At 40.5% G+C, this 72,089-nt stretch overlaps 1 protein-coding gene across 1 annotated transcript; it reads left to right on the forward strand.

Annotated features, from left to right (window-relative positions):
* Nucleotides 1-33,762: 33,762 nt before the first annotated feature.
* Nucleotides 33,763-52,049, forward strand: LOC107786335 (uncharacterized). Its single transcript, XM_075240464.1, has 7 exons — nt 33,763-34,132; nt 34,312-35,237; nt 35,871-36,242; nt 36,353-36,493; nt 36,878-36,939; nt 37,093-37,751; nt 51,967-52,049. Exons 1-7 carry the CDS (start codon nt 33,763-33,765, stop codon nt 52,047-52,049), a joined length of 2,613 nt encoding a protein of 870 aa, XP_075096565.1.
* The last annotated feature ends 20,040 nt before the right edge of the window (nt 52,050-72,089 follow it).

Genomic DNA, 72,089 nt, shown 5'->3' on the forward strand with positions numbered 1-72,089 from the left:
AGTCATGAGCTCAAATATGAGAATACTTTTTTGAAATACAATACATTGTCTAAAATAACAATAGTAATGAAAATAGAAGGAGATGCCAGGGACTATAATCGGGAAGCAGCTCTACCTTGGTCTCAACAGCTCAACAATTGTCCAATACTCAACGCTCAGATGGTCAGACTCCTAGATCTACACAATTAAGTGCAGAGTGTAGTATGAGTATAACAGACCCCATGTACTCAGTAAGTATCATGACTAACCTCGGCGAGACAGTGGCGAGAATCACCAATGATACTCACATGTCACACACACACACACACACACACACACACACACACACACACACACACACACACACATATATATATATATATATATATATATATATATATATATATATATATATATACAACAACAACGATACGAGAATCTACACATTAAATACAAATAAGAGCAACATCGCAATGGAGAAGATATGCACTAACATCAAAACAGGCTAACAATTCAACATATAGAGAAGGTATGCAAAAATAAACAAGTTAAGTTACACAAAGAGTGACATATAGGGAAGATATGTACTGTGTATCATTTCGTTAACTAAAGCAGCATATAGAGAAGACATGCGTAAAAAGGTAAGTATACATTTTCGGAGCTAACATATAGAGGAGATATGCAGTAAAAATCATATATGCATCCAAGGAATTTGCATATATAGAAGATACACAAAATCCAACACTGATTAATTTTCCATAACCACTTTACGTCATCAAGGAGAAACTGAGTGCGACCCTAGGTGGAAGTATCCTTATCCATATCTGCACGGATAACTTACATGCCATAACCGCATGTAGTCGTACAATAATATAAATCATGATAGAAAGACCCACACATATTAAATACGAGGCATGATATAGCCTAAAGACTACCCCAAATATGGATAAACCTGGTGTACTCACATCTGCTCAACCCCTCACATTTATGCCAATCCAGCACGTAGCCAACATCAACAATTCAAGCAACTAGTCCCTCAAGCCAAAGCTAGGCAAGGTACTTACCTTGAACAAGCAAAATTAATACTCCAAAAATGCCTTCCCTTACAAATTGGCCTCCGAATGGATCTAAATTTAGCAAAACATAACTCAATAATGTCAAATAAAATATATGAATTAATTTCAAACAATAAAGCTTCAATCTTTATTTAATTCTCAAAACGTTAACAAAAGTCAACTCGGGCCCACACAATCAAAACTTGAGTTAAGGGGTAGATCCCGACTATCCATAACCGTGCGAGTCCAAATATGTGATTAGATTCCAAAACCAAGTCCAAACCGACCCTCAAATCAGCAAAAATTCATTCTCTTAAGAGTTAGGTTAAAACCCCAATTTTCCCTCCAAAATTGTTAAGGTGCATGAATCCATGGGATTTCAAGATAAATAGTTAAGTCCAAGTGAAAATTACTTATCCACAAAGTATTAATGAAAATCTCCCCAAAAATCACCTTTAGCCGAGCTTTAAATTCCAAATAATGAGAAATGAGTTAAAACCCTCAAAATATAAGTCCAACGATTTCGCATTTGCCGACCACTTAGTCGCTTCTGCGAGAACCAATTAGCTAGCCGACCCTCCACTTTTGAAACACCTTTCTGCATTTGCGGATGCATTTATGCACAAATCCTTTGCATCTGCGACCACTGACCACCAAAGCCATCCTCCCAGGCGTGTATCCACTCTCTACAGGTGTGCCTTCGCACCTGCAACCCTTCTCCACAGAAGCGACAATACTCAAAGACTGCCAACTTCGCAAAAGTGAGTAGGAACTTACAACTGCGCCCTTTGCATCTGTGACCTAATCCACGCAGGTGCGATGCACACAAGATAAAAAAAATCTTAGCAGCACAAACATGGTCCGAAACCACCCCGAAATTTACTCGAGACCCCCAGGCCACATCCAACCTTACCAATAAATCTGAATACCTAATAAAAAGTAATCCAAATACCTAAAACACCACGAATAATATAAAAAACTATGAATCGAAGATTAAAATCCAATTCTTAGCTTCCAAACATTCCAACTTCGCTGAACACATCCGAATCATGCCAAACATTCCGGATCCCAACCAAACTTCGCACAAAAATTTCTAACCACTAAGTGAACCTATTCAAAGTCTCAAAACAATAATCTAAATCCAATGTCATTAAAGTCAACTCCTGATCAAACTTGTAAACTCTTCAAACCTTTAAATTGCCAAGTTTCGACAAATAAAGCCAAAATATCTTAGGAACCTCCAAATCCATATCCGAATATACGACTATGGCCAAAATCAACATACGAATCTACTGGAACCATCAAATCACTACTCCATGAACATGGGTTTTGTCTTTTCTAACCCGTTTGCCTTCTTCTCCCTATATGTAAATGCAGTTTTACATCTTTATTTCCTTCGGATTCAGTTCAATGTCTCTCTCTTCCCATTGAGTAAATCTTCTTCCTCCTCGTGTGGAATTTCTTGCTTAGTTTTAGGCCTTATTCATCTAGTTTCTCTTATTTTTATGTTTTACCTTTTGGGTCTCCTAAGGATGAACATTCTTTCTAATTTTTAATGTGACAAGGATTGATAAGTCTCATGTACTATCTCATGTATTCTTCAACTTATTATTCAATAGAGTCTATTTAGGTTTTCAAAGTGTAAAAACTGAAATATTCTAAGAATAGAAAATCATGGGTTTCTTTAGTGACTTTTTAATTGTTTTTGCAGTTTCCTCTGTTTTAGCAATATACGTGTTTTGATACTGTTTTAGAAATAAAATTTTGCACATCTTGAACTTTTGGGTAGTTTTTTGTTGGATGTCAACATGCATGTCCGTAATTTTTGCTGATTTGTTCATGCATATATTTTTTCTTACAATCAATCATTTTTGCTTTCATCACCACAATATTCTTCAACTACTTTGCTCAGGCCCAGGTTGGTCCATCTATGAGTGACAAGGATTAGAAGAGACTAGATCAGTTTGGGAGGCTTAGGCCTCCAAAGTTAAGTGGGGCTGAGTCAAAGAATGCTAAGGATTTCTTAGATAGGTTCCTGTAGATCCTTCGCACGACGGGTATTATAGAGTCTAATGGAGTCGCTTTTGCTAATTTTCAATTGTCTGGGTAGCCTTTAGAAGGTAGGAGGCCTATGAGTTGGGTAGGCTAGCCGGCGCTGCACCACGTATGTGGCATAAGTTCTCAGTTCTCTTCTTAGAGAAGTTTGTTCCACAGACCCGATGGGAAGAGTTGCGCAGGCAATTTGAGAAGCTATGCAAGGAGGGTATGTCAGCGACCCAATATGAGATGAGATTTTTAAAATTGGCGCGTCACATGATATGGTTGGTTTCCACAAAGAGGGAGAGGATTAGGAGATTCATTGATGGTCTCAATTATCGACTACGCTTCGTCAGGACTCAGGAAATTGCGTCAGGTGCTAGGTTCGACGAGGTGGTTGATATCGCCAGACGCCTAGAGCATGTTCACAGCCAGGAGCTTGAGGAGAGGGAGGCCAAGAGGCCTTATGGTTAAGGTATTTTTAGTAGTGCCTCATTGGGAGGACAATCCCACCACAACATGGGTCGTCCTTATAGGCTTGCTCAGACGGCTCGTCCGGTTCATCATTTTGTATCAGATAGCCATAGTTCACATAGTGCTTGTCCGGGTCAGTAATATATTATTGCCCTCCTAGTTCAGAGTTCATCCCGTGCTCCATCAATTTATGGTTCATCTGTACCAGGTCTTTCTAGTAGTTATTCTATTTTTTGGGATCCAATTTAGTACCCGTCGCCATTGATGGATCAAAGTTGCTTTGAGTATGGAGAGTTTGGGTATATGAAGAGGCATTGTCCCCATAATTTGGAAGGTACAGTTCAGTAGAGGGGTCAAGCTATGACTTTTTCACTAGTTAATTCATCACTCACTCAGCCAGCTCAAGGTGGGGCTCAGGAAGCTAAAGGCCGCTGTAGAGGGGGAAGCTGATCAGGTGGCGATCAAGCTCGATCCTATGCTTTTCCCTCCAGGCCAGAGGTCATTGCTTTAGATGTAGTGATCACATGTATTGTTTTAGTATGCCACATGGATAATTCCATATTATTTGACCATGGTTCCACTTATTTATATGTATCATCATATTTTGCTCATTATTTGGATATGCCTCGTGATTCCTTAGTTACACCTGTTCAAGTGTCTACGCCCGTGGCTGATTCTATTATTGTGAACCATGTATATCGGTCATGTGTGGTGACTATTGGGGGATTGGAGATGAGATTTGATCTCTTATTGCTTAGTATGGTTGATTTTGACGTAATTCTAGGCATGAATTGGTTGTCCCCATGACATGCTATTCTGAATTGTCACGCTATGACCGTTACATTGGCGATGTCGAGATTGCCTTAGATTGAGTGGAGAGGTTTCCTAAACTATGTTCCCAGTAGGGTGATTTCATATCTAAAGGCCCAACGAATGGTTGGGAAGGGGTGTTTGGCATATTTGACTTTTGTGAGTGATGTTGGTGCTGATCCTCCTACACTTGATGCTGTTTCGGTAGTGTGAGACTTTCTGAATGTGTTTCCTACAGACCTACAAGGAATGCCGCCGGATAGGTAAATTGATTGAGGTATTGACTTGTGTCGGGTACTCATCCCATTTCTATTCCTCCGTACCATATGGCATCAGTAGCGTTGAAGGAATTGAAGGAGCAGCTTCAGGAGCTTCTTAATAAGGGGTTAATTAGGCCTAGTGTGTCACCTTGAGGTGCACTGGTTTTGCTTGTGAAGAAGAAGGATGGTACTATATGGATGTGCATTGATTATAGGCAATTGAACTAAGTTACAAATAAGAAGAAGTATCCTTTTCCACTCATTGATGACTTATTTGACCAACTTCAAAGAGCTAGAGTGTTCTCTAAGATCGATTTGAGGTTTACGTATCACTAGTTGATGATTCGAGACTCTTGTATTTTGAAGACAACATTCAGGACCCACTACAGTCATTACGAGTTCCTTGTGATGTCTTTTGGGCTGACCAATGCCCCAACAATATTCATGCATCTGATGAACAGTGTATTCCAGCCATATGTTGATTCGTGTTTTCATAGTATTTATTGATGATATCCTGGTGTACTCACGTAGCTAGGGGGATCATGCATATCATCTGGGGATTGTACTACAGACGTTGAGGGAGGAGAAGCTTTATTCTAAATTCTCCAAGTGTGAGTTCTGTCTAACATTGTGGCATTATTGGGGCATGTGGTGTCTAGTGAGGGTTTCAAAGTAGATCCAAATAAGATTGAGGTAGTTTAGAGTTGGCCCAGACTGTCTTTAGCTACCGAGATTCGAAATTTTCTTATCTTGGCCTGATATTATTGCCACTTCGTGGAGGGTTTATCAGCCACTGCTGCACCTTTGACTAGGTTGACCTAGAAGGGTGCCCCATTAAGGTGGTTTAATGAGTGTGAGGAGAGCTTTCAGAAGCTGAAGAATGCCTTAACCAAAGCTCTGGTTCTAGTTTTGTCTTTAACATCGTGTTCATATACTGTGTATTGTGATTCATCTTGGATTGGTATTGGGTGTGTCTTGATAAAGGGGGGTAGAGTTATTGCTTATTCTTCACGCGAGTTGAAGCCCCAGGAGAAGAACTATCCCGTTCATGATTTAGATTTGGCAGCCACTATCCATGCATTGAAGATTTGGAGACATTATTTCTACGGTGTGTCTTGTGAGGTATTTACAGATCATGAGAGTCTACAACACTTGTTCAAGCAAAAAGATCTCAATTTGAGACAACGGAAATGGTCGACGTTGTTAAAAAACTATGATATTATAATTTTGTATCATCTCGGGAAGGCCAATATGGTGGCCGATGCCTTGAGTAGAAATGTGATAAGTATGGGTAACCTTGCATATATTCCTGTTGGTGAGAGAGCGATTCTTTCAGGTGTTCAGGCCTTGGCCAATCAGTTTATGAGGTTAGATGTTTCAGAGACTTGTCAGGTTCTAGCTTGCGTGGTTTCTTGATTTTCTTTATATGATCACATCATAGAGCATTAGCATGACGACTGTCCTTAAGGACACGGTTCAACATGGTGATGCCAAAGAGGTTTCTATTGGGGAGGATGAGGTGTTGTGGATTCAGCGGTGGATTTGTGTGCCCAATGTGGATGGGTTACATGAGTTGATTCTTGAGGAGGCCCACAGTTTACGGTATTCCATTCTTCCGGGTGCCGCGAAGATGTATCGGGACTTGAGGTAGCACTATTGGTAGAGAAGAATGATGAAAGATATAGTGGAGTTTGTAGCTCGGTATTTGGACTGTCAGCAAGTGAAGTACAAGCATCAAAGGCCGAGCGGTTTGCTTTAGAGGATGGAGATTCCTGAGTGGAAATAGGAGCGTATTACCACGGTCTTCGTTGTTAGGCTCCCACGGACTTTGAAGAAATTTGATGCTATATGGGTGATTGTGGACCGGTTGACTAAGTCCGTGCATTTCATTCCGTTGGTGAGTACCTATTATTCGGAGCGATTGACTGAGATTTATATCAGTGAGATTATTCGTTATCACGGTGAACCAGTGTCTATTATTTTTGATCAGGGCACGCAGTTCACATCACAGTTTTGGAGAGCAGTGCAGCGAGAGTTAGGCAACAAGTTGAGTTGAGTACGAACAGTCCTAGCGCACCATTCATATATTGGAGGATATACTACGTGCTTGTGTTATGGATTTTAGGGGTTCTTGGGATTAGTTTTTACCACTTGTAGAGTTTTCCTAGAACAACAACTACCAATCGAGTATTTAGATATCTCCGTATGAGGCCTTATATGGGATACAATGTTGGTCTTCAGTTGGTTGGTTTGAACCGGGTGAGGCTAGGCTATTGGGTACTCATTTGGTTCAGGATGCTTTGGACAAGGTCAAGTTGATTCAGGATCGGCTTAGCACGACATAGTCTAGATAGAAGAGTTACACCGATCGAAAAGTTTGTGATATTTATTATATGGTGGGAGAGAAGATATTACTCAGAGTTTCACCAATGAAGGGTGTTATGAGATTCGGGAAGAAGGGAAAGTTGAGCCCCCGATATATTGGCCCTTTTGAGGTGCTTGAGAGAATTGGAGATGTCACTTACAAGCTTGCATTTCCACCTAGTCTATCGAGTGTTCACCTAGAGTTTCATGTTTCCATGCTTCGAAAGTACTACAGTGATCCGTTTGATGTTTTGGACTTCAACATGATTCAGTTAGATGGAGATTTGACTTATGATGTGGAGCCAGTTACCATTTTGGATCGGCAGGTTCGGAAGTTGAGATCAAAGAATATAGCTTCAGTTAAAGTACAATGGAGAAATCAACTAGTCAATGAGGCTACTTGGGAGACCAAGTGGGAGATGCGGAGTAGTTATCCACACCTATTTGAGACTCCAGGTATGATTCTAGACCTGTTCGAGTACGAACGTTTGTTTAAGAGGGGGAGAATGTAATGACACGACCGGTTATTTTGAGTATTGTTGCCCCATTCCCATATTTATTGCTTATTTTATTTTCATTTATGGTTATATAACTTTCTAGGGTGGTTGGTTTGGTTTTAGAGATGTTTCAGAATGAATTGGGACACTTAGTCCCAAGGTTGGAAGTGTAAGTTGTAAGAGTTGACCGAGTATAGACTTATGTGCAAATAACTCCAGAATGGAGTTTTTGATGGTTCCGATAGCTCCGTATGGTGATTTTGAACTTAGGAGTGTGTCTGAATATTGATTTGGAGGTCCGTAGGTTGTTTTGGCTAGAATTGGCGAAAGTTAGAATGTTGAATCTTTGAAAAGTTTAGAAGTTTGGCCGAGAGTTCATTTTGTTGATATCGGGATCTGATTTTGGTTCTAAAAGTTAGAATAGGTCTGTTGTGTCATTTATGACTTGTGTGCAAAATTTGAGGTCAATAAGAATTGGTTTGATAGGTTTCGACATCGATTGTAGAAGTTAGAAATCCATTAGTTTTAATAGACTTGAAAAGGGGTGCAATTCGTGTTTTTGCTATTGTTTGACGTGATTTAAGGCCTCGACTAAGTTCGTATGATTTTTTAGGATGTGATGGTATGTTTGGATGGGGTTTTGGGAGCCTCGGAAGTGATTCAGATTGAAATTGGATTGATGTTTGGACTTGAGGAAATGTTGAAGATTTGCAAGTCTGGTGCAATCGAACCTGCGAGGAATTGGTCGCATGTGCGAGACCGTAGAAGTAGTAAGGTTATTGCCGATGCAAAAATGCTGGGGGCTGGGGGATGTGCAGGTGCGAAGGTTGGTCCACATCTGCGATCTCGCAGATGCGGTAAGTGGAGCGTAGAAGCAGATTTCAGTTTGGTCTGGGTTTCCATAGAAGTAGACATTTTGTTGTAGGTGCGCTTATGCAGAAGTGCATATTTGACCGCAGAAGCGAAGGTGGACTAAAAGGTATGCGGCCACCTTTCCCCAGAAGCAGGACTCCAAATGCGGTTAAGTGTGCGAAATCACCGACAGAAGGATAATATTGAAGGGCTTCGTGATTCCTCTCATTTTGGACTTTTCAAGCTCGACTAATGGAAATGTTTGAAAGGGGTTTTCCTAGATTTCAAGAGGTAAGCAATTTTTGATTGGGTCCTGGGTGCCTCGGGAGTAATTCAGATTGAAATCGGATTGATGTTTGGACTTGAGGAAATGCTAAACAATAACAATTGCAAGTCTGGTGCAATCACACCTGCGAGGAATTTGTTGCAGGTGCGAGACTACAAAAGTGGTCAGGCTATTGTAGGTGTGAAAATACAAGGGGTTGGGGGATGCATAGGTGCGAAGGTTGGTCCGCATCTGCAAGCTGGAAGATACGGGAACTAGAGTGCAGAAGCGGATTTCAATTTAGTCTTGGGTTTCCGCAGAAGCGGACATTTAAGCGCAAGTGCGCTTGTGCAGACGCAAATGTTTGACAACATAAGTGAAGGTGGAGTAGAAGGAATGGGATCGCAGAAGCAGGACCGCAGATGCGTTCAAGTGATCACACGTGCGGAATCACTGGCAAAAGGATAAAATAGAAGGGCTTCGCTATTTCTCTCATTTTGGACTTTGCAAGCTTGGCTAGTGGCAAATTTTGAGAGGGTTTTCACTAGATTTAATAAATAAGCAACTTTTGATCATTTTTATTCATTAATATTTAATACGGGCAAAATTTGGAGGATTTTGGACTAGGAATTGGAGAGTAAGATTAGGGGATTTTAGGGTTGATTTATTGTTGGAATTGGATGATTTTGGTATGGTTGGACTCAATTGAGTAATTGTTTGAATTTTGTGAATTTTGTCGGGTTTCGAGGTGTGGGACCGGGGTTGACTTTTTGGGTTGACCTTTTTGAATTTGGTTAAAGAACTTAGCTTTATCATATGAGATCGATTCCTATAGCTTGTGTTAATTATATTAAGTTGTTTGTGACTAGATTCGAGTCGTTCGGAGGCCGATTAGCGAGGCAAGGGTTTGTTAGAGCATTGAGTTGCGCACTTTGAGGTAAGTAACACTTCAAAACTTGGTATGGAGGGTATGAATCCCTGAAATATGTGTTATATGGTTGGGGTTGAGGTGTAGCACATGCTAGGCGATGGGTGCGTGGGCAAGCACCATGGTAACTATGACTCGATTGATTCTGTGGTTCTGTGTAGTTATCTAGTCTTGTTTTTATCCATGTAATTCCTATGTGTTAGAGTAATTGAGCTGTGATCCATGTTAGAAATTATATTTAGACTATATGCTTAATCTATTGGGACCCACTGAGGTCATTTATGATATTGAGTTATCTGCTTAAATTGCAATTATGTACTCAATTATATTCATTCATTTGCATATTATATTTCAATCTCTGTTATCATTTACTGTCATATCATGTTATCATTTTTTTTTGGTTGAGTGGAATGAGAAGTGTGAGCCCGTAAGACTGGAGAGATTGATGACTGAGTTGGGGCCTCAGAGCTAGATTGTGAGTGACATTTGTAGAATTAGGTTGCACAACGCAACATGCCTTATTGGTCATTTATGTGATCGGTTTGCACGCCACAATAGGCTTTATTAACTCATTATGGGATCGGACTGCACGCTGCAGTAGGTCATGTTGGCTTATATTAGCGCTCGGGAAGGATCCGCCCCTCTAGAGTCTGACATACCAGCAGTGAGCCCAGGTACCATACAGTGCTAAGTGATAATGTGTGATGAGTAGGAGTTGAGGTAGACGTATTGAGTACTCTGAGAGCGTAAGTACCTAGGAGTATCACTATGATGCATTACATTTTGACATGCATATTTGACATATAGTCATAGAGATGTAACCTCCCTTATGTTAGTTGTACTTAGCATTTTTATCAGATTGAGCTTAAATTGTTGAACTTAAAAGCATGTCTAAATTTCTGTACTGTGTACGAACTGGTTATGGAAGTTCTCTGAGTTATTACTGTCATTTCCCTGTTATATCTGTACTGTCATTATCTGGATCCAAACTATATCTTTATGAGCTTGTCACTTCTTTCAGTTCAAGGTTAAGCCTATTACTTATTGAGTACATTGGGTCGGTTGTACTCATACTACACTCTGCACTTCGTGTGCAGTTCCAGGTACATCTGGACATGGTGATTCCTAGAGTAGTGATAGTTCCTGTTTGGAGATTTCGAGGTAGCTGCTATGATGCCCCCAGAACTTGACTCTCTTTCCTTTTATTTTATTCTAGTATTGTTCTATTTTCTTAGTCAGTTGTATTAGAGTTTTAAATTATGTTGACATTAGTAGCTTTTGTACTCAGTGACACCTGAATGTTGGGATTTGTTGTTATTGAATTTCAGTTGTTTTCATTAGTTATCTACGAGATTTTACACTGTTGAGCATGTTAAATCATATGTTAAATTCAAATGCTTAGTAGTCATATGATTTTTGGCTTGCTTAGTAATGTGATAGGCACCATCATGATAGGGTGGGATTTTGGTCGTGACAGTTTGCTCGGGCAAGTGCGGCATCGGGTGCCAGCCATTCCTCAAAGAGGTTGGGGTGTGACAAATTGATATTAGAGCAGGTCTATCCTAGGGATTCTACAAATCCGTGTCTAATAGAATTTTTTTTTATGGGTGTATTATGCACCACATTATGTAAAAGGAAGATACAAGGCATAGAGTCTTGTTACCAGTCTTTCAAATCCAAATCGTGTTGTAGAGCTAAGTCATAATAGTTGAGCCAGGACTAACATTTGTTATTGACACAATGATGATTGCTGTCACACCTCCTTTTTACGCACCCGAGGGGGTGCAAGGGAGTTTTTTCCAATTAAAGGACAATCGAAACGGGATTTATTTATTTATTTCAGAGTCGCCACTTGGGAGGTTTAGGGTGTCCCAAGTCACCAATTTTAATCCCGAATCGAGGAAAATAATGACTCTATATTACAGTCTGCGTACCAGAAATCCGGATAAGGAATTCTGTTAACCCGGGAGAAGGTGTTAGGCATTCCCGTGTTCCGTGGTTCTAGCACGGTCGCTCAACTGTTATATTCGGCTTGATTATCTGATTTTATACAAGTGTGAACTTATGTGCAAAATTTAACTTCTAACCGCTTTTATCATTTACTGTTTTTATCAAGAATTGCAACGTTGTGAAAATGTATCTCGAACCGCGTTACAATCAATGTACCCGTGGTCGTCGACACACTTTGACTCTGTTGAGATTTGGATTTGGGTCAAATCAATGTGCACCCGAGTTTAAGGAAATTAAATTATTAAAGGCGCGCCTAAAGCGACTAGCGTATTTATTTTGGGTAAGACCGTGGAATTTTACTAAACGGTCCATCTCGAAGTCCAAATAATTTTTAAAGCAAATATTTACTGAGGGCCCCGCAATTTGTATTTTATTTGGCGAGGCTCATCTCATTCTTATTTTTTAAAATGAATTTGCAACGTCATGGACACGCATCTCGAACCACATCACAATCAATGTACCCGTAATTAGAAACACATTTCGACTCCGTTGAGAATTGGATTTGGGTCACATAAATGTGCACCCGAGTTTACGAAGGTAAGATTTATTAAGGCGCGTCCTAAAGAGTCTAACGTATTGTTATTTTAGGAAGAGGCCGTGAAGGTTCATTAAACGGCCAAATCCAAAGTCTAGTCAATGGTTATGTATTTTATCGAGGGCCCCGGCGGTTTGTGATTTATTTGGCGAGGCTCGTCTCATTTTTTTTTTATTTTAAAAGGATAAACCTATAGCGACTACATTTTCTATTAAGTTCGTCTCTAAAAATAAAAAAAATCTCCTAATTATTTACATGCTGAAAAACGCAATTTATTAGTTATTAAGTTACGGCTAATGTGAACGGAAAATTGCGATCGCGTTTGTACAAGGAAAAACTGCTTTCATTCCACATTTTATTATTTGCTAGAACATGAGATAAATACAAAATAATATCAAAACAGATTAACTATTCTTCGATTAATGTAAACTAACATTATTAGATGAAGAAGTTATACATATGCGACATCATTGCTCATTTAATCAATCAACTACATTTTTATACCAAGAGAGGAAAATTAATATTCAAACACAGATCCAAACAAAAGAATTCAACAGGAACAGGAGCCTGATTAATATTTCATTTTTCGCCTCAAGTCAAGAGTGTACAAATGTGTACCTGGAAACAGCAGTACAAGAACAAAAGAAATAGGAGTCAGCAGCAGTAATAACACAGCAACATCAGGTTCAGCAACACCGCGAAACCAGTAACAACCAGTAGAATGACCCAGTAACAGATTGAAAACTCAGCAGTGCAAAAGTACAATCGCAATCAAAGCAGAAGAGAGAAAAGATACGAGATGCAGCAGCTTCGGATTTTTGAATAACACTCGAAGAAAAGCAAACAGAATTGTTCGAGTGAAAGTTCAAATTATCTTTCTCTTTTACTATCACAAACTCTCTCCAGTATAAAAGTATGTCAACTCTCAAGTGTAAAAGTCTCTCCACAATAATCTCTCAATAATGTTCAACCTTTTTTCTTTTCTCTAAAAAATCCTCTCAATGTTCAAGTTCTAGTCCTCTTTAATGTCAAGAATAGTCCTCTATATATAGCAAGACAAGTCTTCCATTCCCAACCCCAAAATTATTCCCCCAATGGCATGCTTTGGCCCACTATTAAATGTCTTCTTCATTTTAAATTTTGTCCCCCATGCCTACATTAAATAACTAACACATTCCCAACCCATTACAATTTGTCCCCCATGCCTATATTAAAAAAGTACAAGATTCCTCCCCATTATAATTTGTCCCCCATGCCTATATTAAAAAAGTACAAGATTCCTCCCCATTATGTTTTGTCTTGTCCCCCATTATATTAAACAAATACCTCAAAAACCTCACCCCATTATATTTGTCCCCCATGCTTAACATAAAGAATCAAAATAATGTTCAATTACCAAACTACCCCTCCGACCTTATTGCAATTACAAATCTACCCCCGAATGCAATGCAATTTACCAAATTACCCCTCTGCTCTAAACAATCAATTAATCATAACTCAACCAAAATATAGTCAAGATGACCAATTTCTCAACAATCTTCAACAACAATTTACATGAACATGATGAACAACACAAACTCCAAATTAATGGAATGAATTAACCATATCGGGAACCAATCCTGGTTAATTTAGACCATGAATGTATGAGCAAGAACACAACAATACAAACAACAATATGCATGATTCAAATTAAATCAACAAATCACAACACAAACATAAACTCACATTAAATCACTGGATTTAAACATGAACTTCAAACAAAGATGAACATGAATTAAATCTGTTTTTAAGCAACAAACATGACGGATTCACATGACTCAAACAACATTAATAATTTCTGGAAAACACATAACAACATGAAACAAATTGAAGAAATAATTAATCAAATTTCAATTTGAATCTAACAAACATTAAACAAACAAATATTCACTTAAACAACAATACAAACATGAAATAAACCTGAAAAATAATTAATTAATCCTTCATTTGAAATCTGAAAAATTAATTTAACAAACAACACATGAACATGAACTAAAAATTAATTCAAATGATAAACAAAACAAACATTTGCCGATTTTAGATTCAAAAATATCAAAACAAAATATGGACAAATAAAACTCAAAAATCTACTAACCGGAGATGAACACCATACGTACGGACTGTTTCGTCAAACCTCGAATGGGAATAAATCTGTTCGGACTCAACAACGAACTTAACGACGAACAAACGACTTTAAGAACTTGACTGAAGCAAAAAGCCGAAGAACATGAAACAGTGGCTCGGAGCGGAGGGGCTGTTTTGACGAGCGTCGACCAAAGCTCGAACGAACGACGATGGAGGCGAATTTAAGAAACGAACCAAGCGGCGCCGAAGCAGTAGAGGCAGTACGGCCCAGCAGCGACGCATCCCTTCAGCAGCGACCAAGCAGCTACGAACCAAGTAGCGACGAGCTGCTGTGTTGTTTGGATGGGGAATATGAAGGCAGTGACAGCAGTAGCAGCTTGGGCGAGCTTGCAGCTGAAAGCAGAAGAAGCGAGGTGGAGGAGGGCAGTGTTGACGACGGGTTGGCCATGGCGATGCTCGAGCTTTGAAGAAGACGAAGTGAGGCAGCTGTTCGTGCGTTCGGCTAGCCATGGAGTCAGCAGCGACGAGCTGCAGACATGGCATCCATGGGGTTTCAGAAGCAAGGGCAGTAGCGAGAGACAAAATCAGTAGCGCGAGCTTGAAGCGGACGACGCAACAACAGTTGGGTTCGTTTGAAGAAGGTCGATTTATAGGTAGCAGGTGCGACGAGAAAACAGCAGCAGTACGGAGGAGCTGGAGCAGTTGTTGGCTTCGTCAATGGCGGATGTTCGCGATGGTGAGTTCGAGGAAGAAGAAGGCAGAAGCGTCTGGTTTAAGGGAAGCCATGGGAGGTCGTTTGGTGGCTCTTCGTTTTTGGAGAAGATGGAGCGTGGGGGCGGGTAGTTTTCTTTAGGTTTTTCTTTAGGGTTTTTTTTTGTGTTTTGTTTTGTTTTGTGTTAGGACAAAAATGAAGAGTGGGTCTTGGGTTAATGGGTTTATGGGGCGGACCGGGTCGACCCGGTCTGAAGTGGACTGGGTCATGGAGAAGATTGTGCAAATTTTTGGGCCTTTGGCTTACAATTGAAGAAGTGGCCCAATCCGATTTTTCTTTGTATTTTTGTTCTCTTTTCTTCTTTTATTTTCTAAAACTAAATTATAAAAGTACTTAAATTATTATTAAGAACTAAACTAAGTTATAAAAGCGCAAATTAACTACCAATAACAATTAACGCACAATTAAGTAATAATTAAGCATAAAATTGTTCATTTGGACATTAAATGCTAAAAATGCAAAAGATGCATATTTTTTGTAAATTTTTTAATTTTGATAAAACTAATTTAATTACTAACAATTATAGAATTAAATCCTACATGCCAATGCGATATATTTTTGTATTTTTTATTAATTTAGCAAATAAACAAACACAGACAAATACAAATAATAATCCAAAAATGTCACAAAAATACTCAAAATTGCACACCAAGGAAAATCATTTTATTTTGCATTTTTTGGGAGTATTTCTCATATAGGGAAAAAATCACGTGCTTACAGCTGCCCCTCTTTGCCCGGAGACACGAAGGGTTTTCGTACAAAGATAAAGTGAGCGATTTTTGCCCATCCGAGTACTCCGGGTGAAGCATTTTTTGAAAAAGATTTAACCGAACCTTTGCTTCAAAGGTTTCCTACATATCCCTGGCTAAAGGGGAATCAGGTTAATGTAGTTCGGGAAATTTTGGTAGCTGGGACTACCGTGGGATTGCAATGTTACTGCTGTTGCATGTTGTTATCACTGCTTACCGATCTCCTTATTACACCGTACTTAAAATAAAAACAAGAAGCTAGGCTAGACTGAAATTTGTTCTTGTTGCCTGGCTTTCTCGTCGGCTTGTGTTTCCTCCGGTGCTTTTCTTCCGATGCTTTTCTTCCTTTTGACCCATGCTCTTGAGTATGTGCTGGGACCTCTTGTTGCAACCTTTTGCTTCCCGGTGCTGGGATTTTTTATTGTTTCCTGTTGGGGGTTCCTGCTGTAACCCTCTGTTTTATTGTCCTCTGACTTGATCTTGAAACCTATGCCTCTGTTGTATGGGCGGGCTCCCAACTTCAATACTTGAAAATTAATGCTGAATGTATTCCTCTGTTATCTGGGCGGGCTCCCAACTTCAACGCTCGAAATATAAAGACTGAAATATATGCCTCTATTATCTGGGCGGGCTCCCAACTTCAACGCTTGAAATGAAAAGGCTGAAATGTATGCCTCTGTTATCTGGGCGGGCTCCCAACTTCAACTCTGGAGATATAAAGACTGAATGTATTCCTCTGTTATTATGGGCGGGCTCCCAACTTCAACGCTTGAAATGTAAAGACTGAATGTATGCCTCTGTTATCTGGGCAGGCTCCCAACTTCAACACTTGAAAAGTAAAGACTGAATGTATTCCTCTGTTATTATGGGCGGGCTCCCAATTTCAACGCTTGAAATATAAAGACTAAATGTATTCCTCTGTTATTATGGGCGGGCTCCCAACTTCAACTCTGGAAATATAAAGCCTGAATGTATTCCTCTGTTATTATGGGCGGGCTCCCAACTTCAACTCTTGAAAATAAAGACTGAATGTATTCCTCTGTTATTATGGGCGGGCTCCCAACTTCAACGCTTGAAAAGTAAAGACTGAATGTATTCCTCTGTTATTATGGGCGGGCTCCCAACTTCAACTCTGGAAATATAAAGACTGAAATGTATGCCTCTGTTATCTGGGCGGGCTCCCAACTTCAACTCTGGAAATATAAAGACTGAAATGTATGCCTCTGTTATCTGGGCGGGCTCCCAACTTCAACGCTTGAAATGTAAAGACTGAAATGTATGCCTCTGTTATTATGGGCGGGCTCCCAACTTCAACACTTGAAAAATAAAGACTGAATGTATTCCTCTGTTATTATGGGCGGGCTCCCAACTTCAACTCTGGAAATATAAAGACTGAAATGTATGCCTCTGTTATCTGGGCGGGCTCCCAATTTCAACACCTGAAATGAAAAGACTGAATGTATTCCTCTGTTATTATGGGCGGGCTCCCAATTTCAACACCTGAAATGAAAAGACTGAAATGTATGCCTCTGCTATCTGGGCGGGCTCCCAACTTCAACTTTTAAAATAAACGCCATTCCTCTCTTCAGGCGGGCTCCTGATTTCAACAACAACTTAGGATTGGGTAAAACTAAACTTAGGAGGAAATGCATCTCCTATGGGTAAAACTAAACTTAGGAGGAAATGCGTCTCCTATGGGTAAAAGTAAACTTAGGAGGAAATGCGTCTCCTACGGTTAAAACTTAGGACTTAGGAGGAAATGCGTCTCCTATGGGTAAAAGTAAACTTAGGAGGAAATGCGTCTCCTATAGGTAAAACTAAACTTAGGAGGAAATGCATCTCCTATGGTTAAAACTTAGGAAGTGCGTCTCCTATTGGCAAAACTAGACCTAGGAAGTGTATCTCCTATCGGTAAAGGCATGGAATGTATTCCCTTGTTATACAGGTGGGTGCCTGAAATGAACAGACAAAAAAGTATTCCTCTCGTTATTCAGGTGGGCGCCTGTTTTTTTTTTGAGAAAATTTTCGTGATGAGAAAATTTTCTGCCCCGATTTGATGATCTTCTTTATGGCATGTTCTTCCGCCATCTGTAACATTTCTTTTCCCTGCTTCAAATCAAAGAAAGATTTTGTTAGTTTTAAAAGAAAAAAAAACATGGTTGCTTTCCCTTTTTTTTTCTTTTTTTTTCTTTTTTTTTTCGGCGTTCCATTACACTATCAGAACTTGCTGGGGATGATACTATTTATTGGGGATGATATTACTGTTGGGGATCATGTCCCTGCTGGTGAACACATTCCCGTTGGGGGTGGTTTTTCCTCTTCTTTCCTTGCTCCACATTGTCCGACCTTTTTGGAATTTGGTCGATGATCGGCCAAGGATGCTCTTGCATCTCGACCCCTTTTTCACTATACCCCCTTGACATTTAGGCCAACTCATCATTCGGTCTTGCAACAAATGTCTTTTCCGTTTCATTGTATTATCTTTGGCATGTCCTGTTCGCCTTTTGCTTCGCAGCATTTTGGCAATTAGTAGTAAGCTCTGAAAAACAAAATCCTTCTAAAAAACAAACTACTGGAGAAAAACACTATAAACCCAAAATAAAAAGTGATGACTTTAAAAAAGATGAAAGAAAAAGTCTTTCTGAACAAATGTTGGAGAAAGAAAAAATAAAGAACTTATCCGAATGGTACAATCAATCCCAATGATCATGTCATGCATATCTGGATTAACCAACTCAGTCTATTCATATCGATCAATTTTTCTGACGGCCTTACTTTGCTGGGGATGTGCAGAAGCCCAACTTTCGCCGGATGCGGATCTTATCTTGCTAGCCCCCTTTATATCCTTGTCGCCTCATAGTGCCCTTCGAGGGGTTTTCACTGATGAGGCTCTCTCATTTCTCTCAATTCTCGTCGCCTTATGGTTCCTGTGAAGGTTTTCACCGATAAGACTCTTCTCATTTTATTTTCTAAGCTGGAGATTGGAGTGTTACCGACATGACTCTTTGCTGGGGATGTGCAGAAACCCAACTTTCGCCGGATGCGGCCCATTTTTTGCCAATCTTATCTTGCTAGCCCTCTTTATATCCTTGTCGCCTCATAGTGCCCTTCGAGGGGTTTTCACTGATGAGACTCTCTCATTTCTCTCAATTCTCGTCGCCTTATGGTGCCGATATGACTCTTTGCTGGGGATTCTTTAGGTTATCAATTCGTTGCCGACTTTCTCTGCTTATATTTGCTTAACTTGGCTTTCCTCGGATTCTGATCGGGAGGTCTTTTTTGGCTTTCCAAAAGAGGGGTATGAAAGAATAAATAAGGCTCAAAAGGGGAAGCAAAGGTTAAAATGTTTGGATAGAAGAAAAAATTGCCTCCGTCATTTCATTCTCCGATGAATGCCAAGTATAAACAAACAGACAACAATTAATAGCAATGTCGATGCATCTTCCCTCGACATCTGTCTGACATGAAGTGCAACTGGATAACATCTTGGTCACAATAGATGGCCACTGCCAATTCGGGACAAATTTGCCATTTTGTTTTGGCCTGATGTGGGAGGATCCGTTTCAACACTTGCTGTCCCTCTTTAAATTTCCTGATATCGTCTGCATCCCCTAAATTGATGTCTTATGCGTCATTTAAGTTGGGCTTGGATTTCTCTTCCAACTAGCTTAAACTCTCTGTTTGTCTCTTTGAAGGCTTTATTATCATCGTATCCCAATTCGTCATCGTGATTGACCTTTTGTATAATCAGTTCGAAATCAGATTGATTTTTAGACTAAGTTGAAGATCCGTTATGCACGCCATGTCATTGGAATCAGTATAAAGAGCATTGTTTAGAAAGAGAAAAGGAAGAAAAATAGACTCAAAACAAAATAAGAGGAGAAGCTTTCACTTTATAAAAATACGGGATAACAGAGTTTCACACTAAAACAAAACTGGATTACAACTCTGCAATAATCCAAAACAAGAAAGAAAAATCAGAGCCCACTACCAAGACTCCCTTCGGATAGGAAGAGGAGTAGCCGTTCAATTGTTGATTTTTTTTTTCACCGGCACGGATCGTCATTAATGTTTGGCGGCTCTGGAACCTGAACCTCGATCCTATTTGTGTTGATGAGCTCTTGCACGGCATTCTTCAACTTCCAACATCTCTCAGTATCGTGTCCGGGAGCCCCCGAACAATATTCACAACTTGCTAAAGGGTCAAGATTTTCAGGAAGGGGATTTGGTAATTTGGGCTCAATAGGATTCAATAGGCCTAACTGCCTCAATTTGTGGAACACGGTAGTATAGGATTCTCCCAGCGGAGTATATTTCTGCTTCCTCTCATTCTTAAAAGCTTGATTCCCCCGGAAACCTGACCCTGGAGGATTTCTATAGGCCCTCGGAAGTGGATATATGTTTGGTGGAGGTGGGTATGTATTTTGGGGAGCCGGCGCACGCCATTGTGCATGTGCTGGAGAGTGGGTATAGGTTTGTGCATGGTGAACAGAAAAATGGGGATCTGGCAGTGAGTAATAATGTCGTGGAGGGCTATATGGAGTGCGGGGGTAACTTTGGTGGTCGGGTCGTGATCGGCTATAGTAGGGTGACGGGCCTCTAGATCCGAGCCAAGCTCCCGACTCAACAGTCGTGACATCTTCTTTCTTCTCCTTCCCCAGTACACCCTCAGTGCCGCTCTGGATGGCCTGAGTGGTTGCTTTAATTGCCGAATAGCTCAGGATTTTGTTGGACCTGAGTCCCTCTTCGATCATACCGCCCATTTTTACTACTTCATTGAAAGATTTACCAACTGTCGTCACTAGATGACCAAAGTAAGTTGGCTCCAAGGTTTGTAAGAAGTAGTCCACCATCTCTCCCTCTCTCATGGGAGGATCGACTCTGGCTGCTTGCTCTCTCCAGCGGAACCCGAACTCGCGAAAACTTTCCCCGGGCTTCTTCCCGGTCCTCAACAACGTGAGACGGTCAGGGACTATCTCGAGATTGTATTGGAAATGACCTGCAAAAGCCTGCGCCAGATCATCCCAAGTGTACCATCTGCTGGAATCCTGTTTGGTATACCATTCGAGTGCCGATCCGCTCAGACTTTGGCCAAAATAGGCTATCAGCAGTTCATCTTTACCGCCTGCCCCTCTCATTTTACTACAGAATCCCCGCAAATGTGCCATGGGATCACCGTGCCCTTCATATAAATCAAACTTAGGCATCTTGAACCCAGCCGGGAGTTGGACATCCGGGAAAGGGCATAGATCTTTGTAGGCCACGCTGACCTGGTTGCCCAATCCATGCAGGTTCCTGAAGGACTGCTCCAGGCTTTTGAATTTCCTCAATACCTCATCTTGTTCTGGGGCTTTAACCGGCTTTTCAATTTCTGCCGGTGCCTCCAAATGTGGATTGTAGGCATGTGGTTCGGGGGCATGGAATGTAGGCTCAGGGGGATAGTATTGCGTATCGGGAGCCTGAAGCAATGGCTCGCTGTTTGATCTTTGCAGGGTGGCTGATGTGGGTCCCATAAAAGTGGGAACATTTGGTATTGGGAGAGGTTGATGGGGCGGTGGAGCTTGGGAATCATGGGGGCTTCTCTCCTGAAGACAACGGTGATTCGGGAGGCTAGTTGAGTGGCCAGAGTGAGGGTATTCCGGCATATGCCCTAGTGGCTCAGGGGTCTTTTGTGCTTTGTCTAGAGTTAGCTGCATTGCATTCATTTCTAATCCCATCCTTTCTATTTTTTCCATCGCTTCCTTTAACAACTGGCTCATCGGCCTTTCTTCCTCGGTACTATTCTCTGAAGTAGTCATGCTTGTTGCTATCGGTCCTTTGGATCTAGTTTGGTAAGGGTGTGTTGCCAGAATTCTTTAACAACTAACTGTCTGGATGTCGGAAAACAACAAACTTGTTAGCGTTAGAGTTTAACAGATTTGATAACAACACATTGAGGATGCAATGCTCCTAGGCAGTTAACCATTTCTAACATGCTTTGCTTCGAACAACATGCGACATCCCGGCTTGCTTATTTGCCCCTTCAAAGTACTTTGGGAACCCCTGTATTTTATCCTATTTTGTATTTTCTTTTTCTTTATTACTGGCGGTCGAATCTTATGTGGATTGCCTACGTATCACGTCCCCGCGTGAATCAGACCTTGCGTAGTTCGGACCACTAAAAGATAAACAATACTAAATATTTTTCATATTTGAACAAACTGGGTTTCAAAGGTTTGAAGATGACCTACAAACTCGAAAATCAAACAACCCACATATTCTAATCAAAAGTTTTATAAACTCAAAAACAAATGGCCAGCTTCCTTTCTCCGTTTGACAAATGCAACCCAACGGTTATTTTTGCAAATATGGCCCCTTCCAAACTTCACATGAATTTTGAGGCCGGGGAGGATTATTTGGACATTTTACAAACTTGTTCATTCTTTTACGAAAATAACCTTTCGACAACTGAAAGATACTCTAAGGCTATTTCGGCAAGAACGGTTTAAGACGCGGCCGAAGCTGGCTCGGCTTATTATGACAAAATTTGAACGGTATTCACCTGACCGTCGACTTTTTTTCAAATTATAATAAAAACTTGGTGTTGCAAAACACGGCCCTTCAGCGTCTCGGGGACGAAGCTTTAAAAGGCTGTGTGGGTCAACTAGACCAAAAATCCTAAACATGACCCCAAAAGGTGGCCATTTATGCAAAATCAGCCTTCCGGCGTCCCTTTCGGGAACATTCGGCTATGTTTTGACAAAACAGCGTCACCCAATTTCTTTATGACAGAACTAAAATTTGATATATATTTTTTGATTATTATTTATTATTTGTTTTTTGGTTTTTTTAGCAAAATGTGGGGTTGGACGCGATGAGGGTTGCCTACGTATCTCACATCCGGTGAGAATCAAACCCGCGTAGTTCAGGCAATCAAGAATAAAGTAAATAAACTAATTTTTTTTTTGAATTTGTGAAAGAACTGCTTAACAGAATAAAGGAAGTATTATATTTTTCTTGGATTTTTGATTGATTTTCTCTTATTCTAAAGAAGAAGGAAAATATTTTTTTTGAAATTTTACCTTTAATAAAAGAAATGCTTTCTAAAAAAAATATTATTTTTTTTTGAATTTTGGATTTTCTTTTCAATATTTAAAGAAGAGGGAAAATATTTTCGGATTTTTTTATTATATATATATATACGTTTTTTTTTAATAATTAAACAAACAAAAAAACTTTCTAAAGAAGTCAATAATGAAAAATATTTTTGGATTTTTGTTTCGAAAACTGGGAGTCTAAAAGAACTTTTCTAGACTTTGCAAGACAAATATTTTTGCAACAAATAAAGATATATATACATTTTTGGAAATAAAGAAAAACTTTTGGATTTTATATATATATATATATATTTGTATTTGCAACTAATGATAAAAGCGCTTTCAAAACAAAATATTTTTTAGCAAACAAACTATTTTATTTATTTTTTCTACTATTTTTTTTTGAACAACCGAGACAGAACAACGATTTTTTTTCCTTCTATTTTTTCCTTTGCTTTTAATAAAACAAACTAATAAGACGTTTTTTTTTATTTTCTCAAAATTTCGGCAGAGTTTTGACAGTATTTGGGTATTGGATTTTTTAAAAAATAAACAATCAATTCCCTAACCGCTATTTCTTTTTTTTCAATTTCACAATATTCATAATATTCAAACACCGGTCAATGAGACAAAATAAATGCACGAAAAACAAATAGGATGCATCAGGATGGTTTTTTCATATCAGGTTGCTAGTCCTAGACGGACCCAACCCTTGTGTTGAGTCCCCTAAGTCTAATGCACATGATGCAAATAAGCGTTCCTACTAGGGATCCGGCATGAGACTTTTTTATACTAAGTTTTTAAAGCCTAGGTGTTTGTTCTAGACCTGGCTTACCCGAGCGGACAACTCGAGCCGAGGATGGGAGCTGTGTACCGGTAACCAAAAGGCCATCCGATTTTGCAACTCCACCGAATCCTCGTTCTATTTTGGTATATGACACTAACAGAAAGAAGCCACGACCAGGGTGCACTCCTCAAGAGAGAGAAGAGAGGGGTTTCGGCACAGTTTATATATACAGTCCAAACAATATCAAAGCGGTAAAAGCAACATTTAGCACCTTAGGCTCAAACATGTAAACAAAAATCAGATAATAAATAAAGCCAAATAATAACAATTATTTTAAGCTCGAATTCTTAACCCTGAACCAGTGGTTCTAGGTCATAAAATCCCCAGCAGAGTCGCCAGAGCTGTCACACCTCCTTTTTACGCACCCGAGGGGGTGCAAGGGAGTTTTTTCCAATTAAAGGACAATCGAAACGGGATTTATTTATTTATTTCAGAGTCGCCACTTGGGAGGTTTAGGGTGTCCCAAGTCACCAATTTTAATCCCGAATCGAGGAAAATAATGACTCTATATTACAGTCTGCGTACCAGAAATCCGGATAAGGAATTCTGTTAACCCGGGAGAAGGTGTTAGGCATTCCCGTGTTCCGTGGTTCTAGCACGGTCGCTCAACTGTTATATTCGGCTTGATTATCTGATTTTATACAAGTGTTAACTTATGTGCAAAATTTAACTTTTAACCGCTTTTATCATTTACTGTTTTTATCAAGAATTGCAACGTTGTGAAAATGTATCTCGAACCGCATTACAATCAATGTACCCGTGGTCGTCGACACACTTTGACTCTGTTGAGATTTGGATTTGGGTCACATCAATGTGCACCCGAGTTTAAGGAAATTAAATTATTAAAGGCGCGCCTAAAGCGACTAGCGTATTTATTTTGGGTAAGACCGTGGAATTTTACTAAACGGTCCATCTCGAAGTCCAAATAATTTTTGAAGCAAATATTTACTGAGGGCCCCGCAATTTGTATTTTATTTGGTGAGGCTCATCTCATTCTTATTTTTTAAAATGAATTTGCATCGTCATGGACACGCATCTCGAACCACATCACAATCAATGTACCCGTGATTAGAAACACATTTCGACTCCGTTGAGAATTGGATTTGGGTCACATAAATGTGCACCCGAGTTTACGAAGGTAAGATTTATTAAGGCGCATCCTAAAGAGTCTAACGTATTGTTATTTTAGGAAGAGGCCGTGAAGGTTCATTAAACGGCCAAATCCAAAGTCTAGTCAATGGTTATGTATTTTATCGAGGGCCCCGGCGGTTTGTGATTTATTTGGCGAGGCTCGTCTCATTTTTTTTAAAAGGATAAACCTATTGCGACTACATTTTCTATTAAGTTCGTCTCAAAAAATAAAAAAAATCTCTTAATTATTTACATGCTGAAAAACGCAATTTATTAGTTATTAAGTTACGGCTAATGTGAACAGAAAATTGCGATCGCGTTTGTACAAGGAAAAACTGCTTTCATTCCACATTTTATTATTTGCTAGAACATGAGATAAATACAAAATAATATCAAAACAGATTAACTATTCTTCGATTAATGTAAACTAACATTATTAGATGAAGAAGTTATACATATGCGACATCATTGCTCATTTAATCAATCAACTACATTTTTATACCAAGAGAGGAAAATTAATATTCAAACACAGATCCAAACAAAAGAATTCAACAGGAACAGGAGCCTGATTAATATTTCATTTTTCGCCTCAAGTCAAGAGTGTACAAATGTGTACCTGGAAACAGCAGTACAAGAACAAAAGAAATAGGAGTCAGCAGCAGTAATAACACATCAACAGCAGATTCAGCAACACCGCGAAACCAGTAACAACCAGTAGAATGACCCAGTAACAGATTGAAAACTCAGTAGTGCAAAAGTACAATCGCAGTCAAAGCAGAAGAGAGAAAAGATACGAGATGCAGCAGCTTCGGATTTTTGAATAACACTCGAAGAAAAGCAAACAGAATTGTTCGAGTGAAAGTTCAAATTGTCTTTCTCTTTTACTATAACAAACTCTCTCCAGTATAAAAGTATGTCAACTCTCAAGTGTAAAAGTCTCTCCACAATAATCTCTCAATAATGTTCAACCTTTTTTCTTTTCTCTAAAAAATCCTCTCAATGTTCAAGTTCTAGTCCTCTTTAATGTCAAGAATAGTCCTCTATATATAGCAAGACAAGTCTTCCATTCCCAACCCCAAAATTATTCCCCCAATGGCATGCTTTGGCCCACTATTAAATGTCTTCTTCATTTTAAATTTTGTCCCCCATGCCTACATTAAATAACTAACACATTCCCAACCCATTACAATTTGTCCCCCATGCCTATATTAAAAAAAGTACAAGATTCCTCCCCATTATAATTTGTCCCCCATGCCTATATTAAAAAAGTACAAGATTCCTCCCCATTATGTTTTGTCTTGTCCCCCATTATATTAAACAAATACCTCAAAAACCTCACCCCATTATATTTGTCCCCCATGCTTAACATAAAGAATCAAAATAATGTTCAATTACCAAACTACCCCTCCGACCTTATTGCAATTACAAATCTACCCCCGAATGCAATGCAATTTACCAAATTACCCCTCTGCTCTAAACAATCAATTAATCATAACTCAACCAAAATATAGTCAAGATGACCAATTTCTCAACAATCTTCAACAACAATTTACATGAACATGATGAACAACACAAACTCCAAATTAATGGAATGAATTAACCATATCGGGAACCAATCCTGGTTAATTTAGACCATGAATGTATGAGCAAGAACACAACAATACAAACAACAATATGCATGATTCAAATTAAATCAACAAATCACAACACAAACATAAACTCACATTAAATCACTGGATTTAAACATGAACTTCAAACAAAGATGAACATGAATTAAATCTGTTTTTAAGCAACAAACATGACGGATTCACATGACTCAAACAACATTAATAATTTCTGGAAAACACATAACAACATGAAACAAATTGAAGAAATAATTAATCAAATTTCAATTTGAATCTAACAAACATTATACAAACAAATATTCACTTAAACAACAATACAAACATGAAATAAACCTGAAAAATAATTAATTAATCCTTCATTTGAAATCTGAAAAATTAATTTAACAAACAACACATGAACATGAACTAAAAATTAATTCAAATGATAAACAAAACAAACATTTGACGATTTTAGATTCGAAAATATCAAAACAAAATATGGACAAATAAAACTCAAAAATCTACTAACCGGAGATGAACACCATACGTACGGACTGTTTCGTCAAACCTCGAATGAGAATAAATCTGTCCGGACTCAACAACGAACTTAACGACGAACAAACGACTTTAAGAACTTGACTGAAGCAAAAAGCCGAAGAAGATGAAACAGTGGCTCGGAGCGGAGGGGCTGTTTTGACGAGCGTCGACCAAAGCTCGAACGAACGACGATGGAGGCGAATTTAAGAAACGAACCAAGCGGCGCCGAAGCAGTAGAGGCAGTACGGCCCAGCAGCGACGCATCCCTTCAGCAGCGACCAAGCAGCTACGAACCAAGTAGCGACGAGCTGCTGTGTTGTTTGGATGGGGAATATGAAGGCAGTGACAGCAGTAGCAGCTTGGGCGAGCTTGCAGCTGAAAGCAGAAGAAGCGAGGTGGAGGAGGGCAGTGTTGACGACGGGTTGGCCATGGCGATGCTCGAGCTTTGAAGAAGACGAAGTGAGGCAGCTATTCGTGCGTTCGGCTAGCCATGGAGTCAGCAGCGACGAGCTGCAGACATGGCATCCATGGGGTTTCAGAAGCAAGGGCAGTAGCGAGAGACAAAATCAGTAGCGCGAGCTTGAAGCGGACGACGCAACAACAGTTGGGTTCGTTTGAAGAAGGTCGATTTATAGGTAGCAGCTGCGACGAGAAAACAGCAGCAGTACGGAGGACTGGAGCAGTTGTTGGCTTCGTCAATGGCGGATGTTCGCGATGGTGAGGTCGAGGAAGAAGAAGGCAGAAGCGTCTGGTTTAAGGGCAGCCATGGGAGGTCGTTTGGTGGCTCTTCGTTTTTGGAGAAGATGGAGCGTGGGGGCGGGTAGTTTTCTTTAGGTTTTTCTTTAGGGTTTTTTTTTGTGTTTTGTTTTGTTTTGTGTTAGGACAAAAATGAAGAGTGGGTCTTGGGTTAATGGGTTTATGGGGCGGACCGGGTCGACCCGGTCTGAAGTGGACTGGGTCATGGAGAAGATTGTGCAAATTTTTGGGCCTTTGGCTTACAATTGAAGAAGTGGCCCAATCCGATTTTTCTTTGTATTTTTGTTCTCTTTTCTTCTTTTATTTTCTAAAACTAAATTATAAAAGTACTTAAATTATTATTAAGAACTAAACTAAGTTATAAAAGCGCAAATTAACTACCAATAACAATTAACGCACAATTAAGTAATAATTAAGCATAAAATTGTTCATTTGGACATTAAATGCTAAAAATGCAAAAGATGCATATTTTTTGTAAATTTTTTAATTTTGATAAAACTAATTTAATTACTAACAATTATAGAATTAAATCCTACATGCCAATGCGATATATTTTTGTATTTTTTATTAATTTAGCAAATAAACAAACACAGACAAATACAAATAATAATCCAAAAATGTCACAAAATACTCAAAATTGCACACCAAGGAAAATCATTTTATTTTGCATTTTTTGGGAGTATTTCTCATATAGGGAAAAAATCACGTGCTTACAGCTGCCCCTCTTTGCCCGGAGACACGAAGGGTTTTCGTGCAAAGATAAAGCGAGCGATTTTTGCCCATCCGAGTACTCCGGGTGAAGCATTTTTTGAAAAAGATTTAACCGAACCTTTGCTTTAAAGGTTCTCGTCGGCTTGTGTTTCCTCCGGTGCTTTTCTTCCGATGCTTTTTTTCCTTTTGACCCATGCTCTTGAGTATGTGCTGGGACCTCTTGTTGCAACCTTTTGCTTCCCGGTGCTAGGATTTTTTATTGTTTCCTGTTGGGGATTCCTGCTGTAACCCTCTGTTTTATTGTCCTCTGACTTGATCTTGAAACCTATGCCTCTGTTGTATGGGTGGGCTCCCAACTTCAATACTTGAAAATTAATGCTGAATGTATTCCTCTGTTATCTGGGCGGGCTCCCAACTTCAACGCTCGAAATATAAAGACTGAAATGTATGCCTCTATTATCTGGGCGGGCTCCCAACTTCAACGCTTGAAATGAAAAGGCTGAAATGTATGCCCACATCCCAAACCCTTAGACCAATCTCCCCTAGCCCTAACCAAACGGACCCTTTAATTTTAACCTTGTTTATCTCAAATGATCAACGACCCACATCTATTCCCCCACTTTTAATTATCCAACCCCTTAAACCCTAATCCATTTTTACTCAACCAGCTGCTTCTGCATTCTCTCGACCTCCCTCTTTGCTTCATTGAACCCTAGCTTCCTTATCCCTAAAACTTCTCCGAATCCAACCATGCCATGAATTTACTCCATGATTCACTTACCTTATTCGTGATGCTTCGCTATTATGTGCACGCATGTGGTGTTACTTAGTACTTACCCGATTTTGGCAAGGACCACTTCTCTGAATCAAGTGCAATCAACCTCAATATTCAAGATTCAGACGGTAATCTGTTTCTATATGCTCACAACAAGGTCGTATGGGTCTGATTTACCGAGATCTTTGGCTAATTTTTGATTTCCAATCAAATTAGGGTTTGTCCGAATTTTTTACCTATTCCAATTTGGAATGGGTTTTGCATGTGATTCTTTCCTTATTTTGTGTTGTAATTGATTTTTTTTCATGTACAAGACAAATCGAACACTATATAAACCCCTCTCCCAATTCCCCTAAAACGGTCTTTTTATCACTTGGATTCCCTCAAACTCACTCTATTATTCTGAAACTACTGATTATTTGCCGGCTGAAAGCCAAGGCCACCTATATTTTCTTTATCAACCTTCCTGAGATGACCACTTCTTGGGACTCGTCTGAAGCTCTTATGAACTTTGATGCACTGGGTTTGGGGTCCTGTTGTTCTCTCTTTGCTACTGATAATGAAGTTGTTGCTGGTACTTAGTTGTCTCTTTTATTTGCTTGTTAATTCTACGAACTGGTAAGTACTTAGATTTTCGTAATTATATTCTCTCCCATCTTGTGTTCATGCTTCTGTACATATGTGTTACTTGAACTTTTGTGAAAAAATATGACACTGGGCCTTGAATTTGTTCAGTAACCCTGTATTTTTATCAGAATCTGCGTAATTCTATATATGTTCATCTTGTGTATTCAATTTGGAAAACTTATTACTTGAAGGCTCGATTATACTATCATATTTATCTATGCCCGAATTCGTATATTGGGTGATTGTTATGACTCATTTCTCATGCTTAGCTTTGGATACTTGTATTGAAACTCCCATAGATTTAATGCATGCCCAGAATCTGCTTGTACGCACTTCTTTCTGCTGAATCCGTTATGTGTAATATATTATTTCCCTGCAAATTGATCCATGACCATGTGAACCCCATGTAACCATACTGTCTTAATGTTTAGCCAAACATGTTTCTCTGCTATCGGTAAACTCTAATGTTGTGCTCCCTGACTTGTTAATCCTATATTCTTTAGTATTGCCTAAGAGTTCTAGAGAAATTTTCAATGTTTATCCTTTTCCTATATGAAATCAACTAGTATTAGTCTTGATGCTTGCTTGTCCTATTTATCTAAAATTTACATGCTTTTGGAATTCTTCTGGTGTTATGATTGGTACTCAGCATGCTAAAGTTCTCTCATGCTCAACTAAGTAATTGCTTTTTTAGACCATGTCTACCAACATGTTTGGTTATGCTACTTTCACTAGGTTTTTATGTTAGACATTTTCATGTGAAGATAATATTCTATTTGTTCTTGTCTAGGACTCTACTAGATTTTCATGTTTTAAAATCTTATGTGTAATACTCCGGAAATTCGACTTAGGTATGAATGCGTTAAAGGGGTAGTAAGGATATATTTTGAACATGTGAAGTCCCATCGGGATGATTATGGGTAAAATAGTTGTTTCAAAATCAAGATGGAAAGTGAGGTGCATAAGATTTGACAAAATCGACTAAGTTTGCAGAAGGTCTGTCTTCTAGTACGTTTTAGTGACAATGTGTAAGGAATTGGGGAAAATACAAAGCATGAAAGTTGTAGGCCTTTGAAATAGCTTTCCAACAATATATTATAAAGCCCGAACGGATCTCTATACAAAGGTTATGCGTGTTTTACAGAATAGTATGCGATATGCGCGCCGGTAGCGCGCCCTAAGCGCGACCGCGCTAATTTTGAGGCAGTGTTACTGCCGTTTCGCATGGTCAGTAGCGCGGGCAGGCCTCCAGATGCACGAGCGTGCTAGTGGAGGGTCATTTTAAGGCTATATTTCGGTCCCTACAGCCCCAAAACATAAAAACTTGCTCTAGAAAGGGGAACTCTCAAAAACCTAACTCCTTAAGGGTACTTCCACCACCCAAGGTAAGTTCTAATGGTGATTCTAAGTTAATTTCAATTTCCCAACATCTTATTAACATGGGTAAACCTCCATATCATTAGATATTCGATTGGGACATCATTGTTGAGAGAAGAAAGCCTAGAACTCGAATTCAAAGTGGTTTGAACTTCAAAAAGGTAATATCTTCACCCTCTAATTGATTCTAGCATTTGTTTATTGATTATAAACCCTAGTTCATGAGATATGAGTTGATGGGTTTGATAGAAAAGCATGAACGATTATAGGGTTGGGGTGTTGAGTGTTGATTATTGGTTAAGGGTGTTGTTTACATTATGGGTGATGAAGAATAATGTTGATATAATCATTTGAGACTTTAAAATTTATCTAGGAACAAGAGAATGGGTTGTTGGGTGTAGAGACACCATTAATAAAGCCTAGGAAGCTTTATTTTTACCAAGTGTTTGATAAAATGCTTAAGTGACCAAAACATGAGCATCATAGGTAATATGGTATCCCTTTGACTTGTATTGCTATAGATTAAAGTTGAAAGGGTTGATAAACATTGTATTACGCTCAAGGGCAGGAAGTTAAGGTATGTATGGCTAACTCTTTACGTTTGGGAATGTCTATGATTCTCCCTATGTCCCATTCATTATGACCATTACTAGTTTCCTCAGAAAGTAACTATGCCTCGGTTCTCTGAATAGTAGTAGAACTTCTATTCTCTAGATAGCATAGTCTCATAATCATTCAATATTCCATGAGTTTTAGCTATGATAAATCAACTTATTATGAATACTCATCTCAGTCTAATCCTATTCACTAATCCAATATCATGTAACTTGGTATGACTCATTATTTCAGTACCATGTATTGTAATATGATTCTCAGTTCCTGATTTTATATTCTTGAATGTTGAACACCTGTATTTGGGCCTGAGGCCGCAGTTCATGCTTTATACATCTTTGGGCCTGAGTCCGCAGTTATGTATACGTATACTTGGGCCTGAGGCCGCAGTTGTGCATATATATATATACATATTGGGCCTGAGGCCGCAGTTTAATATTCAGTTAAACATGTTGTTCATCATTCAGAAGAGGGAGTATTCACATCTATACTTCCTTGTTCAGTTACCAGTTTATTAACCAGCAGTTCAGTTTCAGTTTCAGTATTTACAGTTCTTTTGTTCAGCTATTTTACATATCAGTACAATTCAAATGTACTGACGTCCCTTTTACCCGGGTCCTATATCTTGCGATGCAGGTAACGATTTTCAGGTTGACGATTCTGCTTGCTAGGACATCTCGTATCAGCTATTGGTGAGCCCCAGTCTTCCGAGGCTTTATCTCTATTTTGTTTTAGTCATTATAGTATTTCAGTTAATAAGGTATACTGGGGACCTTGTTCCGGTAAACAGTTAGCATTTTCAGTATTCTTTAGAAGCTTCGTAGACTATAACCCAGTCAGTCAGATATTAGCAGGCTTTCATGTGTTAGCCTTGTCGGCTACTTGTTTATACTTGCATACCGTTCAGTATTTTCCGCATCTATGATATTTCAGTCAGACTCTTTAGTAGATTATCATGTTTTATATTTACCTCTAGCTCATAGTTATACCACATGTTGATCTAGCCATGCATTTGGTTCGCTCGGTCACATGCAGTCAGGCAGCGAGTGTCGTGTTACGCCCAGACCATAGTTTGGGGCGTGACAAAGCTTGGTATCAGAGCCTAGGTTCAAGAGTCCTAGGGAGTCTATGAAACCGTGTCTAGTGGGGTCTCTTTTATGTGTGTGTGCGCGCCACACATGTAAACAGTTGACCACCAAGACATCTAGGATTGTTCCCTTTCTTTCATACTCTAGATCGTGCAGTTAGAGGTTTGCTTTCAGGAATCTTTCTAACCCGTGCAAATTGTGTATTTCAGAAAAATGCCTGCAAAAAGAAAGTACACCAGGAGGGTCTCAGCTACTAGCCAGGGGGCCACAACTAATGCGGCTCAGGAGGAGGACACTCCAGCCAAGGGGGTTGCATCAGGCTCAATGCCTAGTGCTTCAGACATGGATGTCAGGGGAGCTATCTAGTTGCTCACCCAAATTGTTGCTAATCAGGCTCAAAGGCAAGGAACAAGTGATGTTCATGAGATGGGTAGTTCCAAGTCTAGGGAATTCCTCAACATGAAACCTCCCATCTTTACAGGGTCCAAAAAGGATGAGGATCCGCAAAACTTCATTGATGAGGTTCAGAAGATATTTCGAGTGATGCATGCTACAGACACTGAAACAGCAGAACTTGCTGCGTACTAGCTGAAGGATGTTGCCAACATGTGGTATGAAACATGGGAAGAGTCTCGAGGGGAGGATACAGATCCTGCGACTTGGAAGGATTTTGCAGATGCGTTCCTTGAGCACTTTCTACCTATTGAGGTCTTGGAAGCTAAGGCTTTGGAGTTTGAGAGACTCGGACAGAATGATATGAGTGTGAATGAGTACTACCTCAAGTTTGTCTCTCTGGCCAAGTATGCTCCGAAAATGATACGGTATATGAGGGTCAGAGTTAGGCGGTTTGTGTTGGGGCTTTCAGATGATTTGTTTGCTGATGCTAATATTAGCTACTCAGATTAATGACATGACCATCACTAAGATGATTTCCTTTGTTCAAGGGAACGAAGACAGGTTGAAGGAAGAAGAGCGGCTACGGAGAGAGAAGGAGAGGGAATTTAGCAAGAGAGCTAAGTCTGCAGGAAATTTCAACCATGGGGGATCTCAAGCAGGAGGCAATCGCCAGTTTTTCAAGAAATCAAAATCAAGACCTGCTCCATCTTCAGCTAGTGCACCGGTTCAGAGGTCGAAGTTTAACAAGAAAAACCAGAATTTCAGAACAGCAGACTCGCAGCCCAGGCTAGTGTGGGCTACAGAGTCCCTGGTTACCCTATTTGCAACATGTGTGGTAAGAGGCACCCAGGGTTGTGTCATTTGGGCACAAATGGTTGCTTTGGGTGTGTTCAGTAGGGCTACTTCTTGAGGGATTGTCCATCGGCAAAACAGAACAATGGAGGCAATGCAGCTCAGTCCACTAATTCCGCTGCCCATCATAACTCTCAGGCCCAATAAGGGCGCGGTGCAGCAAAGTCTAATACTGTAGGCGGTGGTCGAAACTGCTTGTATGCACTGGCAGACCGTCATGATACAGAGGCTCGTGGAGATGTTGTCACAGGTATGCTAACAATATTCACTTTTGATGTCTATGCTCTTATAGATCCGGGATCCACCCTATATTATGTAACCCCATATATTGCAAAGAAATTTGGGATAAAACCAGAAAAGTTGTGTGAACCCTTTGAAGTGTCCACTCCAGTTGGAGAATCAGTTATAGCAAGGTATATCTATAGGGGATGTCCAGTCAAAGTGCATCGTCGTCTCGCTGTAACAAATTTAGTAGAATTGGAGATGTTAGACTTCGATGTGATCATGGGCATGGATTGGTTAGAGTCATGTTATGCCAAAGTGGGTTGTAGAATCAAAATAGTAAGTTTTGAGTTTCCCGGTGAACCAGTCTTAGAATGGAAGGGTGATGCAGTAGCACCTAGGGGTAGGTTTATTTCCTATCTTAAAGCCAGAAAGATGATCTCCAAGGGATATATCTATCACCTGGTTCGAGTTAAGGATGCAGATGCTCAGATCCCCACTCTCCAGTCGGTACCAATTGTAAATGAGTTTCCAGAAGTGTTTCCCGAAGATCTCCCTGGAGTCCCTCCCAATAGGGAGATTGACTTGGGAATTGATCTACTTCCAGGCACTAAGCTGATATCTATTCCGCCTTATAGAATGGCTCCAGCAGAGTTAAAAGAGTTAAAAGTCCAGTTGAAAGATCTTCTAGATAAGGGATTTATAAGGCCAAGTGTCTCACCTTGGGGCGCACCGGTCTTGTCTGTCCAAAAGAAGGATGGGTCTTTGCGCATGTGCATTGACTATCGTCAGTTGAATAAAGCCACCATCAAGAACAAGTACCCTCTTCCCAGAATAGATGATTTATTTGATCAACTTCAGGGTGCCCAGTGTTATTCCAAGATTGACCTTAGATCGGGATACCATCAGTTGAAGGTTAAGGAAGTTGATATTCCAAAAACAACTTTTAGGACTCGATATGGGCATTTCGAATTTTTGGTAATGTCATTTTGTTTAACGAATGCATTAGCAGCTTTCATGGACATTATGAAAAGGGTCTTCAAGCCTTATCTTGATTTGTTTGTTATCGTGTTTATTGATGACATCTTGATTTATTCCCGTAGCGAGACTGACCATGTCGAACATCTCAGAATTGTGTTGCAGACACTACAGGATCACAAGCTATATGCAAAAATTTCTAAGTGTGAATTCTGGTTGAAATCAGTAGCGTTTTTGGGCCATGTCATCTCAGGGGAAGGCGTGAAGGTGGACTCTCAGAAAATAGAGGCAGTGAAGAATTGGCCTAGACCTACCGATATAAGAAGTTTCTTGGGTCTAGCAGGATATTATAGTCATTTCATAGAGGGATTTTCTTCTATCTCGTCCCCTTTGACTAGATTAACTCAGAAGAAAGTTAAGTTTCAATGGTTGGACGCGTGCGAGAAAAGTTTTGAGGAGTTAAAGAAGAGATTGACTTCAGCTCCAGTCCTGACACTACCAGAAGGAACCGAAGGGCTCGTTGTTTATTGTGATGCTTCAGGGGTTGGTCTTGGGTGTGTATTAATGCAGCACGGTAAATTCATAGCCTACGCGTCGAGACAGATCAAGGCTCACGAGAAGAATTATCTGACTCATATCCTTGAATTAGCAGCTGTGGTGTTCGCGCTTAAGATATGGCGCCATTATCTGTATGGGGTACATGTTGACATTTTTACAGATCACAAGAGTCTCCAATACATCTTCAAGAAAAGAGAATTAAATCTACGTCAGAGAAGGTGGCTTGAGTTACTTAAAGATTATGATGTTGATATCCTCTATTATCCAGGGAAAGCAAATGTTGTAGACGATGCTCTCAGTCGGCATTCTATGGGCAGCTTAGCTCACGTTGAGGCAGACAAGCGAACTATGATGAAGGAAGTCCACCGCTTAGAAAATCTAGGAGTTTGACTTTTGGACTCCGAAGATGGTGGCGTTGTTCTCCAGAACAGGGCTGAATCCTCCTTAGTAGCCGAATTAAAAAAAAATAGTGCAGTGATCCCTACTTATTGCAGCTGAAGGAAGGAATTCACAAACACAAGACTATGGCTTTTAAACAAGGGGGAGATGATGGTACTTTAATACAGAGGCAGTCTATGCGTTCCAGACGTAGATGGGCTCAGGGAGCGGATTATGTCAGAAGCCCACAATTCCAGGTATTCTATTCACCCAGGTTCTACAAAGATGTATCATGATCTTAAGGAGGTTTATTGGTGGAACGATATGAAAAAGAATATAGCATATTGCGTGGCTAAGTGTCCAAATTGTTAGCAGGTGAAAGTCGAACACCAGAGACCAAGCGGTTTAACTCAGAATATAGAAATTCCCATTTGGAAATGGGAGATGATAAACATGGACTTCATAATGGGTCTACCTCGCTCGTTACGGAAGCACGATTCGATTTGGGGTGATTGTAGACCGACTTACCAAGTCAGCTCACTTCTTGCCAATGAAGACTACAGATTCGGCCGAGGATTATGCCAAGTTGTATATCAAAGAAATTTTCCGATTGCATGGGACTCCTTTGTCCATTATCTCAGATCGTGGTGCTCAGTTCACAGCAAACTTTTGGAAATCCTTTCAGAAGGGATTGGGCACAAGGGTGAACCTCAACACCTCTTTTCATCCTCAAATAGATGGACAGGCAGAACGTACCATTCAGACTCTGGAGGATATGTTGAGGGAGTGTGTTATTGATTTTAAAGGTAATTGGGATGATCATCTACCTCTCATTAAGTTTTGCTTATAATAACAGCTATCACTCTAGTATCAAGATGGCATCGTACAAAGCTCTGTATGGGCGAAGGTGTAGATCACCAATTGGTTGGTTCGAAGTCGGAGAAGCAGAGTTGTTAGGACCCGATTTGGTCTATCAGGCTATGGAGAAAGTCAACTTGATACAAAGGCATTTGAAGACGGCTCAAAATCGCCAAAAGTCCTATTCGGACGTGCAGTGTAGAGACTTAGAGTTCCAAGTTGATGATTGGTTGTTTCTAAAAGTATCGCCCATGAAAGGCGTTATAAGATTTGGGAAGAAGGGGAAGATTAGTCCCCGCTATATTGGTCCATATAGAATCCTGCGAAGGATCGGACATGTGGCTTATGAGTTAGAATTGCCACAAGAACTAGCTGCTGTACACCCAGTGTTTCATGTGTCTATGTTGAATAAATTCATGGGAGACCCGTCACTTATGGTTCCTACAGAGGTTATAGGGGTTAAAGACAGCCTGTCTTACGAAGAAATTCTAGTGGCTATTCTTGATCGTCAAATTCGCAAGCTCAGAACTAAGGAAATTTCTTCAGTAAAAGTGCTTTGGAAGAATCAAAAGGTTGAAGAGGCTACATGGGAAGCCGAAGAGGACATGAAGTCTAGATATCCCCATCTCTTTGAAGAGCAAACGGAAAATGTGGAAGGTAATTAACCTTTCCATTCAGGCCTTATATTATAATCTCCATGTCCTTCAGTATTTACTTAGCTTATAACTCAATTATTACGTACTCGTTCAGTTTGATATACATGTATTCATGATATTTTAGTATTCTCATATCTCCATAACACCCGTTTAATGTCCATAGATAGCCGTAGTTGCAGCCAGGACCATCATTCGAGGACGAATGATTCCAAGGGGGAGATAATGTAACACCCCGTAAATTCGGCTTAGGTATGAATGAGTTAAAGGAGTAGTAAGGATATATTTAGAACATGTGAAGTCCCATCGGGATGATTATGGGTAAAATAGTTGCTTCAAAATCAAGATGAAAAGTGAGGTGCATAAGATTTGACAAAATCGACTAAGTTTGCAGAAGGTCTATCTTCCAGCAAGTTTTAGTGAAAATGCATAAGGAATTTGGGAAAATGCAAAGAATAAAAGTTGTAGACCTTTGAAATATCTTTTGAACGATATATTATGGAGCCTAAATGGATCTCTTTGCAAAATGTTATGTGTATTTTATAGAACAGTATACGATATGCACGCTGGTAGCGCGCCCGCCTATTTTTGAGGCAATGTTACTGCCTTTTAGCGCGGTAAGTAGCACGGGCAGGCCTCCAGATGCGCGGGAGCGCTAGTGGGGGGTCGTTTTAAAGCTATATTTCGTCCCCCATAGCCCCAAAACATAAAAACTTGCTCTAGAAAGGGGAAGTCTCAAAAACCTAACTCCTTAAGGGTCCTTCCACCACCCAAGGTAAGTTCTAATGGTGATTCTAAGTTAATTTCAATTTTCCAACATCTTATTAACATGGGTAAACCCTCTATATCATTAGATATTCGATTGGGACATCATTGTTGAGAGAAGGAAGCCTAGAACTCGAATTCAAAGGGGTTTGAACTTCAAAAAGGTAATGTCTTCACCCTCTAATTGATTCTAGCATTTGTTTAATGATTATAAACCCTAGTTCATAAGATATGAGTTGATGGGTTTGATAGAAAAGCATGAACGATTATAGGGGTGGGGTGTTGAGTGTAGATTATTGGTTAAGGGTGTTATTTACATTATGGGTGATGAAGAATAATGTTGATATAATCATTTGAGACTTTAAAATTTGTGAACAAGAGAATGGGTTGTTGGGTGTAGAGACACCATTAATAAAGCCTAGGAAGCTTTATTTTCACCAAGTGTTTGATAAAATTCTTAAGTGACCAAAACATGAGCATCATAGCTAATATGGAATCCCTTTGACTTGTATTGCTATAGATTAAAGTTGAAATGGTTGATAAACATTGTATTACGCTCAAGGGCAGGAAGTTAAGGTATGTAAGGCTAACTCTTTACGTTTGGGAATGTCTATGATTCTCCCTACATCCCATTCATTATGACCATTATCAGTTTCCTTAGAAAGTAACTATGCCTCGGTTCCCTGAATAGTAGTAGAACTTCTATTCTCTAGATAGCATAGTCTCATAATCATTCGATATTCTATGAGTTTTAGATATGATAAATCAACTTATTATGAATACTCATCTCAGTCTGATCCTATTCACTAATCCAGTATTATGTAACTTGGTATGGCTCATTATTTCCGTATCATGTATTGTAATATGATTCTCAGTTCTTGATTTTATATTCTTGAATGTTGAACACCTGTATTTGGGCCTGAGGCCGCAGTTCATGCTTTATACATCTTTGGGCCTGAGGCCGCAGCTATGGATACGTATACTTGGGCCCGAGGCCGCAGTTGTGCACATATATATATACATATTGGGCCTGAGGCGCAGTTTAATATTCAGTTAAATAGGTTGTTCATCATTCAGAAGAGGGAGTATTCACATCCGTACTTCCTTATTCAGTTACCAGTTTATTAGCCAGCAGTTCAGTTTCAGTTTCAATATTTACAGTTTTTTTGTTATGCTATTTTACATACCAGTACAATTCAAATGTACTGACGTCCCTTTTGCCCGGGGCCTGTATCTCGCGATGCAGGTAACAATTTTCAGGTTGACGATTCTGCTTGCTAGGACATCTCGTATCAGCTATTGGTGAGCCCAGTCTTTCGGGGCCTTATCTCTCTTTTATTTTAGTCATTATAGTATTTCGGTTAATAAGGTATACCGGGGACCTTGTTTCGGTAAACAGTTAGCATTTTCAGTATTCTTTAAAGGCTTCGTAGACTATAACCCAGTCGGTCAGATATTGTAGGCTTTCATGTGTTAGCCTTATCGGCTATTTGTTTATACTTGCAGACCTTTCAGTATTTTTCGCATCTATGATATTTCAGTCAGACTCTTTAGTAGATTATCATATTTTATATTTACCTCTAGCTCATAGTTATACCACATGTTGATCCAGCCATGTAGTTGGTTCGCTCGGTGACATGCAGTCATGCACCGAGTGCCGTGTTACGCCTAGACCATGGTTTGGGGCGTGACATTATGTCTAAAGTTCTTAAGGCTAATTCTGAATCATGCTTTCTTTGAAACACTATTTGGAGTTGTTTTCGAGCTTATGATATTCAATCCCGTTATTGTGAATTTGACATGTGTGCCTTCTAAATTAGTATAATCCTACCATGTGTCTTTGGTTAAAAAATATTGTTAGTCACAGCCTTAAGAACTAAGAGTATAGGCTTCAAAGGTTGCTTAATTAATTTAGTGTGTAACTGAATACATGTATGGTTAAGTTTAACATCCATTTGGGTAAGTAAGTCGTTCATTGGGTCTAGTTTAGGCCATATGTGTTGTTGGAGCTGGGCATAGGATTCATGCATACTCTACTGTCCGCGTGATCCTAGGATTTGTGTCTGTTGGTTGTGCGAAGAGTAAGGCTGTTGAAGGTCTGAAAATATTGCTGGGTTATTTTGTATTAGGTTTGTAATGTTTTATTGGCCTATATTTGTTTCAGTATGTAGTTTTACATATTTGAGTTTATATTCTTTCATTTGGGCCAATAATAACTTGCAATAACAAACAATTTGGGATTAGTAAGAATGAGGGGCTGGGATAGATTTTTTCTTGCATGAATGGGTAGAAAAACATGCCTATAGGATTCTAATTATTTTGTTTGGTTTCCATACCTCACGCTTTAGAAATTATCTTTGAAACATATTTAGAAGACATGATTTTGTGACGACCCGTCCGGTCGTCTTAAGAATTAATACCCCGATCCCCTATTAAATGCTTTCCACGTATTTATTTCTGCTATTTTGATTTACCGGGATGTTCGATTTTGAGTTTCTGAGAGTTTTGGGACACTTAGTCCCTAAATGAGAGCTTAAGTGTTGGAAATTTGACCGTAGTCGGAACAGTATGAAGACGGCCTCGGAATGGAATTCTGATGGTTCCATTAGCTATGTTGGGTGATTTCGGGCTTATGGGCGTGTTCGGATTGTGTTTTGGAGGTCCGTAGCTAATTTAGGCTTGAAATGCCGAAAGTCGAATTTTGAAGTTTACGGTTCGACAGTGAGATTTTGATCTGAGGTTCAGAATGGAATTCCGGAAGTTGGAGTAGCTCCGTAGTGTTGAATGTGACGTGTGTACAAAATTTCAGGTCATTCGGACGAGGTTTGATAGACTTTTTGATCGAAAGCGTATTTTTAGAGTTTTGGAGTTCTTAGGCTTGAATCCGCAGTTGATTCATTGTTTCGATGTTGTTTTAGATGTTTTAAGGATCGGTATAAGTTTGGACAGTGGTATTAGACTTGTTGGTACCTTTGGTTGAGGTCCCGGGGGCCTCGGGATGGTTTTGGGAGGTTGTTGGAAGAATTTGGAAATTGTTTGAGCAACTTCAGCTGTTAGTCTTCTGTCATAACCGCACCTGCGTTTGGGTCCCGCAGGTGCATAGCCGTAGAAGTGGCATTTTCTTCACAGAAGCGAAAATAGGGAGGAATAGCAGGAGCCGCAGAAGCGGGCAATTTACCGCAGAAGCGGTACCGTATCTGCATATGGGGAGTCGCAGGTGCGGAAGGCTGAGTTTAAGTGAAATGTCGCAGATGCGACCATGTCCTCGCAGAAGCGAGACCGCAGAAGCGTATTAGCTAGGCAGAAACATATAAATTCTTGCCTTCGCGAATTTGAGCCATTTTCACCTCTTTTCAAACGGAAAAAAGCCTTGGGGAGCATTTTCAAGAGAGATTTTCAGAGGAATTCATTGGGGTAAGGTCTTTGGTCCCTAAACTTGTTATTGGGGTGAATGTTTTATCATTATAAACATGAAAATTTAAGGAAAATCAATGGTAATTTAGGGGTTAGGGCTTGACTAATTAGAGACCTTTGAGTGATGATTTGAGGGACTAATTGAGGTCCGATTTTGGTACTTTTGGTATGACTGAACTCGTGAGAGTGTGAGGATTCTAGAAATATAAATTTTACCTGATTCTGGCACGTGGGCCTAGGGGCGTTTTTTTTTATTTTACCTAATTTCGCATATTAGCTTAGAATTTCTTTGTAGAATCAGTTACTTGAAGTGTTATTTACATTATGAAATTGAATTGAATAGATTTAGGCCATTTGGAGTCGAGTACTCGTGGCAAGAGCGTGGTTTCGGATTGATTTGAGCTGGTTCGAGGTAAGTGGCTTGCCTAACCTTGTGTGGGGGACCTTTCCTTTAGGATTTGGTATATTTGGTAATGGAAATGCCTTGTACGTGAGGTGACGAGTGCGTCCTTGAGCTAATTGTTGAAAATCCGGTTTTCTTTAAGTAATTTCAATGGTGTTCCTTTTTCCTGTTTTATACTACTTATAATTTAAGCCTATTGTTAGCTTAGAAAAAGCATGTTTGATTGACTTAATTGCTTATTTGCTTAAACTACCTTAATTGTATTATATGAAGCATGTTAGGTTAGAATTTCCTGTTTACTTGGTACAAAATTGAGCTTACTTGAGTATTCTTTGTATTATTGCTGTGTGTTATTATTTTGGGACTACGGGACAGTATCCCGGGAGATCCCCTGCACGTATTTATGATTAAGCTGAGGTGTGGGATACCGAGAGATCCTTAGCACGTATATTGAGGGTACCAAGAGATCATCGGGATGCCGAGAGATCCCTAGCATGTATATTGAGGATACCAAGAGATCTTCGAGATACCAAGATATCCCTAGCTTATATTGAGGATACCGAGAGATCCTAGGGATATCAAGAGGTCCCTCGCATATATTGAGGGTACTAAGAGATCCTCGGGATACTGAGAGATCCCCGGTTATTATCCTTGTGAAGAATGGTATCTCCTTGTGATTGTTTTTGCCTCTGTTCAGTTATTGAGTTCCTTATATTCCTGTATTAAATTCTTATTGTTATCTTTCAACTGTATTGCTTATTTTATTCTGACATACCTTATATTTTTATTTTATCTCAATAGGGCCCTGACCTTCCTCGTCACTACCCGATCGAGGATAGACTTGGCACTTACTGAGTACCGCCGTGGTGTACTCATGCCCTTTCTACGCATGTTTTTCATGTGCAAATCCAGGTACTTCAACTCAGTCCTATCACCGTTGAGGCGAGGCAACTGCTCCAGAGACTTCGATGAATATCTGCCATGTCCGCAGACCGAGGATTCCCTTTCCATTCTATCTTGTAGTGATAGCCCTTCTATCTTTTCTGTTGATGTAGACATTCCGGAGTTAGAGCATTTTTATTAGATTCTTAGCTTGTGATTCATGGGTTTTCGGGTTTTGGGAAAATGTATTAGTTTTTGAGAGTTAATATTGTGTATGTCGAGCGGCACTTTTAAACGCTGTTGTATTACTCTATTTCTGTTTTAAATTATTTTATTTCGCAAATTGGGTTATCTTCCACATTTTAGGCTTACCTAGTCATAGAGACTAGGTGCCATCACGATGGTTCACGGATGGCGAACCGGGGTCGTGACAGATTTAGGGATAATATAATGTCTTAACTTGCAACGTTAGAGAGCATGCCTATAGGATCTGAATAGGTCTTGTTGCACCTAGATATTACGCCTAAAGGATATCAATACAAATAACTGAAACAACATGATTTACTATTTGTTTCAATTATGCGACTCATCTAGACACCTTGTCTATAGGATCTCAACTCATGTAATCAAAGTTGGTATTGCTTCTATTCTCCTTTTATTAGATAGTTCGCCTTGAAAGCATGCGTATAGGGACAAATAAATAAATCTGCGCTCTCAAGTATTTCACTGCCCAAATCTGAATTGCTTAGAGATAATTCATATAGGATGCTATCACGCACCTAAAAAGCATGACTATAGGATCCTTTAACGGATTTATATTTAAAACAACTTCTTCGTCAAAATTTGTCACCTAGAATCCTACCTATAGGACTTTACACAAATTGCTAAATTGCATAATCACATAGAAACCATGCATATATGGTTTGGACTACTTAGCACGTTACAATTCTAAGTCTGCCTATTGTAGATACCCGTCTACCTAATTCTGAACCCAGTCATATAAGTAATAATTGTTTGCTTAATTGCGTGCACATGAGTCTATATGAAGAGGTGAACATGAGCCATTTTTTGTTGTTAAGTAAAGTTCTAGTTGTTTTGATTGAACGCTTAGTTTTTCTCATATTGAGTAGCCTAAGGGAAGTCTAGAATTACCAAAATAGTAGGTCCAAAAGCCTCCTGGACTATAGGCATGGGGCGGGTAAAGCACATGTAGGGCACAATTTAGAATTGAACTAGAATGTTTTTAGGTAAACAACTTCAAGATATCAATTGGGTAGCATGAGTATATGCCCGCCGAATAATATGAGCAACCCTTATACTTAAGGGAGTTGCGAAGTATTATTTATGTTGCACGAGGTGATCCTTTAGGGTAAAAAATTTAGGACTCCCAATATATGGTTATTACTTATACATTTGTTTATTTGAACTCAGATCAAACTAGGTTGTATCTTGTAATTCTCAAAAGATATTACCAATCACTTATTAATGTATAACTCACTTCTTTCATATGCGCAATCTCCTTTAATACTTGTTTCATATTGTAACTTAATTAGATATTTGGACTCCCTGCTCTTATTTAATTTACATGATCATATAGGGTAAGTATAACCTAATAATTCACATAGTGTAAAATTCGGCCGGAAACCACAATTGTAGACTGCCCAACCCCTTTTCTTTGAGGCAATTTGAGCCTTACCCGATCTTTAGTTATATAGATTAGTTAAAACTGACTTATTTACAAATAGATTCCCTAACACACATCAAAATCATTAGGTGGCGACTCTTATCCTTTAATACTCACTTAAAAGATTTGTCACACGTCAACCCGCTTTCGCGAGAAAGTGGGGTGCAACTACATGGAGACTTTGCTGGGGATATACTTAGTCTCTTACCATAAATAATATTGCTTGTGTGGATTATTGAATTAGTTGACTTCATTCATGTACCTCCCTCTTCCCATTCCTTTATTTGGTTGAAATTGTTACGTCATGAAACTCCCATCCCTATCTCCTTTATTTGCTTCATGTAATTGTGTTTTTCGATTTTTGTGAAGCTTGCTAACTATTTCTTTTGTCTTTTCTCTCCCTTTGTATTACACTTATTTTATCACATTATTTAATACTGCCTTTATGTTCTTTCATCGTATAAATTACTTGACTATATGTTATCATTTTTGCATAAATGTGCTATCAACATCATACTCTACTCGTGCTTATTATCAATCATCGGCGCTTGATGAGTATTCGTACTTTTACTAAAATACCCTTTCTTAAATCGGAAAGGCTTATTAGTGGTAGACTAGCCGATCAATGGTGCAGTCGACAGTCCCATGCCTTTCCCTCTCAAGTATTCCGTTTGAGAGTATCAGTCGAGACCCTTTCTAGAAACCCATTATGATTTAAAATGTGCATGAATCATGTTAAAACTTAGGATGGACTAAAATGCCCCATGGCATATTAATCCGATTGGATGAGCCTTCTCTAAAGTCCGAAGGGATTTCTACAATTCCAAAAGGCACAATCATGCTATTTGCATTACTTGGAGAAATATGCCAACATGTGTGATTGTATTGCATAAATAATCAAATCTGGATGGGGAAATAGGGCTAACTATTTTACTTAATTGCAAAAAATGAGGCATGAAATTCTCAAGTTCAGCATGGTCCAGAATATACCACCTCTACTGATTGGTTGGTGGAATGACCTTGTACCGTGTCACTGAAACCACGTAAGAAGGGTATTGGGTAATTTGCCATCCTTGTTAAGCATCCGGCCAAACGGGGAATTAATTGAAGTAGCCACTATGTTTTGGGATGAAAAGAGAGTTGTCTTCAGTTCGGCAATATAAAGATGAGTCCCTTTATAAAAGAAATTGGGGGCTTCGCCAAACTTCCATGTGATAGTCTGGGTTTGTCGATGCCAGAAAATCGTACCCTGTGCGGCTTTTGGTAGATACTTGGGTTCAAGAAGAATGACGAGTTAGGTTTCTTGAAGAAATCCTACATTCCTTTCGAGTTTCTCTATGAATGGTACAACCACAACAAATCATACAGTTTGCATCACGAGGAATTGGTTATCATCTCATTGGGATGGGTTCATCGTCGAGTTTATGTCTTCACAGTCTACTCTTTGGGTTTGCTAATTTTCTCGATGCAAGGAGGAAAAATTCACACTCATTTGGCCATGGTCGCAAAGACCATGAAAAAGGAATCGAGGGACCAAATTACACTATTGTTCCTATGATACTAACAAAGATGTACCGAGATTTAGATCGATATAAACATGGTTTAGACATTTTAAGGGTTGCAATATTCTGCTACAAATTTGGTTGTAAGAGTACTTTTAGAGGGGAGAATAAAGTCAGGAGTTCTTATGTAGAACGTTGAATGACTATATTGCCAGTTATCATTCAAAGAAGATGGAATTCGCTCCGGATAGGTTTGCAAAGCCTGGGAACGCTGAAGGATAGGTACACTTCTTTAGCAATTTGACAGACGAACAGGTACACTGGATATTCGAGTGGTTTCCTAGCAAAGAGTTCATAATTAGGTCTAAAAGGGTCACTCATTTGGTGTTGATTGGGTTGCGAGACATCTACTCTTATGCTCCTATAAGGGTAATGAGGCACGTTGGGAGGAAGCAGGTCACCTCGGGTTTGTAATATGATTCATTATAAGGCAGCCTTCAAAGGGGACATAATTTCAAGTTTGAGGCTCAACACATATGGAATCAAAGGATCATAGATGAAGCAGCTGAGGCGCAAGTAAAGTACAAGAGTCTACACAAGAGGGTGTTTCAATTTGAGGCCAAGCATATGGAATAACATAATTTATACATGGAGGCTATAAAAAAATGGAAGGAGATCGTGAACAAGTTGACATAAAAGGTTGGAGCACTTAGAGCAAGCATTGATGGAGTTGGAAGGAAAGATGAGGAAGAGGCTTTGGGACTGCCAAGGTATGGGCTACGATAAGGGAGGAAAGAAAGCAATAACATACTTTCTGCTTGACATGTGTGAACTCAGGAATGTAATCAACGAAGCTAAGAAGGCAAATCATGGAGAATGTCCTTCTTGGAACAAATAGATTAGGAGGAAGTTTTCTTTATTGCTATAGATTTCATTTAGATTCGATGTAATAAGGCTTCACACCATTAATAACTCTATATTTAGTTTGATTTAGTAAAAGGTTGGTTTGATTTATCTTTTGCACTAATGGAATGAAGCAACATTGCCACAAATTGTCACGACCCAAACCGAAGGGTCGCGACGGATACCTGATTCCTAACTCAACCGGGTACTAACGTTACGTATCCTATTTATCATACTACCATGGGTAAATGAGCTGGAAAGGCCGTCATGAGATAACCAAAACTAAACATAAGAGAATACTCGACATAGGACAACCCAACATGGTATACAAACTTATACATGTGACATAAAGACCTATAAGTCCGAAATGATCATTTGTACACTCAAAACATAGGTCGACAAGGCCATACTGTCACGACCCTAGTTCTCCCTCTGTGAACTGTCATGATGGCACCTAGTCTTTACAACTAGGTAAGCCTAATAATTTGCGAAAAAGGAAATGAAATACAAAACTGGCAGGTTACGAGTAAAAACATAAATAAAGAGTTTAAATATGCCGCTCGTCATATAAAATACATACTCTCAGAACAGAATAAAACTCTGGAATCCCGGAATCTCATGAAGTCACAAGATGTAGAATAACTACATAGTGTTCTAACTCCAGAATGTCTAATCAAAAGTAAATACGGGAAGTCTAATGCTAAAGGGAAGAATAAAGAGGGACTTGTAGGTCTGCGGACGCAGCAGATATACCTCGAAGTCTCTGATATCGCCCGCCTCACTGATAGAATAGTTGAGTAGAAAAACCTGGATCTGCACAAGAAAAATATGTACAGGAAAGGGCATGAGTACACCACAGTAGTACCCAGTAAGTGCCAAGCCTAACCTCGATCGAGTAGTGACGAGGAAGGCCAAGGCCTACAGGTTATATACATAAAACAAGGCAAAACAGTATGACATGTGACATTATAATTAAAGCACTAACATTTAATAGAGAATAAAATCACAGGAATAGTGTAACTCAATACACAGAGATAGTAATAGGGGATCTCCCAGGATATCGTCCCGTAGTCCCAAACGTAAAAATGCAAAGGATCTCTTGGAATACCAATCCGTAGTCCAAAAGTAAATATCCAGTACAGGAAAATCTCCCAGGTGTCATCCCGTAGTCCCAAATATAAACGTGCAGGGGGATCACCCAGAATACTGATATGTAGTCCCAAAGTAAACATACAGGGGGATCTCCCGAGATATCGCCCCGTAGTCCCAAAGTAAACAAACAACAGTATCAAGAAAGAATCTACAGTTCTATTCGTGAATAAAAAGGAATTCTACTCTAAACATACTGCACAAAGTACAAGTAAGTAGTTAAAGCAGGTAAGACAATTATAACACATAAGCATGCTTTTTCTAAGCTAAACAAGAGGTTTCAAGTACAAGTATTGTTCAATTACAAGAAAAACACAGATATTTACTTAATAAAAATGGGATTTCTCAATAATTAGCACATGTATGCGCTCGTCACCTCATGTACACGACACTCATATAACAACACTACTGAAATCCTAAGGGGAGTTCCCCCCACAAGGTTAGGCAAGTCACTTGTCTCGAACCGGCTCATAATCAATCCGAAATCACGCTCTTGCCACGAGTATCCAACTCCGGGTGGCCCAATTCTAATCAAATTAATATCATAACGTAAATACAACTACAAACAACTAATTTAGCTAATAAAATCGAAGCTAAGGCAAGAAAATAGAAAAATGCCCAAAAATCCTCCTCGGGCCCACGTCTCGAAATCGGGTAAAAGTTACAGATTATGAACCCCCATTCTCTCATGAGTTCACTCGTACCAAAATTATCCAAATTCGATGTCAAAATCTTAATCAAAACTAGAAATCTTAGTTGAAGAACTCTATTCTATTTTTTCCAATTTTCACCCCAAATCCGAAATTAAATGATAAAATTAACCACCAGGCTCAAAACAATTAATAGGAGATCGGCACCGCCTTTGATATAAATCCTTATATTGTCCCATTTGAATGTTGGACTTGTAGATGTTGTTATAAGAAACTCCACCAATAGAAGAAACTGATTCCCCTGGCTACCAAATCCAAAAGTGCAATGTGAACTGGGTATCATAGTTTGAAATCATAGAAATAAGCATATTGTACAAATAAACAATTTCTCTGATGTAGATTTGAGCTAATCTCTCTAAAATGTAAGAAGTCATCCCTGGAATGAGATGCACAGACTTGGTCAATTTGTCCACAATGACCCAAATAACATCAAACTTCCTCCAAGTCATCGTAATCCTACCACAATGTCCATAGTAAGGTGATTCCACTTCTATTTTAGTATAATCAACCTCTGAGTCAAACCACTTGGATTCTGATGTTCATACTTCACTTACTGGAAATTCAAACACCGCGAAACATGCCAAACAATGTATTTCTTCAACTTCCACCACCAGTAATGCTACTTCAAGTCACGATACATCTTCATGACACTTGGATAAATAGAATACCTCGAATTGTAAGCCTCCTAAAGAATTAAATCCTTCAAGCCATTAACATTTGTCCAATAACTATCTTCGTTGTGCCACCTTGCTGCACCATGTCCTTAAGTACCAAGAAATAGCGATCATCATACTGGCGAGCCTTGATGCGCTCCAACAAAGACAACCGCACCACCGCACAAGCAAGAATTCTACTTGGCTAAAAATTATCTAATCTCCTAAGTCTATTGAATATGGCCTGAACATCCATAGCCAATGTACTTCCTCAGCTGGAATAAATACCAAACCACCTATACTCTCCACCCTGCTACTCAAGGAATCACCTCATACATTTGATTTACCCAAATGATACAAAATAGTGATATCATAATCTTTAAACAACTACAACAACCTCCACTTCCTCAAATTCAAATCATTTTTCTTGAACAAGTGTTGGCGACTCCGATTCTCAGTGTAAACCTCAATTGACTCACCGTACAAGTAGTGCCTCAAAATTTGAGTGTGTGCACAATAACTGCCAAGTCCAAATCATGAACTGGATAATTCTTATCATGAGTCTTCAACTGCCGAGTTACAAAAGCACTCACCTTGCCATCCTGCATCAACACCACACCTAGACCAATGCACGAAGCATCATAATTTATGGTGTAAGGCCTCGAACTTGTGGGTAATACCAACATTGGAGCTCTAGTAAAACATGTCTTGAGCTTCTGAAAAGCTCTTCTCCCATTCCCTAGCCCATCTAAAATAAACAACTTACTGAGTCAACTTGGTCAATGGAGCTGCATAGATGAAAATCTCATAACAAAGCAATGATAGTAGCCTTCCAAACCAAAGAGACTCCGAATCTCCAGTAATTCTACACTGCCTAAATCTTCTTAGGATCTACCTTGATACCATTACTAAACACCATATGACCCAAGAATGCAACTGAGTCCAACCAAAACTCACACTTCATAAACTTGGCATAAAGCTGACGATCCTTCAAAGTCTGTGTACGCGGCAAAATCAGAGGACTTGATTTCTCACTATCAAGTCATTTCGGAAGAACGCCTCGAGAACCCGAGGACGGGAAGCCACGACCAAGTTCCTAACCTCGAGGCTCGTCGAGGCCCGACTCAGAAAAGACGGAGATCGAAGCCAGGACAAAAGGGGAAGCTCCCAAGGCACACGGCTAAGTCTGACAGGGCCGGCCTATCCAGAGTCTATGCTGAGGCATCGCGTCAAGCCATCCCATCTTCATACTTTGTAATTAATCTCCACGTACTTGTAGCCGAGTTCCCCTCCTATATAAAGTGGACTCACCCTACCTTGTAAATGGCTGATGTTGCTCCCTTTTCTCCATAAGTGCAATAATATCTCTCTCTCTCTCTCTTTCCTTTCTAAACTTATTCGTTCTCACTGGCCCGAGGTCACCTTGATATTCATCGCTTTCTTACTTGTTCTTCATTATATAACTTAGTATTGGCCATAAAGAGCCTCGTTTAATTATATCCCCAACTGTTATCCCATTCCCGACTATCCTCGATAGCTCAAGCTCGACCCTAACATTGACCCCGAGGTCCCCCATCGACCCGACCTATATCCGGGCAGAAGGCCCTTCGGTTCGATTACTATATCGTTTTAGCTTGCATTTCGTCATTAAACCCCATATTATTAGCATCAACTGCTCTAACAACTAGCTCGGGAATAAATCACATATTTTTAGAATACCATTTACAAATTTAATTGTTGTTACCATTTTCAAGGTAAATAGTTTGGCGCCCACCGTGGGGATAAAAATAATAGTGATTATTTTCTTGGTAGTTTCATTGCACAAACACACATTATCTTTCACACTTTTTCTTGTCCAAGATCCTTTCATTTCAGGTCAAAATGTCTGGCTCGGTAAATAGAGTCGAGAACAACAACCTCAAAAATCATGGGAAAAATGGCATGGCTGTCCCGGCTGTTGGAGCACCACTACAGAATCCTGATAATGCGCCCGGACCGATTCTAGCGGATACGGACTCATAGGATGCACAACAAGTCGGTGAAACTTCTCACACCAACAGGAGCATACGACACAAAGACCAATAGGAAGCTCAAAAAACCCCGGCTCGGGAAGAATAGGAAGTTAGTCTTCATGACATTTTTGAAATATTGCAGGCACAGCAGTTGGCTATCACTCAGTTGCAGAGCTAACCGGGGATCCCCAGCACAGTAGCACAGGAAACGGCTCCCTGCAGTGAACGAGTACCCAAAAGATCAGACAACAATGGATCGATAACAAACCTCGCCACAACAAAGACGCTGGAAGATCTCTCTAAGAGAATCAAGTCAAGTTCATGGAGGATCATGCAACAATTATCTCTTGGGGAAGCGGTACAAGAACCCGCTTCACGGAAATACGGAATGCTGGAACTCTCTAGGTGCGACAGGACCTCGGATCCTAACAAGCGCACCATCACTTACATGTGTGCGAAAAATGGCAGCGACCTTCAAGATGATGAGTTCGAGCCCGTCATGTTGAAAAAGTTCGGGGAAACACTCTCGAGAGAAACCATGATATGGCGCCCAACCTAGCGCTTGATTTCATGAACTCACTTACCGTGCATGCAGATTCCTCCACAGAAGCACATGCCGATGCTATCGAAGTAGTAACGGAAGAGCCCGACACATCGAAGGCCAAACAAAGAGAGGATGAAATACCACAGGAAGTCGCGCCTCATTCCCTGATAGGACGAATGAAATCGCTCTCGGTTTCGGATGACTGGGCAACCGAGGCCTTCGCCCAAAGTTTAAATAAAGCATTCCTGACGACTCTAGGTCATTTCAAGCGAATCTTGATTAGATACCCAGCCAAGACCTGGTCGGATGCCCGTACCCGGCACCTGCCATGAATCAGGGCCACAAACAACCGTTCAGGAGCCTTTACTGGCCCGGTATACCCAAGCAGGCTCCCAGCAAAGAAACTAATGTGAAACAGATGGAGGTACCATCCATGCACCGTGAATAGGAAGAACGCCACAAGATGTAACCTACCTCACAACGATAGGGAAGTAATTCGAGGGAAACGTCCTCAAGGAACCTTCGGTGGAACCGGATCTGATGAGGCACAACCGGCAAAGGAACCCCGCTCAGCGGAGTACAATTTCAACATTGCCATGCCAAACATCGTGATCACCATAAGTGAAACTAGGGATGCTGGACGACTCAGCCCTATTCGACCAAGACCCCTTCAAAAGAACCATAACCCGGTACGGGAACCACAGGGCACGCGCGGCCGCGGGATCAAAAATGGCCACTAGCTCAGAAGGACGACAGCTGTGCTGCTTAGTAAAGATCACCGCCGAGCACCATCGATTGGTCAGGCTCGAATCCAGCCCCAAGGGAGAAAGGCAACTGGGAAGAATGAGAAGCCACGACGTATTACTGCGACAGTGAAGGAGCGATGACACCTTTCGAGGACTCATAAAATGGAAAGTGAAAATGTTCGCCGTCAGGGAAAAACGGGTCCAGGGAGATATTCCAGATAATGCCCTTACATCCAGGGAAAGGGACACCGAGATTCCACCTCAGCATCACACTGACGCATTGGTAACCCTCTCCCCTATTTGATCTATTTCAAATAAACGTGTGTTTATGAATTCAGGTGGTTCGATCACGTACAACAACGATGTTGGAACAAAGTCAATTGGGTGTTCCGGACTAACGGACCAAATCACTGCTGCATCCCGAATCCCTAGCAAATTCCAAATGATAATCGCCACAAAGACCATTCTCTTGATATAGCCCGTCTGAGCTCGGGTCGGGATGACGAGATCTGTACCATCAAAGGAAGTGAAAAGAACGGACGTCTTATTCAGACGACCACCGGCACACCACCCGGGGATAGTATCGGCCCCGTTTTGCCAAAAGAATGAAATCCCTCTTAAAGGGCGGAACTAAAATAAGTCGGCAGAGAGCAATAAACGACGAGAGGAGGTTCTTCACCATATGGCGCATCACCGGCGTCAATGTCCCCACCCTCGGAAGGATCAAAGGGTAAGCAAACCACATCTTCGGCCAAGCCTGATAAGACACAGCGGAAGGCTGAACCGGGGCTCATGCCCCGAAAGGGTAGAAACATATCCAATCTCAAAACGCCGCCTATGCATCCCATAGTGAGGAAGAACTGCTTTACTCCCTAACTATTTTATCACTAACCTACATGCAGACAGCTTGCCAGGATATTTGGAGGTTCTAACTCTAACCGAATATCCCTAGGCCTTAAAAAAAGGCCTGCCGCGTTCTTTCTCCTCAATCAGGCTTCCACCCAAAAGAGGGCCTCGTCAGAAAGGTTATTAGCGGAGAAACGTACCCCCCAAAGTAGGATCCGATAAGGTCGTGTGCCTTCTTCTACAGTCCAACGACGAGCGATGATCTTCTTCTAAGGGCATCGTCCCCTCGGGAGGACCAGGAAATGACAGACTAAATCTCAATCGAGAATTATGTACCGGATCGAATGGTTCGAGAAGCAACGCCCACGCAGGCCGAGCTCACGATAAGGAAACAATATATGTCTACACCAAGCAATAAAAGGATATTTTTTCAGCATCTTATTCTCCAAACAAGGAAATTTCAAATATACCCCTGATAGGGCCCCCCTCCACCAAATGCATCCCGTACTACTCGGAGACTTAACATCAGCAATTCAGCACCCGCACGACCCCAGGGTCAGAACTCCGGGCTCATAAAGCCCCTACAAGGCAACTTCGAGCTCATGAGAAGTGGTTTTCAAGCTTAAACAAACTCGGTGACTGTCATTAATCGCCATGCTCTGGAAAACTCGAAACTATAAGACACCTAGCGGGCAGACTCGGCATAACCAGATTTATTCTACATTACAACAAAAAACTGTAAGACCTCAATAGGCATGACAAACTGTAAGACCTCAACAGACATGAGAATCCCGAAGGTTAGGCTATACGTCGCATTTGTAAGAATCCCAAAAGGGCATACCCTCGGTGTAGATGCCTAAACTATCATTCGGGATCAAAAATGGCTCCGGCCAAACATATACGACTACGGTCAAAACGGATGATATAACCAAATTAACACGACTTGGGGATGCCCGACCATCACTAAACAAAATTGCAAGCCACTACTTAGAATATACTTTAGAAAGAACCGGTTAAAATAGGCTTCCCTCAACAGGCAAAAACGAGCTTCGACTATGTCAGCTCCAAATCACAAAGGTTTCGACCTACTGAGCCTACGAGCTATGAACCTTCTGAGGTGCTCTAAACATCACCGATAACGACTTGAAATCGAGGTTCTTCTAGAACTGACGATGGGTCAGGCAAAACTATTTCAAAAGACCTTAACGAGCGGAAAACAAATCCTACAAAATAGCCCGCTGTGAGCAGGTAATTTTTGCCCTATGTGAATTACTCCCACAAATTCAGAACAAAATAAATTTTCCCATTATTTGCAATTTCGTAGATTTTTGTAGCATTTTTCGTTAATTGTTTGCATTTGTCTGCGCATGTTAATCTTGTTTAATTAATAAAAAAATACAAAAATATGTCGCATTTGCATTTAGGATTTAATTCTGCATTTTAGAATTAATTATCAAATTAGTTGTTTTATAAAAAGGGGAAAATCACAAAAAAAAAATAACTCATTTTACACTTTTTAATTTTAGTTTTGAATTTTAGTAGTTTTCCTTTAATTTATTTTTTTAATTAATTGTGACAATTATTAGTTAAGGTTAATCAATGTAATGTGGTAGGGTTAATTTGATTTAGGAATTAGTCTAGGTTTTATCTTAATTTTTAATTTGAAAAGAAATAAAAAAAAGAGTTGGAAAATAAAAGGAATCAATTTGAAAATAGGAAAAGAATGAAGAAATAGGATTTTGGGCCAAATTAATTGATTTCTCTCCAGGCCCAAGCATGATCCACTGAATACCCGTCCAAACCCGCCAACCCAGGCCCAGACCCGCTCCAAAAAACCGGTCCCCCTACCAAACGGTCCAAACGACCCCGTTTCATTGGGTTTAATCATAGCCGTTGGATTCCAATCATTTAACGGCTCGGAACTGGTTGTTTACTTATTATATAACGGTCCTAAGTGAGCCTACCCCCTCAAATCGACCCCCGCCCTTCATCGTCTCCACGTTCAAAGACCAAGAACCCTAAAGCGCCACCCTAATATTCCAGCCACCTCCGCCAGCAGCGACTATTCCAATCACCTCCATTTTCACACCCCAGAACCCTTTCACCTCCCTCTTTCCAAATCTCTGATCAGCTACCCTCGAATCCCTCTAGCTTGGCTCGAATGTTAGATCAAAAAATCAGAGCGAAAGCCTAACTTCCCTAAATCACTCAAAAATCAAATTTCGTCATCTTTAACCCTCCTTCATCGTCATTTCATGGTCGATTTCCCAAAAACCCTTGCCATCAACCCCAAGTCATGAATCCGCAACAAGTCAAAAGTCTTCGAGTGGTTTTCAAGCTTTGGACTAGCCGAAAATAGAGGTTGATTAGTTGTTCTTGGCAAGAACAAATAATTAGTCTCAATTTCCGGTCATTTCGAGACAGTTCCGGCCCATGGTTTCAATTCAATGAGATTTGACCCCCCCCTTTAATTCTGTTCTCAGGTACAACTTTGTTCCCTTATGGTTCTGAGAGTTGCGTTCTTCTTCTCTTTCTTTAGGTTTCTCTTCCATCTTTAAATTTACCTTTGTTCCGCAGAAGCTGGCTTGGTGTAGTTTAGTTCATTTTTGTTCTTCTCTTCTTTTGGTGTTTGTGTCTTTAGATTTCAGTATTATTAATCACTGGATTGTTGAGTTTTCAGGCATTTGTCTCAGTTAAATTAGGTGCTTAAAGCTGTTAAAATCATGTTAGTCTAATTGAAATTGGTTTTGCGGATGTTTCTTCTATTAATATGTTTGGGCAAGTCTTATTTAGCTTAAATGGTTCTGTGAAGTTCATGTTTGCCTGGGTTCATTATATAATTGGTTCATTTCAAGTTTGTTTTCAAACTTTAAAGTTGTTCAAAGTTTCTGGGATTGTGAGTTTGTCTTGATCTGATTAGGTGTCATTTGTTTTGATTGGTCTTGTTTGTCAATCTTTAGGGATTTATAAGGGGTTAGTTGTAAGTATAGAAACTTAAAGAGGTCATAAAGGTTGGGCAGGGGCTGTAATAATCAGGCTGCCTAGGGTCAAATTAGGAAATCTAGGTGAGGGAATATGTAGTAACTGAATAGGAAGCTTCCAGGAAAGGGGGTTTGGGACTATTTTGAAATTATGAATTTTACATTAGGGGTATATAAGCAAAAACCAAAATATGAAAAGGGAGAAGTGCAAAACATAGTTCATTTTAAGCTTCCATAGTGCCTTGCCTATAAAGGCACCAAGACTTGCTATTCAAGTGGGGGGATTGGAGAAAAAATAAAAAAAATTCCTGAAAAGCTGTAATGGCTGAGTTTCTTTGAAAATTCTGAGTTCCATAGCTGAAAACTACTAAAATTCTGTTTTGAGTTTGGATTTTGAGTCTTCTATTAGCTAGAACCTTTGAAGAACTCCATAATCATATTGCTGGGGTTAAGAAATGGTTTGAATCTGGTTTGAAATTGGGTTTTGGGTCTGCTGTGTATAACTGTTGATTTGAGCTGGGTTTTGCTGTTATTTCCTATTGCTGGGTCTTGTTCTACTGCTGTTTGGCCACTGATTTCTCACTTCTATTGTTTCCTTTCAATTTCCAGGTATCTCCCATTCCTTTGACATGTAAAATGGAAGAACAAGAGTTTGTTCGATTGAACTGCAAGCTGTCATATTAGCTGTTAAAAGTAGTGTCTTATATTTCTGGAAATCAATTAGATTTTATAATTGGCTTGGTTTTTCTTGTTACATTCTGTTTCTTTCTGTTTCATCCTGAACTTGGTTTGTAACTTTGGATGAACTATGAGCTTTAGTCAACTAGTGTAGATGAGTTCGAGTTCTGCGCTTGTTGGAATGGATTTTTTTAAGCTGTTGTAAAAACTCATTCGATTTTCGTAGGTTTGGGATATCTGTTTAGTTTTCTGCTAGGATTAGTGTTGACCCAGCATTGATTTACATCTAAATGTGTTGGAAATGCCAAGTAATGATTTTCCTATTCATAGAGTTCAGAATTTGATTTAAATTCTTGCCTTTGGTTTCCTTTAGAAAGTTTTGGGTCGTATAACCTTGTTTAATTGTATTAGTTTGAAAGGTGTTTTATATGTGATTAAAGATATCTATATTCATTCAAATTCGAAGATTGACGTGGGATCGTAAGGTTCATCTAAATGTTGTGTGTTGAACATGAAACTGGTCTGCCAGCATTGGCCCAGTTTTCTATTTGCCCGTTCTGCATTCTTGACTTGGGCTTCCCATTGGACCAACTTCCCCACATAACTGTCATAGTTAGTTCTGCACATTTTAAAGTCACTGGTTCAGGCCCTTTTGATGATAGAAACACCTAATTTTATTCTTTGTCAATCCATTAGTTGCTAAGTTTATTCAAATTCTGGCTTAAAATAGAACCCCTTTAATCTTTATTAATTAACTAGATTCCTCTTGAATTAAATTTGAGGCGTGCCGTTAGGTAAGACATAGTCTATGGCCCTCAAAAGTTTGGTTTGAATTTTCTTTAAAGATTAGAATTCGAGGCGTGCCATTTAGTTGAGTTTCCATGGCCCTTGCAAATTTAACATGCGTAGTTGCTTTAGGCGCGCTGTTTAATAATTTACTTTCCTAAACTCGGGTGCGCATTTATGTGACCCAAATCCAAAACTCATCAATGTTAGATAAAATATGTCTAGGACCGCGGGTGCATTTATGTGACGTGGTTCAAGGCATATTTTAATAACGTTGCAATCTTCTTAAAAATGAATAAAAACAGTTAATAAGTTAAAATTGAACTATAGGCTAAAACATGTATTAAAATCAGATAATAGGCCAATTGTAATAGTTGAGCGACCGTGCTAGAACCACGGAACCCGGGAATACCTGACAACTTCTCCCGGGTTAACATAATTCCTTACCCGAATTTCTGTGTTCGCGGACTGTAATACAGATTCAATCTTTTCCTCGATTCGGGATTTGAACTGGTGATTTGGGACACCTTAAATTATCCCAAGTGACGACTCTGAATCTTTAAATAAAATAATCCCGTTTCGATTGCCACTTTAAGTTGGGAAAAACTCCCTTCTATACCCCTTTATGGGGGTGTATGTAAAAAGGTGGTGTGACGGCTCTGGCGATTCTACTGGGGATAAAAACCTAGAATCTCTGGTTCAGGGTTCAGAATTCGAGCTTAGATGAATTGTTATATTTGGCTTTATTTATTATCTGATTTTATCACATGTTTGGGCCTAATGTGCTAAATGTTGCTTTTACCGCTTTGATATTATCTGAACTGTATATATAAACTGCTATGAAACCCCTCTCTTCTCTCTCCATAGGAGTGCACGCTGGTCGTGACTTCTTTTTGTTAGTGTCATATCCCAAATAGAACGAGGTTCGGACAAATTGCAAAGCCGGATGATCTTTTGATTACCGGTACGCAGCCCCCCCCCCCGGCTCGAGTTGTCCACTCGGGTAAGCCAGGTCTAGAACAATACACCCAGGTTTTAAACTTAGAATAACTCGGCCTCATGCCGCATCCCTAGTAGGAACGCTTATCTGCATCATGTGCATTTGACTTTGGAGACTCAACACAGGGGTTGGGTCTGTCTAGGACAGGTATACCCGAAATGAAAAAACCATCCTGATGCATCCTACTTGCTACTTATGTATTCATTTGCTTCGGATTTGCATGTTCAGCGGCTTATAGAGGAAAGGTTGAAAGAAGGAAATTCAATGTGAGGGCTAAGGGAGATAATTGCTTGTTTTTGAAAAACCGATGTCCCAAAATATACTGAAACTCTGCTGAAATTTTGAAGAAAAAAAAGAATTTTTTTGTTTTGTTTTTAAAAAAAAAAGAAAAAAAGAGAGTTGGTTTTTGTTTTGTCAAAATTGCCCGAACTACGCCAGTTTGATTCTCACCGGATGTGGGATACGTAGGCAACCCCCATCGGGTCCAACTTCCTTTTTGCAAAAATAGCCCAAAAGGCATCAAAATTTTCTTACTTTGTTGGAATAAGTAAGGTGAAGCTATTCTTGTCAAAAATAGCCGAATGTCCCCAAAAGGACGCCAGAAGGCTATTTTTGCAAGAATAGCCACCTTTAGTCTCTTTTTTGACATTTTGGTCGGTTAGCAAGCACAACCTTAAAATCTTCTCTCCGAAAGTGCTGAAAGGCCGTATTTGCAAAGTTTTATTTTGAAATGAAAATTTAAAAAGAAAATAGAGAAAAACAGTGTTAACTTTGTTTTTGAGTCAAATGAGTCTTGATTTTGCTTAATCACCCTAATAAATGTGCAGAATGAGCACGAGTCAAAGTTTGCCACAGTCATGAACAAGATCCCTTTGGAGTTGCATATGTGGTGGGAGGATCTGGGTAAATCAGAGCAAGATAAGGTCAATCTACATTTGGGAGGCCTCACCGGGTTGTTGAAGATAAGGCCTAGAGGAGACATCATAAAGGCGTTGGTTACGTTTTGGGACCTAGCTCACAACGTCTTGCATTTCTCGGATTTTGAACTCACACCCACCTTGGAAGAGATAGCAGGTTATATGGGAAGTACTGAAGGTCTGAGGCATAAGTATCTGATCGCTCCAAGAGCCGTTAACTCTCACAAATTCATGGATTTGCTAAAAATAAGCAAGGGAGTCCCGTACTCTGAGTTGGAGGATGGTTTTTCCACTCTACGTTTTATATACCAGAGATACGGGCATGTAGGAGGATTCAACAACCCGAAAAGCGGGGTTCGTAGCAAAGGGAACCGAGCAAAATGGGATGAGCATAGGCATTTCGCTTTCATGGTAGCTTTCTTAGGTCTCGTGGTGTTTCCCCGGAAAGATGGGAATATCGATCTGTGGGTGGCTGGAGTCGTCAAAGTCTTGATTACCAATGCCAAGAGCACCCTTGCCCATATGATAGTATCTGAGATAGACCGAGCTCTCACAACTTGTAAAGCTGGGACAGATTTCTTCGAGGGATGCAATTTGCTACTACAAATGTGGATGATCGAACACCTGTGTCACTGCCCTCAGTATAAGAGTTATGGGTCCGCAAAGAAAAGTTGCATTGAAGAGTTCGACACAAGTATTTTAGGGTTCAAGTTACTAGAGGGGTTTGGAGATTGGGTATCCCGCCACCGGTCCTTACTTCCTTCTAATGGGTCTTCGAGGCATTCAGCCTTATGCTCCATACCGGGTGATGAGACAGTTGGGAAGGTGTCAGGTGATGCACCTAGATGAAGATCCTAGTGTTTATGCGGTAGAGGTTAGCTCTGACGACCAATTTCATGAAGAAACAGTTCGTTCTATTTGGAATGAGCATCAATATTTGACAGAGAACACTCGAGTGCGTGACTTATCTAGAGGCGAGGTCTCACCCGCCTATCTTGCCTGGTATAGAAAGAAGAACATTGCAAAGGCCAAACCGGAAAGACCAGCCAAAAAGCCTCACATTCAGGAACTCGTTGAGGCGTCACAAGAACAGTGGGCTTGGTTGGCCAAGGATAATGAGTACAGGGCCACAATAGGAAAGCTGGAAAAGCAAGTCAGGGATCTCCAATTCGAGAATGGTTTGTAAGCCGCTGCGGATGAGGGTGAAAAGAAAGTTGGCCAAAGAAAATGAAGCCCTTTGAGCCCAGATTCGGGAAATGAAAATAGCAGCTGAAAATCCCGCCAGAAAGTGCAAAAGATGAAAAGCTTATAAAGAACCTTAGGCAAAAGGTGAGTGAGTATGGCTTCGATTTGAACAAGGCAGAAGGCGAATTAGCAAGGGCTCGAACAAAGCTGGCTAAAAATGCGGAGGAACGAGAGCGCTTGGTTAAGCAATTAAAAGGAAAATATGACAATGAGGTTGTGGGGTTGAAGAAAAGGGTCACCATCTTTGAAAACAAAATGATCAAGCAGGCAAAAGACTTTAAGGCAGAAAGGGAACACTGTTACGCAGCGATGGCACAGTTAGAAAGAGATTTGCAAAAACTTCAAAAATAAAATCATGTAGCCGAACAAACTTTGGAAGCTAGGGCCCAGCAGATTGGGCATTTGTTGCAAGAAAAGGGTGTCATAAGAGAGGAAGTCAGAAGGATCGCCGACTGCATCGCGATGAAGTGCAGTAGTTGTGAGGATATGACTAGATCCATGTTCTTTGCCACTGTGATTACTTTTGTCCCCCAGATAATGGAAGATCTCTACCACCTCCAAGGAGATTTAGCGTGTAGGCCCGTGGCGAGACCGAATGATGTCCCGTGGGCCCCAGGAGCAGTTGAGGCGTTAATGTATTCATAATTTTCATTGGAGTCTGTTAGTCCGTTTTTGAGTTTGTGTTTTCGTCTTTTTGTTCGAGTCTATTAGTATGCTTTTAAGTTTGCATTTTCATCTTTTCATCAGAGTCTGTTAGTTTTTGAGGCGTTGTAATCAAAACTGTTTTATTTTATGGAAAAATTTGAAAATCCCAAAATGTTTTTGTTTATTTTTAGATTTACCTCCAAGAACTACGCTCGGTCTGATTCATGCGGGGTCATGATATGTAGGCAATCTCCATAGGATTCGACCATAACCAAAAGAAAGAAAAGAAAAAAAGAGAAAAGAAAAAAAAAAGAGGAAAAACAAGAAAAGAAAAGAAAGAAAAATAAGAAACCATGGGGAGGAAACAATGGCAAAATAAGAGAGAGAAACGAGAGGATAAAAACAAAGAGAAATCAAGCATAGAAAGGCATGAGTGAAAAGAAAGGAGAAGAAGTTGCAAATGGAAATAAGGAAAAGCTGGGATGACGCAAGCAACCGATCAAATGCATAATAGAAACGGTTAACTGCTTAGGTGCATTCATTCCCCAAATGTGCGGTTGCCTATCTGATAAGCTCTAATCACTAACAAGTTTGTTGTTGACAATTCAGCACATAAAGGTGGTTGGTTTGTGGTTCCCGAAGTAGTAACTCCTCTCCGCAACATAAATTCAAAAGGCAATGGCGGACAACAACAAAATTGGGTTGGTTGATACCGGTGCCCGAAAGCAGTTGGTTGAACGGGGCACTGGTTTGGCTGATTATGTAAGGATGTTAAGACAACACATGACAGACATGTACTATGCTTGGATGACTGGGAAGACACCACCCCCGCCACCTCCTAGCTTCCTAAATGCTACCCTTACCCAAACACCGGTCATAGTGCCAGATGATCCCCCATACTCTCCAATCCACCCGCTTATCTTGGATTTCCCAACCACCCTAGTAGCTCCGTCACTCATCATCCAATTACCTTTCCCAAAAGTTGCCTTCCGGTCTTATCCACCATCCCCAACAATGAACACCCACTCAAAGCTCATGATGCCCAATATTACCCCTCATAGGTTGCCCACAACGTTCCCAACTCATACAAGCAGGGCCCGCGGGATGAGCCTCATGTTGAAAATGAAAAGTTCACAGGAAGAAAAGGGCGGTATGGGATACCCAGGAGGCTGAAAGGCATAGAACAGTCCTTAAAGAACAAGCAAGGAATGGGAGAGCAGGGTAGCATGTCTTACAAAGAATTGTCTATGTCCCCCGACGTTCGTCTGCCTGCAGGGTTTAAAGTGCCAAAGATTAACTTGTATGATGGGTGTGGAGATCCGGTAGCCTATTTGAGGGATTATTGCAGTGAAATGAGAAGTGTTGCCAAGAAAGATGATTTGTTGATGGCGTATTTTAGTGAGATCCTCACTGGGGCAGCTTTGGAATGGCATAATCATCAAGATGTCGGTAAGTGGCCTACATTGGGTGACATGGCTCAAGATTTTGTTCGGTGCTTTCAATACAGATCAGGTGTTACCCCAAACCGCTCCTCCCTATTTAAAATGGAAAAGAATCCAGAGGAAAGCTTTAGGGAGTTTGGGCTCAGATGGAAGGAGCAAGCTGCTCGAGTCAATACCCCGATTAGTGAAGAAGAAATGGTTGAGCTTTTCCTACAAGCCTAGGGGCCCACCTACTTTAGTCATTTAATCCCGACATTAGGAAAGCCTTTCAATGATGTGTTAAAAATAGGGGAGCTAGTAGAAGAGGAAATCAAGTCAGGCAAAATCATGAGTTGTTCGAAAGACATTCAGAACATCCCAGTAAGCTTGGGTGGAAGAAACAGAAATAGAAAAGATGATCCGGTGGTCCTTCCTGCTCAACACTTCCACCCTCGACATCGTCCCCGTGGATATCCTTGTACACTAGATGACCCTTCCCCATGCTACTTCTCTCCACAGAACTCCCAAAGTCATACATCACTTTCCCAGTACCCAGCTCCATAAAATGCCTATCCATACCCACGAACCTACCGAAACCCCATGGATCAGGTTTTCGGCCCAATCAAGCATTTAAGAATGAGAGGTTGCGGAAGAAGAAAACCTTCACTCCATTGGGAGAGTCATATGCCAGTCTATTCCAAAGGCTAAGAAAATTAGACATGTTGAAGCTGATCCAGATAAAAATGCCAAACCCTTTTCCAAAGAAGTTTGATTTTTCTCAAAGGTGCGCATATTGCTCAGATGCCCGGAGCATGACATAGAGAAGTGTTGGAATCTGACGAACACGATTCAGAAGCTTATTGATGCAGACGACATTGTCGTGTAAAATGCAGATGCAGCAGACACTAGCCAAAGTCCGTCACCTGTGCATAATGAGACGCATATGGTGGGTATGATTTATTTTGAAAAGGAATGTGAGAATTCTTCTGGGATCCACGGAGGTCCACGTGCTACGAAGCTTTCAGTGCTATCAGAGGTTGATCCTAAGAACGTGCAGGCAAAGGGAACCCAAAGGCAATATGTTAAGAATAATGTGATGGAGACTTGTGAAGGTCCTAGTATTATTGATGCAGAAGTCAGTGGCTAAGATGTTGAGTTTGATGATTGGAAAGACGCTCTTTTCTTGGTTAGCCAGGGAGAAGTTTTGGTGGTTTATTTTGTTGTCATTTCTGCTATCCGTGTTATTTTAGGGTTGTAATCCGGATATTGTCTTGTGACTTGTCACGACCCCAGTTCTCCCTCCGTGAACATGTCATGATGGCACCTAGTCCCTACGACTAGGTAAGCCTAACAATACAGAAGATAAACTAAAAATTGTGGAAGAATAATTAAAACTGGTTTAGTAAAATAAACATGTATTTAAAGGCCGCTCGGCACATACAATAACAACTCTCGAAGCTAACAAAAATTCGTAAAACCCGGAATCTCACAAATCACAAGCTAAGGGATACATAAGAGGCTCTGACTCAAGAATATCTATACTAAGGAGAAATACTGAAAGAGCTATACTTATTACAGACAGCTGGAAAGGGACTCCTCGGTCTGCGGACGTAGCAGATATACCTCAAAGTCTCTACCGGTACGCCTCCTGCCAAGGCTGACAGAACTCAGTGGGAGTACCTGTATCTGCACAACAAAAGTGTGCAGAAGAGTAGCATGAGCACACCACAGCGGTGCCCAGTAAGTATCAAGACTAACCTCGGTGGAGTAGTGACGAGGAACAGTCAAGACACCTACCGGTCCATAAACAGTATAATCATAGGAATAATGGAAACGATATCTAATTGTGTAAAGACTGCATGAATGACTAAAAATGCGACAATTCACAATAAGGTAAAAGGGCAATAAGTAACAACGGGAATATAATAAATGATGATATGAAATGACGGCAGAATCACAATCCAAATCCTATGGTCGCAGCACAGTAAGGGAAAAACAAGTCAATAACTCATATCCTACGATGATGTTCACATAAGGTTCTATTCAACTCTTCCACAATTTTACCAAATCTCGAACAACCACAACTCACGAAATCCCAGCATCCGAAATCTAATACTTGGCATCCTGTGCCCCATCGGTCTCACGGTCATGCTAACAACTAACTGGCTAACTAGGGCCACTCTCACATGTATAGTGGATAAACGAGGGCGTACCTCCACCCTTAGCAAAAATCAGAAGGAATTCACCTCTAATAGTAGTGTTCAACTATGTGTATGCTTGTGCTGTGTTTTTAACAAGAATTCTACCAACTAGTAAACATAAAAAGGAGAACAGTCCGCATGTACGATGTTTCCTCACAACTTCCGAGCGATAAAGCTCATACAGGTAAGCAACCCACCACCACAATAGTAAACAAAATAGGAATGCCTCCACGGGCCGTTACAATCTATTACAATCAACCCCTGACATAGCCCACCTTATTTCGCCGCGTGTGCAGTGATAATATAATAAGTACCGCCTTATTTCGCCACACGTGCATCACAATGTTCCCACCTTATTTCGCCATATGCGCAACCCACCTATAAGTATATAGCATATCCCGCCTTATTACGCCGCATGTGCTAAACATCAGTAACAATAATAGCACGGCAAAGACCTCGTGCATCATAGTACCAATAACCGCACGGCAAAAACCTCGTGCATCACAGTATCAACAACCGCACGGCAGAAACCTCATGCATCACAGTCTCAAGTACAGCAAAATAAATGACAATATATACAGGAACAAGGCAAGGGAATCAACTCAGGTATTTCCTTCACCAAAAGACGGTACAACTAACTTCCAAGGAATAACCGTAATAGAGAAATACTAAGCACAATAAGAACAACTCAACAAGGAAGAAATAATATGAAACAGCGGTTCCATAATACTCAGTTCAACAACAAGGAAATTAACATGAAACAAATAATTACAATTAAGGAAAATGTTACCTAAACACAGGATATCTAACTTCTTTCCAATTAAGACCAATTAATTGCACGAGAGATAGAAATAATGTTTTCCAAATAAAGACAAGAAGTTAGGAAATGATAATGTGACTATAGAAGGGTAAATGTTCACAGTTAAACAAGTAAAAATCAATTAGGAGACAAGAATACACCAAAAAGGGCAAATAAATTCCAAGTAATACATGTAGGGTGAAACTAATAACATGGAACTCAATCGTATTAAGAACAACCTCATATTCGGTGGTCTCAAGGATCTAAGAACCCAAAAGGGACAATTTTCCACAAATAATTCTAAGCAAGCACTCCTCACCTCGCGTACAAGAAATACAATCAACAAAGAAGACTCAAATCCTAAGGGGAAGTCTCCCACACAAGGTTAGGCAAGATACTTACCTCGAACCGGCTAAAATCAACTAGCAACCGTGTTCTTGCCACGAGTACTCGACTCCAAATGGCCTAAATATATTCAATTCAATCACACATTGTAAATAACATCTCAAGCAACTGATTCTACTATTTAATTCAAAGCTAAAGCGCGAAATTAGGTAACATAACCAAAACGCCCCTCAGGACAACATCTCGTAACCGGATGAATTTATCATTTTCAGAACCCTCGTACTCTCATGAGTCTAACCATATAGAAATCTCTCAAATCGGAGGTCAAATACCCCCTCAAAACTCAATAATTAGGTCTATGAAGTTCTGCCCACTTTTTATTCAAAATCTGAAATTGAAGGATGAAATTAAAAGGAGATTCATAGAAATTGGTCTAAGTCGAGTGAGAATTACTTACCCAAGTTTCCCAGGTGAAAATCCCTCCAAAAATCGCCAAGACCCGAGCTCTAGAAGTCAAAATGTGATAAAATGGTGAAACCCTCGAATTTGGGATTAAATCTGTTGTTCTATGCGATCGCAAGAGAAGGAATGTGATCGCATAGAGTAAAATTGGAAGGCCAGAAAAAGAAAGCCTATGCGAACGCATATGGGGTCATGCGATCACAGAAGAGGAGGGAACATAACTATGCGATCGGGAACAAGGCTATGCGATCGCATAGAAATAATTAGAACCCCACTGGAATACAGTATGCGATCGCGGAGGTGATGATGCGATTGCATAGAAGGAATTGATGCTGCCCAAACTTTGTGCTATGCGATCGCGGGACAAGCAATGCGATCGCATAGAAGGAAATACCATATAGCAGAACAGCAGTTCAAAAGGAGGAAAAAGGATTCGTAGCCCATCCGAAACACACCCGAGGCCCTCGGGATCCCGTCTAATTACACACACAAGTCATATAACCTAACACGGACTCGCTCGAAGTTCCAAATCACATAACACAACATCGAAACGACGAATCAAACCAAAAATCAAGCTTAAGAACTTCCAAATCTTCAAATGACGAATCTCATGCCGAAACCTATCAATTCAACTCGGAATGATGCCAAATTTTGCAGACAAGTCCAAAATAACATAACGGAGCTGCTCCAACTCTCGGAATCACATTCCGACCCCGATATCTCAAAAGTCAACTGTGAGTCAAACTTCTTCATTTTCCAACTTCAACTTTTGCCAAAATACCTCAATTCACTCTATGGACCTTCAAATCTGAATCTGGACGTGCGCCTAAATCCAAAATCATCATACGAAGCTGTTGAGATCATCCACGGTCCATTCCGGGGCCGTTTACCCAAAAGTCCAATCCCGGTCAACTTTTCACCGTTCTAACTTCCAAAACAAGCTTTCTTCTCTAAATTTGACTCTAAACCATCCGAAGGACGAATTCCACCATGTACGCAAGTTAATACTCATAATCTGAAGTTGTTCCAGACCTTATGCCGCTGAACGGAGCTTAATTTCTCAAAACGACCGATCGGGTCGTTACATCTTCCCCCTCTTAAAACCAACGTTCGTCCTCGAACGTGCTAAGATTCTCGTCGAAGTCCTCAAGTCACTGAGTGCGCACTTCCAACATACACCCGCGGGTGATCCCACGTCACCCCAATCCACTTAAACATGACGACACCATCTCAACTAAAATTTAGCCTTTCTAGTAATACCAATAAGCCTTCAAGCCTGAATTTTCACCTTCCATCCGTTTCCAAAATACCCGATTCTAAATCCATATCTGGTATCAGTCTCAACCAGCTGCTTCAATCCACGCCAACACATACAGGGTATAGCCACACAACATGACACACCACACATAGGCCCACAATAACATTTCTAACAGCAATACTTGTCTGAGATCAAATATGTACCAGCCATAAGCCTCATATTCAATAGGAACTCCTTTCAAACCCCCACAACACTGGCGATGATACAGTAACCACGAAAACCACATAACAAAACACCCGAATAACCAAATCTTAGTCAGCACCAACGGGTACACACCCCACAAACAAAAACTCAAGAAGCATAGAACGAAAATGAATGAATATGGGAAAGGAAAACACATAAGGGAGATAACAAACAAATCAAACTAGCACAAATTCTTCTACAACGCAAATCTACAAGGACATCTAACAAGAAAGAATGAAAGCATATAAAGGACTCATAAGGATCTTGTACTGATATAACTCTCACCGCAGTACACAGTCCGGTCTCAAACTATCAAATCACCTAAAATCATGAGGGTCCCGCCCTCAATCACTGAATCACAAGTAGGGTGCACATCGACCCATCTAGATACTCTCACTAGATCCATTCCGTCTACAATTTACAACACAGACTGGCTCCCACATCGGTGGAGCATAGAAATCACAGCTCATAACCAAGAATACTCAGAGATCACATTAAACCTACCAAAATGGACAACAGGAATTTAATACTAGCCTCATAACTCTAGGCAACAACTAGAAATAGACGATAGACACGGCTATCACTCACAGAACCTCCCAACAGAATAATCACATAACAGAGTACAAATCACAAAACGCTCCCATAAATGGAACAACAAACAAGGAGACTCGCCCCAATAAGCAGAACTGTGATGAACTACAAATAGTGCCCCTCTATAACAAACTAAATTCGTACCTGAATGACATTAGCTGGCGCACCGGCCTCAAGCCTACTATATGAAACACATCAACGGGCCGGGCCTCCCCCTCTTGGGCGCCCTCTACCTGCCTGAATTCCTCATTGCAACACATCAGTCCGAAGTCTGGGACAATATCTCACCATGTGGCTAGTATCTCCACACTCAAAGCACCCTCTCTGCTGACGAGGCGGTGGGAATTATGCGGTACGGGTACTTCGAGACCCCTGAACACCTGAATCACCATGCATAGTCTGAAGCGCGAACTGAACTGGATGACCCGTAAAACCTCTACCATGATTCACCCTGCCTCCAAAATAAGGAACAGTATATCTCACCGGTCTACGAGGCCTCCTCGCCTCCTCAGACTCCCTCTCCTGATCTCGTCTGCTCTCTCTCTCATGACCTTGTCTGTCCTCTCTCTCTCTCTAGCATGCATACCCTCTATCCTCCTAGCAATGTTCACAACCTGCTGATATGGAATATCTATCTCTAACTCACGATCCATAATGGACCTGATGCTGGGAATAAGCCCCTCAATGAACCGGCGAACCTTCTCGTGAACAGTAGAAACCAAGGCTGAGGCATGTCAAGCCAAACTGGTGTAACAGACAGCATACTCCGAGACGGTCATAGCACCCTGATGCAAATGCTCAAACTCCACGCGCCATACATCCCTGAGGCTTTGAGAAACAAACTCTCGCAGAAACATATCTGAAAACTGGGTCCAAGTCAGTGAAGCTGCCTCGCCTGGGCTGTCTAACTCATAGGTGCGCCACCAATCATAGGCGGCTCCTCGAAGCTGGAAAGTAGTGAAAGAAACTCCGCTCGATCCAGAGATACCCATAGTACGGAGAATGCGGTCACACTCATCAAGAAACCCCAAGGCATTGTCTGATGCTAACCCACTGAATACCTGAGGATCATACTTCTTGAACCTCTCAAGTCTCCTCTGCTCCTGCTCAGAAGCCGCTGCCATACCCTCGAGCTGAACTGGTGTTGTAGGCGGCGCAGGAATAATCTCAGGAACCTGCTCAACATGCGCTCGCTGCTCAGGGGTGCGGGCAGCGGGAGTCTGTGCTCCTTCCCCGGTCTGGGATGTGGCTGCAGCAAGGGAAAGCAATCCTGCCTGAACAAAGTGGTGTACATACTCATGAACTGTGCAAAAGTCTCCTGAAGGGCTGGAGTAGCAGTAGTTGTAGGCGTGTCAGATGCCTGGACTCCGGCTGGATCTACTGGTGGTACCTCGGCAGCCGCTCGTGCAGGTGCTATCGCTGCACCATGTGCGCGTCCTCGAACTCGACCCCGACCCCTACCTATGACGACTGCAGCAAGGGGCGTGGGTACCTGATAACCTCGGGTAGTATGTATCCTCACCATCTGTGATAGAGTAGAAGATAGAGGTTTAGGATTGTGGATGTCAAAAAACTCGCATGATAGGGAAATCAAATGAAGTGGAATTTTCCTAACGGTTACATAGCCTCTCGCAGATAAGTACAGACGTCTCCGTACCGATCCGCGAGACTCTAATAAACCGGCTTGTGATCTGTGACTCCTATGAACCTAGAGCTCTGATACCAACTTGTCACGACCCCAGTTCGCCCTCCGTGAACATGTCGTGACGGCACCTAGTCCCTACGACTAGGTAAGCCTAACAATACGAATGATAAACCAAAAATTGCGGAAGAATAATTAAAACTGGTTTAGTTAAATAAACATGTATTTAAAGGCCGCTCGGCACATACATAACAACTCTCGAAGCTAACAAAAATTCCCAAAACCCGGAATCTCACAAATCACAAGCTAAGGGATACATAAGAGGCTCTGACTCAAGAATATCTATACAAAGGAGAAATACTGAAAGAGCTATACTTATTACAGACAGCTGGAAAGGGACTCCTCGGTCTGCGAACGTAGCAGATATACCTCAAAGTCTCTACCGGTACGCCTCCTGCCAAGGCTGACAGAACTGAGTGGGAGTACCTGTATCTGCACAACAAAAGTGTGCAGAAGAGTAGCATGAGCACACCACAGCGGTGCCCAGTAAGTATCAAGACTAACCTCGGTGGAGTAGTGACGAGGAACAGTCAAGACACCTACCGGTCCATAAACAGCATAATCATAGGAATAATGGAAACGATATCTAATTATGTAAAGACTGTATGTCAGGGGTTGATTGTAATAGATTGTGACGGCTTATGGAGGCATTCCTATTTTGTTTACTATTGTGGTGGTGGGTTGCTTACCTGTATGAGCTTTATCGCTCGGAAGTTGTGAGGAAACATCGTACATGCGGACTGTTCTCCTTTTTATGTTTACTAGTTGGTAGAATTCTTGTTAAAAACACACGCACAAGCATACACATAGTTCTGCTGTGTAATGGGACTTAGCTTTAAGATTTCCATTAGATAA

The sequence above is a fragment of the Nicotiana tabacum genome, chromosome 20, assembly GCF_000715075.1.
Source record: "Nicotiana tabacum cultivar K326 chromosome 20, ASM71507v2, whole genome shotgun sequence".
NCBI classification, from domain to species: Eukaryota; Viridiplantae; Streptophyta; class Magnoliopsida; order Solanales; family Solanaceae; genus Nicotiana; species Nicotiana tabacum.

Coding starts and splice junctions, on each gene's coding strand:
- LOC107786335 (XM_075240464.1), top strand. CDS start 33,763: ATGACCATCACTAAGATGATTTCCTTTGTTCAAGGGAACGAAGACAGG. Junction 35,238..35,870: donor CGGGATACCATCAGTTGAAG/GTTAAGGAAGTT, acceptor GTATTAATGCAG/CACGGTAAATTCATAGCCTA. Junction 37,752..51,966: donor GCAAACGGAAAATGTGGAAG/GTAATTAACCTT, acceptor GAAATATTGCAG/GCACAGCAGTTGGCTATCAC.